Source organism: Indicator indicator, chromosome 8 (assembly GCF_027791375.1).
Source record: "Indicator indicator isolate 239-I01 chromosome 8, UM_Iind_1.1, whole genome shotgun sequence".
In the NCBI taxonomy this organism is placed as follows: domain Eukaryota; kingdom Metazoa; phylum Chordata; class Aves; order Piciformes; family Indicatoridae; genus Indicator; species Indicator indicator.
Window position 1 is genome coordinate 15,940,085 of NC_072017.1, and position 72,089 is coordinate 16,012,173.

Consider the following 72,089-nt stretch of genomic DNA (forward strand, 5'->3'; position numbering starts at 1 on the left):
GTATTGCAGCTGATGGTTCACATATGTGATTTGGATTTATTTAACATCCACAAGATAAAAATTCTTGTGCATTCCTAAAATTATTTTAATGAGATTATTGTATACCATTAAATAGCAATTGATATTAAATATTTGCAACATTGCTTGATATCTGTTGTTAAGTTCATGCCACCACCGTTGGTGGCTTTCTAATCTTCTGTAATCTTTTATGTAACTGACCCTGAGAATTCATTTCTCTTCTTGAAAAATTAATCAGAAAAATGTCTGTAATATTGAAAGCCAAAGAAAAAGAGGTAATACACTACAGAAATTTTTCCTGGATATGTATATATATCATGTTAAATCATGGATTTTTTTACTGCTAAGAAGTATGCATGTAGAAATTCAATTTTATATTTAAATTATGAGATTGTGGAGGAAGGAACAATATATTTTGTGCCTTTTACATTTCAGGGCATGATTTTGGCATTCAGTAAAGAAATAAATGTACATATTATATTGGCAAATATTATTGCAGTCCATCTATCATATTTGGGTACATGTGCTACAAATAGTTATTCACTGTGCTAGGTATTATAATATTTTTTCAGCATTTGGATACCAGTTATAAGACCTGGAAAATGAAATTCCTATGAAAAGTTCATTCAGCACAGAAATCTATTTCTGGTCCCACAATATAAGTTCTAGCTTGTCTGAGTGTAAGGTTATGTTGAAAGAGACTGTGCTATCCATCAAAAGACTCAACGTATAATATTTGTTTCATCAACATGAGAAAGAAATTCTTTGCTTTAAGGATGGTGGGGCCCTGGAATGTGCTGATTGTGAAGGCTGTGGAGTATCCTTCTCTGGTGAGGTTCCAGGTCCTCCCAGATGTGTTCCTGGGCAGCCTGTTGGATGGTCTCTAAAGGTCACTTCCCTGCTGGGATTCTGTATTTCTGCAACATTTTCCTCCCATGTTCTTTATGATTTGAGGGCTGGTTAGACCAGATGACCTCTGGAGGTCCCCTCCAATGAGTGTATTCTATGATTCTGTGATTATCTGCCAGTTAAAATAGATAGACTGATGTTGTTCAAGGAAGCATCTATAATATCTGTATCTTATGATGTCAATATATTATTAGTAGCTCTACAGTTTAATACAAACAAAACTCACTGAAAATATTAAAACAACTCACACACACACACATATATGTATGTGTGCATATATTAAAAAAAAAATGTGAGAGTGTGTATGCTTGTACATATCTATGCATTTTACCTCTCCTTCCATAAAGGTTTTAGGCAAGGTAAAGACTCAGTATTCCTATGTATTTAGGTTAAATGATACATATGGTCTACATCTTATTCCCTTGTATTTGAATGAAGTGAACTAAAACATAATTACTTTATGAAAACTATTTAAATCTTTCACAGCACTATTTCATTAAAGGAAATACTTTTTCCTAATATTTGTTTCTTTTGCCGTAACTTTTTTCCTATCGTTTTTCCTATAATTTTTTCCTATCATTTCTTCTTCAGGATCCAGTCACAAAAACTTACTGTCTGAGACCTCCCAAGGTTACAAAAGATTGAAATTGAGATATTTGTGCTCAAAACTGAAGTTTCACTCACAGTCACAAGTTCTTACAGGTGGTTTCTTTCTGGAGGCTTTAAAATTGTATACATCAAACCAGTTCATTTGGTTTGGCTTTTAATCTTTAACTTAGACTTTGAGAGCTCTTCTCATCTGCTCACACTGAAATTTTTAAGAGTTAACCCAACTCATGTACCAACATCGTTAAGATTCAGAAACTAGACTTTTTTTTTCCCCCCAACCCTTTCCATCAGGAACTCCACTTGGAATAAGAATGTTCTTCATTAAGTTCTTTCTTCTTATCCACCCTGCAAGAACTATACATATGCTTTTAGACAAAAAAGTCATTAGAAAATGTACATACACTATGACTGGAGAGAGAGCAGAACTGTTTCTGGGTAAGGAAAACAAAGGTGGGTTTGAGTGTATGTTTTAATTGGTTTCTCAGGCTTGTCATTCAAAATGTCTCTCATTTGAGTCATAAAAACTGAATATATTTTGAATGCACACTGTAGGTTTCTGGATCCTAGCTGTGTTAGGCACTGGTTTTTCAGGCCTCATGGGGCTTGATTTCTTTCTCATGTCTACTTCAACATGTTTGTAAATCACAAGCAAAGCCAAATTCACTAGCCAGATGAAAATATATAAGAATAAACCAGACAAACTAAATAGAAATGAAGTTTCCACATCCCTTCTAAAAATGAACCATGTGAAATTAGTTAGTTTCTGCCACAAAATTCATGACAGGGAGTAGTTTCCCATCATATTCTAAAATGATGGGCAACAGGTCTGGTATGTTACTGTATGAAAGGAGGAGTGAGTTTCACAACCCCACAGAAAATGTTAAACTGACAAGTTCAAATGGTCAAAATATTTTTGATGGCATGTAGTCTGTCAAAATACAGTTTTTCTCAGTGAAGACACTCTACAGTGATTTATTGATTTTTATGAAGATTTCTGTAACGAGATTTTTGACATTTTGCCAAATAGCTTCTGACCAGAAGGACTGACTCGAATCTGATTCTCAAACTCATAAATGTTGTGTTTGCATTCCAAAATAAAATTAATTGCCTTGAACACTGTTAAACATAAAAGCTCTAGCAGTGTTACGCTACGAAGAGCCTCATGCACACAGAAGCCATATGACTCGAGGATTAGGGGTCAGGACCAATGCCACAAACTTCAATCAATGCTCAGTAAAGAGACTTGGAGTATCCAGCTATTTTCTGTGTTTTAAAAAAGATATTCCACTTGATAAATTGGACACCTTTGTTCTTCACTACATTCAAAGACAACTCTGTGTTGCATATACTTCTTGTATCTTCCTCTTTCTGTATTTCCTATTACCTTTCTTCTTTCCTCTTGAAATTATCAATCAAAGTGACAACTCAAGTTCTCCACTAATTCTGGCTCTGCTTCTTTCCCCTTTCATTTTTTTTTTTTACAGCTGTTCTCATTTATCTTTTCTCCTTAATGGTACTCCCAACTTTTTTTATCTTGTGGCAATCTTCAAATTTCCACTTTACTAGCCTCCAAATAGTATCTAAAAAGGGTCATGTGGATGGAATCATGAATTATATGCAGATTGTGAGTGAAGGAATTATTGGTGCTAGTAGCTGTAGAATTTATGAGCCCCCCTTTGTTGAAGGATAAATTAATTCTTTCTCCAACGCTGTATTCTTCAAAAAGTAAAGATTCTGATTGCTGCACAGAAAATAATCAAGAAAAATCTTCAAATAATTTAAAGAATTCTAAGGTACAGACTTGGCAGTTTATACTGTTATTTTCACTTATTTCTTAAAATATTTGGCCAAGTCAGAGATGGTAGAATACAGCTGGAGGAAAGATTAGTCTTGTATGTAGGTACATGTGCTGGAAATAGTCATCAGTAGTACTATGAAATCTTCTGTATTGTTGTGGCTAGAAAAGGATTAAATTGTCTTTAGAAGACGAGTAGAATAATATTTTCTTTTCAGTGAAAATTATGATATTATTGAGCTTATATAGTTAACACATGATACCAGTTAATAAGAAAGCACATTCAGTGCTTCTTCATTGATAAAATTCAGAGGTATACGCTGATTTTCCTCCCAGCATGTTAGATGAGCTTCAAGCAGTAGTGATAGCTGAAGAAAGAAAGGCAAGTGGGTTTACTTTGAAAAAACCAACAGCCACCACCCAACTGTTTTAAGTAACTGCTAACAAGTGATTGGATAATTACAATCATACATATCATTACATAATTATGATATGGATGATCAAAAAAATTTAGAGGATCTGAAACAATACCTAAATTCTCATGATGCTACGACTCCAAGGATGACTCAGAGGTCAAAAACATAGAATATTTTGCATAAATTCTGAGCTTATATGTTCTGCAGCATGTGAACAAGTCCCAGGATACTGGAGAAATCATAATACTAAATGTGATTCCTGTGGGAGATTTATATTTTTTGACACCCAAGTTTACCAATATGATTTTTTTATTTACATATTAAAAGAAAAAGGTTCTTAAATAATCATATGTGAAAACAGTCTTTCTACATTTCCTGAATATGCAAATGCTTAGAAACAGGCCCATTGACAGAATATTCATCATAAAGTCCAATTTCATTCATACACTCGGGATGTGGCATTTCAGTTAAGCAGATGGTGTTTAGTAAATGCTATCAGATGTAAGTGTAATCAGATATGCAAAGTACATACACTAGCACATACACTACCAGGCTTCAGAAACAGTAATAGACAAACCTCTGTTAAAATCAATCTGCATGTTTTGAACACGGTCTAAGCTTGTGTCCAGTCCATGTCCAAAATAGAAAAAGTCCTTTGTAAAGTTCAAAGAATTCTGAAAAGCAATAATACACCATTGGGAAAAAAAAAAATTAAAAAGTAGTCATTTGTATTGAGAAAAAAATTAAAATCTTTGTTCAAAACATTTTGTAGAAAATTATTAATGCCTTAAGCAGATGTTAAATTAGAACAGTTCCTCAACTATAACTACAATTTAGTCACAATAAGGCTATAAAAATGCAAACAAATATTTATATTAGTTTATTCAATTGTGTTGAAATATTTATAGAAGTGTGTATTGGTACAGTTATTACTGATATGTTTATTCCTATAATTGAACTTTAAAAAAATTGCACTGCTGTAGGAGTTAGAAAAGTGATAGTTTTATTAAACACTTGCTTAATGTATTTTCTTAGAATGCCTAAAATTCATGACAGAGAAATAATGAATATATGAAATATCTTCATCCCTATGCAGATGAAAAAGTTTATGTTCATGTCCTTGACTTAACATTCACAGAAAATCAACCAACTTAAAGAGCAATATGAAAAAATATTTGTGTCAGCACTTGTAGAGTAATCATGTAGTTCAGTATAGAAGTACACAGTTTAATGAGAATGCCTTCAAAATAAATCAAAGCACTGGTGTTCTCTTTGAAAGGGTGGCTCATCACTGAAATGTTGCAAAGAGGAGAAGTAATTCCTGACAAACAACATAAAGATCTTCACAGAAGGATGAAATATGAACATAGGAAGCTTTATCTATTGTTTCTAGTTAATAATACATTTACAATTAGTGATATGTACACAGTTAATAAATTCTAGGCTGAAGCACAAGTTCAGAACCTGAAATCTGTTGACATTAAACAAAGCAGCTTTTGATTTACTACTCAGTTGAAACAGATTGTTGTAAACAATCTACAAAGTGTCCAAGGTTATTTATCTTTTTTATTTTCTTTTCTTCATTTATTTGTCATTTTGTCTTTATATTTATGAAGGAACCCAATTCTCAGTAAATACAAATGAATGGAAAACAAATATTGCAAGATTCATCTGGGAATAGTGTGTTATCTTCATCTCCCAACTTCTTTCTCAGCTTTATTTGCCTTTTGGGGGCTGCTGCTTTCTTATTTCCTTTAATACATGCATTGACTAGTGCAATTTCTCTCCCTCTCAGATGTGGCAGGAAATTTCATGTGTTTTGATAATAAGTGAGTAGACACCCAAGCTCCAATCCCCAGAAGCTTACTTCCGACATTCTTTAATATTACTATGATTTATCAAGGATTTCTACAGTTCCCTCCTGGGTCCTTTGAAAGATAATTTAAATGGTTTTACAATAAATCTGTTTAGTGGCTGTCTAATTTGACACACAATATAACATAGTCAATTGTCACACATGTTTAACACATCTCATGATAAGAAAAGAAGCATAAACTTTGCTTTGTGTGAAAAACATAGTGTTTTTCACTGCAGGACTAGTACTGCAAACAGTGATTAGATGATCAAAGAATCCAATTTACAGTTAATTATCTTTTAAGCACAACTATACTATCTTAAAAACCAATTACTTCTATTCCTGTCAGTATCTAGCTATCAGGCTAAAGGTCCTATTAATGAATGGTCTAATTTACCTAAAAGAAGTTAAAATTGTATTTACTATTGAGAATATTTAATTTGGTTCATAAATATATATTATGAAAATTAAGGGTGTATTAGACAATTAGTACATTGAAAATATCAGATGCAAACAAAGTATTTACAGAATATATCAATATGAGCAACACATCTAGCAAGGTGTTACCAACCAACTTCATGTTCCAATGATGTGAATTTTAGCTAATAATTTTTAGAGTTGGTTTAAAAATTATCATTTAATGAGACTTTAAAACTAATTTGCATAATCCTCTAAGAAAATACTGTTCAACATTCAAAAGAGCTATCAGTGTTCTTTTTCAAAGCTCCTATTAATTCCAACTCCAAAAAGGGGGATGTTTATGACACCAAGAAAATACAAACACAGTTGTTAATCACTGTGTAATTACAAAAAAAGACTTATTAAAGTCATATCAGAAATACCTCAAGTGTTTATTTCACATTCATCTACTCACTTCGATCTTTCCTATTTAACTACTGCTCAGGAAATTCATAATAGTCTTCAACAAATAAGCATCATACAACAGAATAAAACTTTGTGAAAGCTCTACCTCTTAAAAATGTTCTTAAAGGTAATAGGTATTTGTGTCTTTGCTTAGAAAGATCCCAGAGACTGAGCAGAGCCTTGAAATGCAGTTATAGTATATTCAAATGTATAATCTAAAAGTGAATCTAATAACAAACAAGACATTTGAGAGTTAAATTTTTTTTCTGTGTAAAAATGGAGTGGGAAGGGTTTTTTAACTCACATGAAAACAAAGTACTTCCATCACACACTGTTTTGCAAGGTTATGCTCCTGTCTCATGACCTGTTATAGGACACAGGGGCTTGGACCATGAAGCTGCAACTTCAGGACCTCAGTTGAGATCTGTGAAGAGACATAATGCTAATCTTTAATGTCTTTATCTTCATGAGATATCTAGGAATGCTCTTAACATTTCTGCTACAGTGCTTTGCCATTGAGTCCAGGGCTGTTCACCAGTCTTCCTGAGGAAAAAAAAAAAAATCTGCAAAGGTATGAATCTACCAGAGGATACAGATAGTGAGTTACAAATATGGCCATGAGTTAGGATGTCAGCGTGTGTAGCTGGCTAAAAGTGAATCATATTTTATATCTTCAGATTCCAGGAGATACTAATATATCTTCCTTTCTTTTTTTTTCTGCTGACACATCTGAAGGAGAACATCAAGCCAGACATATAGGTCCTGTGAGAGATTCCCAGCCCCAGGCCCCAATCAATGGATAAGCAACAACCATCACTTATCAAACTTATTCCTGTTACTGATGTCTCAGGTAGACATATGTCTTCTGAATTTCTTCCTTGCTTTTCCAGAGAAGCAACTAGAGACAAAATCAAGCCTTAAGGTAGGGTTGGAATATAGAAATGAACTTCTACTGCTGACTTACCTGAATCATTTCAGAGAGGCAGGCAAAGCCAAAAAGGCAAAGGAAAGCATCTGCTGGGGATGAGTTTGCAGACAAATGTGTAAATAGTTTGACCAATTTCATTGTTCTCCACACCAATAATTTTTAATGAATGTACTGAGCGGGGAGGAGGAAATTACTTCTTCAGTTTGTTTAGACTTGAGTCACAACACTGCATCCAGAAAGGCAAGGAGAAACTTAATTTTTTGAACAGTCTGTTTCAAATCCTTGCTTATATATTACCTGAAGTGTAATCTTATCAAAGGTTGAATGGCTCCCCTCCATTAGATAAATAGCATTGAATTGTTTGACTACAGAAGACAACATGTTGGCATAAAAGTGACTCCAGAACACTTATTTCAGGGACCCCCAAAGGACTAAAATAGCTAAAGCAGCTTTTTTGCTGCTTTTCAATTTCATTCTGGCATATAATGCGTTTGGTAGCATGTTTCCTCATTGCTTAATACCAGACATACATTCAAATGCTGATGAAAAACTAGATATGTCCCACCTTTTGAAAATCTTGTATGATTTAAACATTTCTGAGAGCCTTTATGTTTTCATTTTCCATGGCTGACAGTTTACTGTGGCTTCCTGCCAGGGGAAGTCCAGAATGGAGAAATTTTATAGATAATGCAAGGGGCATTCCAGGATGAGAAGGACATCTTCTGTGCCAAGGAGAGAGCACATGGGGAGGCTGTTTCAAGTGTGAAACATTATTTTGAGAGGCAGACAAAGAGGACTGATTAATAACCTAGATTGCAGGATTTATGACATTGCATGGCTTGCTTGATGTTTGCCTGGAAGTTGTAGTAGCTGGGTGAGACAGGTCATGGAAGGGAGTCAAAGAGACCACTTCTTGAAGGAACTGAAAAGGGGGAATAATACACCTCTCCTACAACTACAGCAGACATCATTTCTGTGTGGATCCTCAGAGGAAAACAGCTTCTCCTCACATATAGCATGCTCCACATATATCTGGTAGGCTTAATAAGTAAGGTCAAACATACATACTAGTAAGTGTGGGAGGCAAGGGATTTTTTGGCTGCTTGGTAAGTCCAAACTCTTTCCTGCTAAGTTATGGAGTCATCACATGTACATTGCAATGAAGAGCAGAACTCCTACTGACAAACTTTGGCTCAGGGAACACTAACTTGAAGTCAAGCATATTTATCAAAGTCAGCACACATGGGGATCTTTGTGTGTTTCAAGATGCAGTAATCACTTTCAAAATACATCTCAAAGGGAAATGTGGCTATGATTAAACCAAACACCTAGATTTAACTGCATTTTAATTGAAGAAGATATATCAGCTAGAAACACCTAATAGAAACAACTGAAATTTATATATTTTTATACAAATTGGGAAAGTTCTAATTTCTACCTTTATCACTACTGTGCATGTAATCATGAACAAATTATATTTCACACAAACTATGCTTTTAATTTGAAACCATCATATATTTAGTTAGTGCTGTTAAGTTCCTGAGTTTCCGTCCTTGAATGTCAAAATCTGTGGATTTTTGCTGTATGCTTTTTGCTTGACTATCTTTTCAAAACTAATCAGTTTCACTAATACATAACTAATGTACTCAGATAATTCAACTTTCAATATTTTTTTACATAAGGACCTGGATGCTATGATAATAGTCTATCAAATGAACCTAAGTTGCAAGGGTTTTTGTTGTTTTGTTAGAAAGGGTTACATACTGTTTAAAGCTCATTTCCTTTCTGTTTGAAAAGCCATAATGAGAGGTTAAGTAATACCAAAAATCTATCTTTCTTAGACTTTATTGAATGCCTATAGCTTTTATAGGGTCTAACTGAAACATTACAATCATTTTATTTTTGCCTCACAGCAGATTTTTTATACCTTTAGTATTTTTTTCTTATGATCCCCTGCATGTTCATTTTTCTGACAGGGATCAGCATTTCATTAATAACATAGAATAAAAAGAGCAGGCACACTTATAGATAAGAGATCTACATTTATCATGCCAAGAAATCAAAGTTACATGCTGAGAAGTTTGGATTTACCTGGAAGAAATCTGACTGCCCATTCTCCCTCCTGAGGTTGTGGTAATACAGCCAGCTCTTACTTAACTTTGGGGGTTTCCCCTCTACTACCCACTGCTTCCATTCCACAAGAAAGGAGAGTAGGGAGTTAACCTGTGCTTGTGCGTAGCACCACAGCCTACCCAGCTCTTTGTAGATTTTGGCAATTTGGATTCCAGATCTAAATACTTGAAGTGATTGCAGAACTGTACTTGGCCTAGGAAAAATAATGTCTATAAAAGAAATACTGATAGCAGCTGCCATACTTAAAACACTTTATAATGTCAACAAGGCCAATGTTACAGGGTATTTCTAACAGAAATGTTTACCTGTTTGACCAAAACTGATCTATCACAATTAGCATAATACAGTAGTTCAGCTGAGTCTGCCAGATTTCGTTTGGGTAGACACATTTTGTACCAGGCAAATTCATGCAGAGCAATCTCAGAGTAACTTGGCTGCATGGTTTCAGTCCCTTAAATTTATAAGCCTGTCTCCTGGGTAATGTCAGAATCCTCTGCTCCATTTCTCTGTTGATATCACTGTTCAGTGAATGCTCTTTTCCCAGGGTGTTATTTCTTTTCTCTCTGGCCCTTCTGGTTCTCTCTAGCTGTAGCTATATATAGCCTGGAAAAAATGAACCAGCAATCATTTTGGTAATTAGTAGCTCTGAATCTTCTGGATAGGATAAAAGGCTAAAAAAGATCTACCTGTCAGTGAATCACTTCAGTTTCCAGACCTTTTATTACACTGCAAAATGTTTACTGTATATGTAGAGTGTTGTATTTTTTAACTTTTTTCTGAAGTAACTACTGACTTACACAGCATTATGCTAATATTCTTCAAGGGTGTACCAGGTTTCTGTGCAGACAGCACCCACCAGGATTGTATCTGATTCTTAAAGTGATGAATTTAAGAGTAGTTCTTAGTCTCTGGGATTCAGCCAGAAACTCTTTTCTCGCTGTATCTTTTTCTAAAGTTAGGATCAGTTTTGAATCAAAAACAGATTTTTAAACTAAATTCAAAACAAAACCAAACAACAACAACAAAAAAGCCAACAAAAAACCCCAAACAACCAGAAAAAAAAAAAAAACACAAACAGAAATCCATATTGCTCATTAACAAACAAGCAAATAAAAATAATATTGAACCAATACAGACAGTTAACTTGCATTATAATCAGATCTGCATGTGAGACTTGACTTATTAGAAGGGATGCCTAAATTCCCTCTTTAATGAACGGACAAAAGTAAAATACTCCAAATAGCATTCACATCACCCTGTATGCCAGGAATAAAATGCCTCGAATAAGTACTACAAAATATGTAACAGAGAAGCATGTTTAACATCTTTTCTGTCTCCTGAACTTTTGCTGATAAGAAATATCCTGAATTATGTGTGTCTTGTCAAAGTTGCTGCTTTGCTTGTGTGCTAAAATGCTTCCTTCATAATTCTATTTGAAACAAATTTGAAAGAAAGGAAAGATTTTGTCCATTTGTGTGTATCATCCAGACTGTTAATGCATTCCAGATTTGCTTCACATGTTAAAGCTACATCACTGTTTCTTATCTGTTCTCAGTCTTAGATGGAGAAATACAAATGGGAATTTCCTAGTCCACACTTCTATCTAAGTATATATGTGTATTTAAGTATGTACAAATGTGTGTGTGTGTATGCAGACTACATTTCATGATACAGATGCTCCTCTGGGGTACACTCGCTATATAATTCCATTACTTGCTTGTTTTACAGTTTTTGTCACCAGATTCAGACAAACATTTTCCTCCTTCATTTCTTTATTAATCAAGTGTTCTATCAATCTCTTTCCATTATTTTCCTAGGATCAATATCCAAATGACAGGCCTAGCATAATCCAGGTCATCTAATTCACACTTCTTGGATACTATCACAACATCATCTTTCATTTAGTCTCTTGAGGGTTGCCCCAGTGTCCCAAGACTTCCAGAAAATCAGTGTTATGTTGCTGAATGCTCATTGACCAGATATTTTGTGACAAATTGAGCAGATCCTTAGTTAAAACATTGCCAAACTTTAGCATATGCCAAGCAACATTAATCCAGTCTTCAAGGAGAAAATAATTTCTTGTTCTTCAAATCTATTTAGATTTGTTCTTCAAATCTAAATAGACCATGCAATGTTTTCAGAAATATAGAACAAAGATATGAAAATGTTATCACTACTGGATAAAACTTTCTCTTAGACTTTCTCTTGCTCCTGATATAAACAAAACATGTTGCTTTCAAGCATAGCTTGGCTAAATTTCTCCATGTGTACTTCTGTTTTTCTGATTAGTTTTCTGAAATTCCTAATTGTAGTTCTGTATTCTTTGATTCGTAATTTACTATGATCTTAATTATTTCATTTCCTCTTTAAGTCATATTACAGCATTTTTTTAATGCAACAGAGCATTTCTTGATTAGACATTATGATTTTTTTCATGTGCCAAAATATTTTCAACAACTGCTGTATTATTGATTTGTTTCTGTAAAAAAAATCATGCCCTCTACATTCTGCTAGTTGCCTTCAGCTCTTCAAATAATTTTAAAGTACAAATATACAGGTATTGTTAGATTGAAGATTACTTCATTATTGCTTAGTAAGGAAATAATCATTTGCACAGTGACCACTAAATTTTAGATATTTTACTATTAGTACTTTGTGATCAATTTCACCACTTTGTCTTTCTTAACATGAACCAACAACATACCCTTGCAGTAAAGGACAGAACCAGGTAGTCACACCTACTATCAGGACAAGAGTCAACAGGCACAAACTGAAACATGAGAGGTTCCCTCTGGACGTCAGGAAATACTTTTTTATACTGAGTGGTTACTGAGCACTGGTACCAGGCTGTTCAGAGTATTTATGGAGTCTCTATCATTGAAGATATCAAAAAAACATCTGGATATGTACTTGAGCAATGAGTTCCAGGTGGCCCTTCCTAAGCAAGGGTGTTAGACAAGATGATCTTCAGAGGTTCCTTCAGACCTCAAACAATCTATGATTTATGACCATACAAAGATGAGATCTAATACATTTTTCCAGTATCAAATCAAACAATTTCTAAGCAAGTTATCAGTTAAAATTTTTCTAGTTTCAACTTATGATTTAGTTTGATCCCTGAGCTATGCCCAGTATTTGAAAGCTGCACTAAATGTCTCTTTCATAAGATAAGGTTTTCCCCTAAGTGTTGTAAATTAGTGGTGACAGAGTGAGTCAACTTCTTCACCAGAACAAATTGATGATCTATGTCAATTATAAGTTTGAAAATTAACTCATTAAATTAAGACTGTTATTCTGAGTTGTAATAGGATGGGTTTAAAAAATACTGTCCTTTGTGTTCTGCTAAGTTCTGCTAGCTCAAGGATTAACCTTAACCTTCATGATTGTAATTAGGGTTCTAGCTTTAATGTCAAGAAAAATATCATAGAATGATTTGGATTGGAAGGCACCTTAAAGATCATTCAAGTCAAATACCTCTGTCATGGGCAGAGACACCTTCTACCAGACCATGCTGCTCAAACTTTGTTCAACCTGACCTTGAACAGTTCCAGGGAGTGGGTGTTCACAACTACTCTGGGTTACCTCTTCCAGTGCCTCAACACTTTCCCAGTAAAGTATGTCTTCCTAATAGCTAATCTAGATCTAATCTAAACCTGCCCTATTTCACCCTTTTTATCACCCCTTGTCTTATCACTACACTCCCTGACACAGTGTCTTTTCATCTTTATGGCCCCTTTGAGTACTGGACAGCTGCCACAAGGTCTCCCCAGAGTTTTCCATTCTCCAGGCTGAACAACTCCAGTTCTTCCAGCTTGTCCTCCTAGGGAAGGTGCTCCAGCACCCTGATCATCTTAATGGCCCTCCTCTGGACCCACTCAAGTGGGCTGGGCTGCTCTTCATCCACTCATTGCCTAGCATGTATTCATGCTTGAAATTGCCTCAACTCAGGTGCAGGAACTTGCACTCGGCTTCTGTTGAACTTCAGGAGGTTTGCACAGGCCCACATCTCAAGCCTGTCAAGGTCCCTCTGGATGGCATCCCTTCCCTCCAGTGTGTCAACTGCATCACACAACTTGGTGTTATTGGCAAACTTGTTGAGGGTGCTCTTGATCCCGCTGTCCTGTCACTAATCCCACTGTCCTGTCACCAATCCCACTGTCCTGTCACCAATCCCAATACTGGCCCCCGAGAAGCACCATTTGTCACTGGTCTCCTTATTTATGTTTATGGTTTCCTTTTTATATCTATATAAGTAGTCTATATATTTATCTCTAGATTCTATACATATTATATTAAGACAGTATATTTAGGTTCATACAAGGAGATTTCTACATCAGTACTAAATATATAGTTATATACTGCCCAAAATGGCCCCACAGCCTGATATCAGTGCTCTCTAAGACACATTAGAGAATCCAAGACATCCACACAGGTCTGGCATGGTATTTACAGGAGATTCATGATCTCTCGACATTTCTCAAATATCATGATCCATGTGGGTGGAGGCAACTCAGTCAAGCATCTGTAAAACAGTGCAGAGAGGTTTCAGCTACCATAAACAATGGAGGCTTGTTTCAGTTGCCTGAAGACAGGTGTCCAGTGACATTTGAGAAGCTCAAAGCCATCTCTTCCTCAGAGTTTTTGGGAAGTCTATGCTCTTTACTATAAAGCAATGACAACCAGAACGACACTCTTAATCATTCAGCCAGAAGCAGGAGGGTTCCTGGTTTTTTTTTATGTTAGATTGTTTTTCCTTCATCTAAAAGCATTTCATGCACTTTTAAAACAGAAGGAACACTAGTTTTTTCTTAGTTGAAATTAGAATTGACATAAAATTGTGTATAAATATTTCTATTGTGCAATCCTAACAATTTACATGCAATTATCAGTTCCTTGAATGGATGGTTCTTAGTAACGTATATGACTGATGCTCTATCCTTTGAACTCAAAGTGTTGTCTTCCACTGTTGCTAATAGCACATTTTCTCAGTATCTGGAAAAAACCCACATCTTTAGTGGAAGAAAATTGTGTGCCTTGACTGTAGGATTTTTGCTTAAATGAGGTGTGCTATCCAAAGTTATTCATATCCTTGTATTTTCAAATAAAAGTTCATGAGTAAGGTATAAGAATATTAGAAGTAGCAGGTCAAGAGTAACTTCTAATTTCAGCTTCCTGGAGAGGTTATGTTTTTAGGTAATTAAAACTGATTTTTTTTTCTGTGTCAATAGGTTGGGGTGGATTGGTTTTGCTATTGTTGATTAGTTGGGGTTTTGTTTTTATTATAACTTTGGCATTTAAAATTCAGAATTTTCTTCATATCTCCAAGTTTGTATTTTAATTGGGTGAGACTACCTAGCAGATTAGCACAACAATGCAGACTTGTACTTCTACCCTTGTTGTTTAAAACCTCTGAGGAACCATGTGACTTCAGCATTACTGTGGTGCTCCTGTTTCTCCAAAACAGAGACAGATAGAGTGCACTTATGGCTGTTTGGAGTGTTTGACAAACACTAAAGAAAACTGCAATATAAGCAATGTATAAATACAGTCAAGCAATTTATTTCTCATTTTCTAAGAAGCAATTTGATAAGAAAATGTTTGCAGAATTAAGTGAATGGCTGCATTATAGATGTTAGTAAACAGATCAAATTATTTCCTTCATTCTCCTTGTGATAAGCAACTTTGCACTTCCCTAGGTGTGAATTTATTGGTGTATGAATAATTCAGCGTTTTGAACTAACTTATCTCAAGGAGTGTTATCTAATTTTTTTTTCTTTTTCTTTCCTGCTATGCCCTTTGTCATTTCCTCCTTATGAAGTAAATTGTTGAAATGTAGACAAAAAGGAGATAAAGATTCCTCAAGGCACAGTGAGTGAAACAAAGGAATATGCATTTTCCAGGAGTTATTCTTGATTTATTCTTGACAGGGATAATTGAACAGGTTTCTAGGGGAAATAACAAATTATGATTACAGATGACAAGCACCTTTTGACAGCTTCTGTAGCTTCAGCATACTGTATGAGTAATTCAGTTATATATGAATAGACATAATACCACCAAATTAATTAGTTAGGGTTGACGTCCATACTTGTCAGGCAGCAAAAATTCTGATTGAAGTTATAGTAATATAAGCAATGGTTACATCATCATTCATGAAAATGCAGTGATGCAGGAAGAGCTGGAATCCAGTACACTTGCCAAATATTTCGAATAGCTGTACTTACTTGCTGTGAAATGAAAATTCAGGTCAACACAGGTGTATGCAAAAGAAAAAAAAAAAAGATAGGCATAATTAATTTCTACTTCAAATATAATGCTTAGATTTTCCACATCCACAGCTGAGAAAAAACAAGAGGCTTTTTTTCAATATTTTAATAATATATGCAACAAATTAAAAAGTCAGTAAGCCTCACAGAGCTATTACACATAGTGAGGCTTTTATATCATAGTATTAATAATTTAAGTGGAAATTAGAGTTCCACTGTTCATTTGCCTCAGTTTGTGACTTTAAAAATATCTGCTTCAAAGCATCTAAAATGCATTTGGACATCTGAAGAAGTAGACTGGTTTTCAGATAGGCTTCAAATAAGAGCTGCATGAAGTAGTCTATATTTCAGTATTAGTTTAGCACTTCAATTTGCATTGGAGTCAATATGCTAGTTCAGTCACTGACCTTTTAGCTAGGTTTCAGAGGAATGTTACCTTTGCTGGTGACCATAATAAAATAGTGCCTTGCTTGTTTTTAAAGCTCATTTGAAAGATCTTTTTCTTAGTCCCACCTATTTTTTTTTCTCCCATGGCATTTTGGATACAAAAGGACTTTAATATAGATGTTCAGAATTCCTTAATTTCCAGAACTCCCAGGGCCTGTGTTATATTTAAATGATGTGAAGATGACTAACTACATACACTAGTTTGATGTATAGTATATAATATTAAAATTAAATAAAAATATTCTGCAACACAGATGCTCTAAACTCTTTGAACGTACTCACATGTACATTTTATAATTCTTTCCACATACTTCAGCTACTTAATAGCTGACCTTACAGAAAGCCTTTGGGATAAAATATGTGAATATTAATAATCCCCCAAATAGATATTTACATTATAAACTCTTAAAGCTTCAAAAATACTGTCACAGACTCCTGTCCCAAACATTTCAGTCCCATATCCATTCATCATTTGCTTTTATCATGTAAATACTCAGAAAATTCTGTGCTAAATGAGAGACACTGGCACTTGGAACAAGTGGGTTTTTTTTCTAGTGAGTAGCATCTTTTAATTTCATTCTTTGTTAAGATAATAGTAGCATTTCAATTGTAATCTTACAGAGCCAAGTTGCAATAAGCTATGAATTACACGTGAGCTGTCTAAAGTTGGTGTAACCAATGTCAAGATGACACAACCTTGCCAGTGATTCCAGTTAGGAGGGAACATCAGGAGTGTTTTGCATAGACTAGTAGACACAGTCTCTGCAATGAAAAGTTTACAGCCCAATTTAAATCATGAATCTATAATTGAGTATAACGGATTGTAGGAAAAGAGGTGCCCCAAACTACTTGCCAGAATACTTCTCATTGGGAAGTGTTTTTACAACACGCTGCTAGCGTACGTGAGATTGTCAACTGAGAAAAATTAAGCTTGCCATTAAAAGTTCAAGTATTCTGCACAGTACTTTGTTTTGGAATTTCTTTTCTATTTTAACATTCTTTATTATATTTATTTTATTGGTTTTATTTATAGTAGTATATGGCAGTTCAGTGCTACTACTAAATAACAGAATGAATAGCTTAAATTTGTTACTGGGTTTTATGTTATCTTTTACATCTTAAAGTTTTACTTAATTGAATTATTTAATTTTCTAATTGAACATATATGCTTTTCACAGAATATCAGCTCACTTAGAACACAAACAATTATTATTCTACTCTAGAAATATAAAAATAATGAGAAGCCTTACTCCAGTACCAGAAGTACAAGTTAGAGCAAAGGGAATAATACACTATCTCTAAACTTCAGAATGTGATGTTGGATCTGTAAGGTAAATCCCTTCCCAATTGCTTTGCTGCTGTGTCACCTTTTTGCTAATGATAAATCAAACAATGCTTGTCTAAGGGTGGTGGTGGCTCAAGCTGTCACATCAACCTAATTTTCTGCATAACTTTCCACATTATCATTCAAAGCATTAAATATTTTTTCTGCTAGACTTCTCAGTGTGAGGAATTGGTTCAGTCATCATATTCAGATAATGGGTTCATAAAGAAACTGAAAAATTCTAACCTCCCCAAAAATAAATTCTCTTGTATGCTTGAGCCTGGAAAATATTGACAATTCTTGCTAAAATAAGTAGCTGAGGTTGGTGAGAAAATGTCAGGATGTATCTTGAGAAAGTTAGCACACACGAGAAGTCTCTGTCTGCATATCCTGCAATTTACAAATTCTTTCCAAAGGATTTGGACTTGGACTTGAAGTAATAACTACTTCAGTTGTGTGTAGGCAAATAGACTATTAAAAAAAAAAAAAGGGAGAAAAACTGTATACAACCCTGTCAGAAGTGTGGCACAACATCAGATTTGGACTCTTTTTTAAAGACTGACTATACAGAACTGTAATTGTTAAACAGTTCCACACCGTATTGATAACTTTACCTACACCAGTTCATTGATTTTGAATCAGCGTAATTGTACAGTCACTATCACATAGTGAATTTCACTCTGGTTTTATTTCTTCTCCAAATATTTTTTTTATTTGATTGGTAATAATTAAGTTCTTATAATTAATTTATAAGGGATAAACATATTATACTGGCATTTCCAGTCTTGCAGCATCTGGAGCTCACATAATACCTGAGCATGCAAATGTGTGTAAAGGTTTTAACCATCAATTGACTTTCAGAATTCATTGGCTTGTTATTTAAGATAAAATTTTAAATAAATGTTAATTCTTCAAAGTAAAATATATCCAACATTCCATGCTCCTGTGTTCAAATACGTTATTCAAGTGTGATAGTAACTACTAGTTCCAAAAGCTCAGCAGTTCTGTTTCTTGTTTTGTCTTTTACATCTTTGCTGCTCTTAGGAAGAGAGACGTTTGAGTTCATCCTCAAGTTGTAAAAGCTGGGCAGCTTAGTTTAGCCAAACTGTCTGTAGATGCTGAGTGCAAACATGAAGTTTGCTGTGCAGACAACCGTCCGGCTCTCTCCAGCACAGAAAATGTTCTGTCTGAGAAGCCAGACTAGAAGACAATGTATGGGGTATGGGCCTCAGATCTGACCTGTCAGGAGGGTCTTAATTAATATGGCAATATAACAGAATAGTTAAATATTGGTAAGCAGGTAAGTTTCCTAGAAGTCCTATTTGTTAGCAGATATCCCCAAAATTGAAAATCACATAAAATGCAACATTTTGAGTAAAATTGTAACAAGTATTGTATATGAATAGTGGTTGATGGGTAGGAATAGCTTTTTTTTTTTTTTTTCCCAGATTTATGCATCCATCCTTTACAGTGAAGCATTGGAGATGTGTTTGGGAACTTGGCTTCCTACTGCTAAAACTGAAATAACAGACTTTTAGACAAACATTTTCAATAACTTATTCTTGTGTACTTGATGAATAAACCTGTACATTCCTTCTTTGATTCTATATTTATATGGGTTATTTCAAGGCACTAACATTATTGGCTTCAAGAGGCTTTAATAATATACCATATTCACTTTCAAAATCAAGTTATGTTCCTACCAAGCAACTTTGTTCTCCTGCAACTTTGTAAAGGACATTTACAGAATTCTGGGACAACAGCTCAAAAACACCGCAATGGGATGGCATAATAAGTAGTTAACACACCAAATTATTGGGGGGAAAAATAAGATCAGGGTATGGCTTTCTCATCATCCTATTAGAAAATAACAAACAACATTAAAAGTACAAAAATTAGTTACAGGCGTTTCAGAGATCCAATGTAAATGAAATCTCTTCCGAGAAAAGCAGTTTAGTACAACAGTATTTTGGTCTAATTTTGGCAGATGTATTCAGTGCGACTTCATCATGAAGAAAATGTGAGTTCCTGATTTTCATGAGGAAAAATATATGCATTATAGAGCTCTTTAACCTAGAAGAGAAAGGTGTCTCAAAAATCAAAGCCCAAATGCTTGGAAGTAAAGCGCAATTTATTTTATCAGTGAGGTTATTAACCTTGGTGAAAACCAACAAAGTTATAGATTCTTTGTCTTCAGTTGTCATTTAGTGAAGATTATATTTCCTGGAAGACAAGCATTAGTCAATGTTGCTTACTCAAATGTGGATTATCAAGATCAGTGAAGGTTATCTGAAATGTAATGACCTGTGGTAAACAATACAACAGACTAGATGATGTAATGATGCCTTCTGGCCTTGTGTATTTTGAATCAATAAACTTCAAACTTGGGAAAGCGTACAGATCCACAGTGATGCTAATGTCCTATGTACTATCCATCCCTCATGAGCTTCCTAGCACATGGTATAGAAAATAGCTGATCCACTCATTCCTAATAAAATATGAAAAAAAATCAGTTTTCATCTGAAATAAATTAAAAATAAGGAAAAATAAGAAAAAAATCTTCACCTATTGACATTACTGGAAATGCTGATATTATAAATTCATAATATGAGCCCAAAACTCTAGCTCCTCTAATTGAAAACAATATAAACCATAAGGTTCTAATATTAGGGAATGAATTTATCTGCCATCTAAGCTCAGATGTAAAAAAATAAACCAAATAAAAACACCCTAACCAAACCAACCAACCAAACACAGCCTCCCCCCAAAAAACATACAAACCCCAGCCAAAACAACAAAAAACCCAACCAAACAAAAGCATTAAACAGATTAAGAAAACAACAAATTACTTGATATTTTAAAAATGTAGTACTATTTAGTAAAGTTATAGAATTCAATGGGTTAATTAAAAGCCTTTGGCTGCCTGGACTTTACATACATATGTATAGTATATGTGCAGTTAGTTACAATTAGTTACAATTCAGGGAGGTAATAATTAACAAAGGAATTCAAGAAAATGTGTATTGTTCTTAGGGAAAGTGTAATGCTGAAGAATGAATGATAGCAGATTTTTTGAAGGGTCAGCTGGATGATCTTATTTCCATTAGAAATGTTGACACAGAACATAAAGGAACCTTGATAACCAAAGTTAAAAGATCTTGTTGATACATAAAAGAATGCAGAAAGGAATGGATGACATGTAGGACTTGAGAGCAAAGAACAAGGTAATTAACAATACCACAAAAAAGACAGAAAAGGCCTGAGGTTAATGGCAAGAGTAGAGGGATGAGACACTAGCACAAGAAAAAGAGATCCAATGTTATATGAATAAAAGACAGAAGTAACTCTTAACTCTGTCACAGAGAAATAAACATGAAGACGGAATGAAAGGCAAGAAGAGGAAGAGAATAAAAATACATAGAACCATAGAATGTTAGGAGTTGGAAGGGACCTCTAGAGATCATCTAGTCCAACCCCCCTGCCAAAGCAGGATCACCTAGGGCAGGCTACAAAGGAGCTCATCTGGGTGGGTTTTGAAAGTCTCCAGGGAAGGAGACTCTGCAACCTTTCTGGGTAGCCTGTTCCAATGCTCTGTCATCCTCACAGTAAAAAAGTTTCTCCTCATGTTGAGGTGGAACTTCTTGTGTTCCAACACAAAGTATAGCTATTCTCATTGTGCCATTAAAAAGTTTGAAAAATGTATGTCTTTCCTAATGAATTAAACTGGTTACATAGTGAACATAACCTAGCAGGGTATTTCTAGCATCAGAGGTAAATGTGAACCCTTCCTTACATCACCATGCCAATAATAATTCATTGGTACTGCAGAAAACCAACCCTTCCAGGTCTGTTTATGTTGTTTCATCAAGTTTCTACCCCAGCAGAAAAAAAATAATAATTTAACTCACAGTATATCAGAAGCTCTTGCCCAAGCAGTTATAGCAGAGGCACTGTTGCATAGCAGAGCCCCCCCCAGTTTTCAGACCTTGGACGCATCTAAGCACGCTCCAAGAAACAAAACTATTTAAATGAAGCACTATGGTCAGTGAATTACTATCAACAGATTCTGAATGCATTTCCTCAGTGGATAAGGACAGTTTGCTAACATCACAACAGGAGTTCTGAAGAAGCACACGAACTTGTTAAATTGTCTGAAAAACTCAGCTGATAGAACTTTCTTAGTCTGTAATGCAATTAGAAGACATAGTTACTGCAGTGACAAGGACTAAATTAATTGACCAAAATGATACCTTTCAGTTCTGTGTTCCTGTGTTATCAGTACTACACCAATGTATAAGGAAGTGTTTGCTAGGCTGGGAAAAGGTATACATATTTTAAACCGTTCATCCTCTTGGACAAGGTGCAGGGTACAGCTGTGGTCAGTAACACTGATCACAATGTGTCAGACCTTCCTGCTTTAATGAATGAACACCATTTTGCTATGTTCAGCTTGTAAACCATTTTCTAATTCTCTTTGATTTAAAAAACCTGGCAACAAAGTAAGCAATTTAAGATTTTCTAAACAAGAGTAGATGATTCTTTGGACTGTGTTCATCATGTTTAGGTTCTGAAGTATTAAAAAAAAATAAAATTGAGAAAGCCCTTTTCAATTGGCACTTAACGTCACCAAATAAAACTTACCTTCACATGACCTTGAATCAACTTACTGTCACTAATTTGCAGCCTCCTGCATTTTCCTGAGCATCTGATAAGCATGTTCTAAGGATTCTTTGTTGGATTACATTTAAATCACTATCTAAAGTAGATCTATGAACATTAAAATTTTATAGGATCATGTATTATGGAGTTGTGAAGTTTTAACAAAGCTCACTTGTCAGTGTTCTGTAGATTCAGCTTTGTTGGAAGCCTTGCTGTTTTCATATATTTTCATTTTCACCAAAGGTAATTAACCTCTCTTTGTGGCAGTAATTTTTAAAGCAATGTGAAATTATTAATGATTGTCATGATTCTGTAAGAAATGCAAAGAATAAGATTCAGTAAGATTTTCTTAAAACTTCCTCAAAACAGATATAAAAATAATTTTAGAAGAAAATCACCTAACCTTCATTAAAGTTTCACAAGAACACTGCTATGTTCCTAGGGCACACTGCAATACAGCACCTTGCAAACACTTACAATCTACTTAGGTGTATGTGGAGTATGTCTTGACTGCTGCCAGATTCATGTAGCCAAATCATTAAGAAATATTCAGCAAGAACAAAGAAAGAAAAGCTTATTTTAACACAGTTCATATGTACATGTATTTTATGAGTAGAATTTTGATAGCAGTACTGAAATCATCTGTTTGGTTTTGCTATTTTCTATACAGCAAAACTTGATGTTTCTAGTTCAAAGTTGCCTCAAAAAAAGATTTATGTATCCAAAGAAGGGATAATGTTTATTTGTCTTACTTGGTTTTGTGAATTCCATACTACTCTACATAAAGATCACATTACTCAGCTGAGTTCAAGAAACACACATGAAGGAAAGAGAGAGCAACATCAATCACAGTGGCAGCCTATAGATTGATTACAAGGGTTTAGGTTCAACATATTCATTTACCGTTTTAAATTCTGCTATGGAATAGAAGTGACTTGCTATTGGAAAATTAGGTTGACTGTATTATGGGACAATATATATAACTATGTAATAGAAATTATTTTTTAATAACTTTACTGACTCATGTATCATAGAATCATAGAATGGCTTAGGTTGGGGGGTACCTTAGAGATTATTTACTCCAAGCTCCCCACCATCAGCAGGGATGCCTGACAACTAGATTCAGCTGCTCAATGCCTCATCCAACTTGACCTTGAACACCCCCAGGGAGGAGGCATCCACAACATCCCTGGGCATCTCTTTAGAAATGCGTTCTGTGTTTCCCATTTTCCAATCTGTGGGAACTTCACCCAACTACCACGACTTCTCAAATACCATGGCTAGGCCACTAGCCACAATTGAGAAGTAGTGGCAGTCTGATATAGTTTGTAGATTTGTAGATCAAATCCTGTTGGAGTTCCTACTCATACTCCATTTGCCATACTGCTACCCTCTCAATTAATTAATTCAATAATATCAGTTAATAGTGTACTTAGAGTTTACAGGCTGCTCAATCTATATAGCCATGTCCATTTGTTTAGTATGAGTTGTAAGCTAAACAATTAAAAATAAAATAAAGAAGTATATTAAAGAATATACTCCTTAATGCCATACCCCCAAAATACAGTAATAAGTATGCTTTACATTTACAAGCAACAAAATAAAAATCAGTGGAAATATGCATCAGAATTATTTTAAACATTGCTAGTTATATTACTTCTCAGCAAAACCTTCAAGGTAATTAGGGGAAATATGGAGGAAGACAAATTGAGACTGTTTGCATTTTCTGAAAAATAGTTTTGATAAGCAAGCAGACAAACAGACAAGTATAATTCAGGAGATTAAAGAAAAAAAAAAGATTCCAAGTATCTAAAGTATCTCAGAGTAAACTTTCTTCCCTTCCTTCTTTTCTTCCTCCCTCCTTTCCTTTCATACTTCCTTCCTTTCGAATTCCTTCCTTCCAAATTCCTTCTGAATTCCATCCTTCCCTCAAAATTCTAATCACAGTTTGTATCATTAATTACCTATCAGAAAAATTTAATATGATGATCACCAGGACATGCAAAGAGGTTTTTTATGGATAGACAGAGATACAGAAAGTCAGAATATGAGACTCTGCAGAGCAGCAAACCAGACAAGTGACAGATTAAATATATAAATTAACTACTCTAAATAAAGGAGGCAATGTTGATGCAATAAAACTATCTATTCAGTATGCACTTGGATTCGATTAGAGACATCAATAAAAAGAAAATGTTGCAAAAGGCCAACAGATGCCTTGAGGCAAATAAAAACTGCAAATGTCATCTTCACAGACAAAACAACAGTTCCAATGTTATATGCTTCCTATGGACAGACACAGCTCCTTGAAGCTGTGACCAACATGCTTTCTGTAAAATCAAGGGAGTTTGAAAAGAGAGAAAGGTTGTATTAATATCTTGTAATATGGCCTTCTCATTATTCTTACAACTTCTTGCAGCCCAACAAAAGTAGTTGGTACACAGAAGGCCTTTTATACATATTTCAGACATGATGATGTAGGATATGTGAGCAAATATTGATTTAAAATTTTTAAAGTAGCAAATTCTAATAAAGTGATTTTTCCTTGTATCTTTGAAGTCAATGACTGGAAGTTTACTGGGACTGTAACAATTAGTGAAGCTCAAAAAATCATACGGGAATGTAGGACATGAATGGTAACACTTGCTGCAGAAAATCCTACTCTTTCTTCTAAAAACATGCTGTACATTCAGCCCCCCCAAAAAAAACAACTACATTATGCTGTTTGACATTGAATTCTTGGACCAGATATCTACCTACTATAATCTAATAGAATGCCAATTTATACTGAGGCAAGGCAGTTTGTTGTTTTGCTCTACAAGTCATTAGTAGAAAACATTATGTAAATGAAAAAGAATAGGAAATGGCATAAGCCACAGGCCCAAGTAAAGGCCTATGAAATGTTTAGAGTCTGTGTATAAATCTGAATTAAATAAATTAGCAAATCATGAACTAAAATTGCTCACTTGCATTTCTCGAATAACATGTTTTCCTGGAAAAATACAAATGAATGATCAATAACTGTAAAAAGGAATGCCTATCATGGCTGGTCAAAAGGCACATTGCCTGATAAGCTACAAATAGATTTTCTCTCCTGAATATTCAAGAATTTTTGTTGGTTTTCTTTGCAGAGCAAGGAAGGACTTGACCTGAATCTCCCCAATTTGCATAGAATGTTTTCTTAGATTTAGGATCTGACTTCCACAAAACAAAGATTTTTAGAATTTCCTTTTTTCCTCTTTCTATTCACTAGAGAAAGAAAGCATACATCATTAACATATTAAGACAGTAAATTCATTACAGACACATTTTCAAATATCACCAAAATAAATGCTGTAAGCAAGGGCAGAGCTCAAGTGTTGCAAAGGTATTTGCCATCCATTGAAGCAGAAATTCTGGAGTCTCTTAAACAGCCAGCTAGATGGTAGGGGGTGGAGAAGGTGGTAAAAGCCTGTCACTCATCTGCAGTGTTTGCTCTTCCAGGGTGATTTCACAAACAGCAAAGCATAGCAACTGAAGTAAAGAAGAAGAGGTGAAGTATTACAAATGTATTCACACCTTTTCAGCAGAGGTACTGAAAAGACATTGAATAAATATAACAGGTTAGAAAGACTGTGATCTGGAAATACTCAAGGATAACCACATATGCAAACTAACTAGTAAATAAAAATATCATCCCCAAACATAGGTGCTAAGGAACAAGATACAAACTTAATTACTAGGATATAATGAATGTACACATCTTTGAAATTTTTCTACTGAGATATGTCTGAGCCAGAGCCACGAAAGGGCTGATGTAGAAATAGGGCTTTTGTGAGGTAGAAGCTATCTTTTTGCCTAGTAAGATGGAGGAATAAAGTATTAATGTAATGTATTTCCTACCTGAGGAGGTTTAAGAAGCCTAGTGGAGGCTTAGCAATACCATGACATCGACTCATTATTTTCTGACTTTTAGTACGCTCTCTGATGTTCACTCACAAAATGACAGGAAATTTTGAAGAAAAATTTCACTCATTTCCATCCCTGCCTTCCCAAATATCTTCACAAAAAAAGTCTATACTGGGTGAAACTTCCCTAAAGATACATGAATGACAGATCCAGTATATTACTATATCACAATATTCTATTACATAAATTTCAATTGTATATTTAGAATTGGACCTTCTAGAAACTTCTGGGAATGTGTCTTTTGCTATGTATCTCTACATACTTTTATTTATTAGTAGTTTCAGTGCATCTGAAAAATGCTTGATTGACAGCCCCAGCAAAGAAAATTCTCCCCAAAAAAGGGAAAGTCAACAGATTTCTTTGCACTAGCTTAGCAGAGTGTTTCAGTGTTGACTTAGAAAAGGAGGTCAATCCTTTTGCCCACTTAGTTTTTAGCCTTTCTGATTAAACTGCCAAGTTTGTCAATTAGTGCCAGCTGCACTCAATATGATCTATGGTCTGCTTTCTAACAGAAACAGGACTGCTACACAGCTATGGTTCTTGCAGGCAACAAAAACAAGTACTCCATAACACTTTAAAGTAACTCCTAATGTTGGCATTATTTCCACTGACAGCCAGAAGAAAAGCTTTGAAATGTACTCATGTGCAGTATATTTTATATGTGTAACATTCCCTGAGAATGCTCTGCTGAATTCTGAATGAAGTCTGTTACATCATTCATTTAATATACACAAAACGTTTCCAGAATCTGTAATACAGTTAATCATTTGTACTAAATTATAATTAAAAGGCTTAATATTTCACACCATATACATGACATGGATGAGAGGGCACGTGGGTATGTACCATAAGACTATAAAAAATATTGGCATGAAGTGAAAAGTAAGGAACAATAAGTAGGGACATAACAGTTTGAATCATAGTTTGTCTCTTGCCATTAGACTTCCTATGTACAGCCTAATCCCATGTATCTTGCTAATATCAAAAGATACAAAATTCCATGAGAATTTGTAGCAGTAAAGCATAAATGTGACGCCTTTTTACAAAGAAGGAAGAGGTTATGTTGTGAGATTTTTTGGTAAAATTAATTCCTTGGTATAGCACCCAAAGCAAAGATAGAAGAATGATAGATTTGACTTATGACTTACGTGGATTGTACGTTAAAGAAATAAAATACAATCCACGTTTAATTAAATTCAAACTTGACTGTGGGAGTTCTGGATGGAAACAAGGTAAGACTGGCACATGTATAGAGTGGGTGTGTTTGTCAGGTGTGTTTCTTTATAGATTGTCAAGGATGTGAAATGGTCTTTATATTACGTTTGCAATCTGTCTGAGGTAACCCTAGGAAACCAGTCACGGTGCATCATTTGGCTATTGTATTCATATTATACTGCCTGTCTAAAAATGGAAGAGAAGATAAAGGTACAACGTTTTTGATGTGCACACACTGAAAGATGTTGAAGAAGAAACATTTTTTAAGCATACTGAGGTCCAGCAGTCAATTTTAATACTGCATATAAAAGCTTGTTATAATTTAAAAATAAGTTTTCAGCTAATATTTTCCATATGCTAATTTTATTCCAACCACAATGATTCTAATGCATCAAAAACAAAGCAAAATGTCAGAAGAGAAGAGTCAGATGCTTCTCGTTACTGATACCTAACTATTATAACTGTGGTAATACTGTCCATGAAGGATAGATTTTGTCACTCTTCAGTAATGTATAGTAGCTTATGGAAAATGTGAAGAATACATTTAAAACTGCAGAATTAATTCTTAGTTAAATCATCTGTCTAACTGGAATTAAGGTGGGGGGGGGGGGGGGAAACAAAAACTCTGTTGACTCTGTTGAATGCAAATGCCACAGATTGGTTAAAAAATCTTGACACTTGATTTACAGTCCTTGCTATCAAAAGAGCTCTGAAATATAAAAATATACTTCAGCTTTTCATACTCCATCCATAAGGTACATGTTGTAGGTATTGTGATGGTGTTATGATAAAGCAATGTCTGTCCTTGCACAGAGATATCTGGACCACCCATGTAAGAACTTCAGGTAGCAAAATATGTTACCAAAAGTTTTTGCATATCTTTTTAATCTCAGAAATAATTTCTTTTCTTACATGAGGTTTTTATGATTTTTTTTTTTTTTGCAAAGAGTGTCACTGATGTGCTTCAGAGTGGAAAGGAATATAAATACAACTCTGCAGACGGTGACAGCTTAATAAGAACTTCAAGAAAGGTTCAACAGTATTTATTGTGAAGCATTTTGAATGATTGGTGAAAGTTTGTGCAAAGCATAAGGATCTCATCCCAAAGTTTTTGCTACACTGATTTTCCAGGAGTGAAAAGAATATGCATAAGGAAAATACGATGAAAAGATGTTCAGTAAACAGTATTTTACTGAATTTTCACTATGGATAACTCAGATGTAATGTTGAAGTTAAAAAGGCCTGTTTGACTTGGCCTTGCATTTCAGTCCCATTTTGAGTGACTTCTTATGTGTTTGAACCAATGAATAATCCCAAACTGACTGTATATGAAACTATTACATATATTTTCTTGTATATTAAGCATCTATGTTCATACAATCTTGGTCATAAACAAGATTCACTTAGATAAAATTCTCTTTTATGTTCTGACTGTGTATTTTCTTTTAGCAGAGTAAAAACTTCAACTTATTTCAATGACTTATAAGATCCTCAAGAAAATGTGTTTAAGGGTGAACATCATGTTTTTAAGACAGTGTATGTTAGTCATGCCTTCATTCCTAAATGAGAAAAGTTTTCAAGAAGGTCATGAAATTGCTGCTTTGATGGTTACAATCACACTACCAAACCTGGCATTATGAGTATTCCATTACACAGCTGCTGTGAACAGTTGAAACCTTTATGGATATTAAGCTCTTCATACTCTGACTTGTATCCCCAGCAATTTCTTATTGACTGGGATAGTAAGAGAAATAAGTTTGTGTCATTGTGGGATATTATTATCAAGTATATTATTTTTGAAGTCAGTGTCATGACCCAATACTCCAAGCCAACCCTGGGCAGTGAAGGAGGTTGTGCTCAGATTCAGAGTAAATTAAGACAAAACAATGCCAAACGGCTTTATTAGAAACAGTGACAACTCTTAGTAACAAACTGGAGTAGAGGAAAAATGGGGGGGGTGGGGGAGTGGGAATAAAAAAGAGAGGGAAAAAAAATAGGGAGAGAGAGTTAAGAATTAAGAGAAAGAGATATCTCCACTCCTCGGATCCAGTGATGATTATCACAGGAATAGACCACATTCTTGATGGTGGGTGTACATTCTAGCAGGGTCTTCTGTGGTAGATTCAGCACATGGACCCCAAAAGTTGTGGTCATTTTATACCCTTTCGGCAAGGGGTGCAGTCTCTCCAGCTCACAGAGGTGTGCATGAGTGAGGTTTGCACAGAGGGATGCCACTGGTCTTTCAGTGGCACTGTTGCAGTGGTTTTAAAGAGAGAACTCCTGCTTCTGCAAAAACGATCTCTTTTCAATATCGTGGCATCTGTCCAGCCAGCAGCTCTCTTCCAGAGCTGTTAAGGTCACCACCCTGTCTATTCAAGACCAGGTATTGTCACAGCTTGTAATTATTTGAGATGATAGAATATTTAAGGGCCTTTCCCTGCCATATCCATTGTTCTGAGATAGCCCATAGCTAACTGGGCTATCACAGTTAGCAACACATGAATACAGGTGAAGATGATGAAAGACTTCTAAAAGAAAACGGATATATGTTATAACGTAACATGATGAAAGAAATAACATTTTCAATTATGCTAATTCTACAAAACTTGTCCATATGCATATTTTTCTACAGTTTTGTTAAGACTGCAAATGTAAGACTATATGAGAATGAGAATGATTTTTTTGGTGGTTGTTATTGTTTTATTGGAATTGCCTAAGTGTGCAATTTTGTTCATCATCTTTTGCTTAAGACATTGTTTATATTGGATAGTAAATGCCACAAATAATTCAGCTCCCGCTACCTACTTCAAATAAAGCCTTCTGCTATGTCTCCTTTTCATTTATATCACATTTCTATAGAGTAGGCTTGGTTTTTTTTCTTTCCTTAACTGCAACCCAATCATTTTTCTCTCCATGCAGGGAGCATTTTCTATCGTCCCTGGTATTTGAAGTCTTCCTTTCATCTCAGAGGTAAACCACCAACAGTTGGTAGATCTTTTAACTCAGGATTACCGTGTGTCCAAATTTGTTTGTTCTCTATCTCTGAGTGTGTGATGGAAACACTTTTGGAACCATACCATGAAGATGAATACAAGAACTGATCTTTTGGATGTATTTGATGATTAATATGGCAACCATTAGTTTGAGTATTCTAGAGCAAGCCATAATGGAAATGAGTGTATGAAATATTGACTCTAAGAAGAGTTATCATATTTCTGCCCCCCCCAGCCACACCTTTGATTTTGAGTTTTAGGATGCCTTGTCTTCATACGAAGTAAAACTCAAACAGAGAATATATTTCAAGGATCTTATTGATATTGGTATTATCATCCTCCAATTATCTTACCTAATGACACTGATAATGTCAGTTTGGGTGAAGTAATGTACAGTTGCTATCTTTGGGAAAAATATAAAGCAAAACTACTTTTACCTGATTTCCCTTTTCAGCCTTTTTTGATTAGATATCTATTTTAAAGCATAGGTGATATTTTTACAAAGTCCTTGAAACTTCTAGTTCTTTCATAAAATGGTTGACTGGGCAGTCATTAAGAGAAAGAAATGACTGATTTCACCACATCCCTAGCAGATGTGGATACCACTATGTGCAGCTTTCCCTGGCAATGTTTTGAAGAATAGCCAATTAAACAAAAGGAAACCATTTATCTGTTTGTTACTATCCTTGTCTCTATTCATTCTTCCTGTATTTGTTTTATATTTCACTGAGTTCTCAAGTCATGAGTTCTCTGAAAAAGACCAACAGTCTGTGACAAACTCAGCAATCACATATAATTCAAAAGATAAAATAGTAAAAGGGGAAATTTGATACCGTCACTTTCCTGTGCTTGAATTCTGTAGAATTTACTGGTTCAACTGTTTTCTCAGCCATGCCTCAGTCAGAAGGGTATATTACATCTACCCTTGCTTCAGCAGCTGCTCCTTAATGCGTCACTGGTGTGCCATTCATAAACAGAAAATCTCATGAACCTTATAGTGCAGGATGTGGCTGCAATTCAAAGGAAAGAAAACATGCCTTTCCTACCAACGCTAAGCATGCACAAACATTTGACTCCCTAGTACTAATGAGAAACGAGATCAAGTTCTATGTCAGCAAAAACTGGAATAAAAAGATTTAATTCTTGCAGGTTATCACAGTTACATCCATTAATTTGAAATTAGTAACTTCTCATTTTTCCTCATGTGCTCCATTGAGCATCTCATTTCGAATAGGATATGTTTTTCCTGAAATATAAATCATAGACTGTAAAGGTAGATATGGCTATTTAAATCACTTAGACTCGTTTCCTGTTAACCAAAGTAATAAAATATCACCTTATATTTTCTATATTGAACTTACAGTTCTTTCCCTTATGATGTCTTAATAGTCTATTCACCTAAACCTCACAGAAAGCAACTTGTAAAGATGCTTTTAATGTGCATATCACTAGTTCACCTATTTTTCTCACTAGTTAAGTTCTTCCTCAAAGCTTATTTATTTTATAAAGTAATTTTTATAATTACATTAAAAAAAAAAACCAAACAAACCAAATTCCATTGAATCAGTAATTATTTTTTGTTCACTCTATTTTTATGCTCAGGCAGAAAAAAAGCTTTTGTAATAAAATATATTTCTAAGTATTCGTCAGGAGTCAGTAAAGAATGGCAGAATTTTTCTGATATATTTATGTACATTGCTTCAGAGAATGTTGCACCAAGTAATGTGAAAACAGGCTTCTTTCTGACACCATCAGGACTGCCTACTTAGGAGCTGATGCAAGATGCATAGAAGACAATGCAGTTTTCTACTAGTCTCTGTGGGATCTTCCCCTTCCTGTGAAGGAAAGAAAAAAAAATGTTTGTAGCCTTCATGACAAGACAAACAAGTAGACCAAATGAGACACATTCAGCTTTAATGCCTTGAGATATTAAGTATCTCAGTTTAGGCAACTTTTTTTTCTACTTGGATTGCCAGTTGCAAATGTACATATATTTTATCACATAAATAGTCCTGATATCTCTCTATACATCCTTATTTTCACATTCCATAGACAAAAAACTCTCTTGAAGAAACAAAAAAAAACCCCAATGGTACCTGTTCCAGAAGCATGTGTATAAATAGTTTTTCAAAGAGAAATTACCAAATGAAGCTCACCGAAACAGTCAACGTTGTCCACTCAGCCAGCCTGTGTCAAATATAAAGACAAAAATCTAGACAAGCAGTGAGCCGATGCAGCTTCATTAAAGGGTTTGTGTGTATGTGGAGTTATCTGTGAGGTACAGACTATGATTATGATTTAATTTAAGTGTAGCACTTGAGTCCCTGTATTTTGGCTGAGGATTTCTTGCCAGTAATGTGAGAAATGAAAATTTTTATATCTGACTATGTTAAGCAGGGAATACTTGCACTTCATTAGGGTCCCATATGATTTAAGTATCCTTACTGGAATTTGAGCAGAAGGAGTTTAGTCCTGAGAAACCGTTGCATAGGGCTTTCAAAATATGTTTCTATGTTATAAAAAAGACTAACTGGACAAAGGAAATATACTTATTGAATCGTTATTCTAGGCTGACTTTAAAGAAAATTTAAAGAGTTTGTGGAAGTAATGTTTAGATTTAGCTAAGTCCTTTTCATGATACTGTTTATTGATCATTCACTTGGTTTCCATTTTTTCCATTCTCTTTGTAAACCCAGGTACTATTTATGAAATTATGCATCAAAATGCACTCCAGCAGGTTCAGACACAGAGTGCATTTGTTTCACATTTTGTCCCTGAGAAATTTCATGAAGATTGGTAGCTATTACTATCTGGTGATTGGAAAATTAACAATTCTTATGTTATATATTATCTGTGAGATATTAAGACAGTACAGTTTACAAAATGCTTCTCACACAAACAACTGTAATGTTATCTGCTTTACTGGTATGTGTAGATTGCTTCCCATTATTGCAAATGTATATTATACCTCAACCTACAACTGATTACTTTTTTGCAAAAGAGTATGCAATCTTACAATTATAGGATTATCATTGTTGTTTTATATGTGCAGAACTGCATTAATCAATTGAATTTTGACTACATACATCAGCTGTGCAATTCATTGAAGTACAATAGGGAGAGGTTAAGAGGTTATTTAGGTTCAAGTCCCCTCCCTCCCCTCTCTCCCTTCTCCCCTTCCCTCCCAAAAAAAAAAAAAAATAATGTAGGCATCAAGAAATCTGGACAAAAAGAATAATATTGCCTCAGTGTCTTCAGAACATATTTTGAGTGACACAGAGGAAACCAGCAATGTGGCCAGAAAATTCTTTTTCCAGCACATGAGCTGAGAGCCTACTGCATAACATACTAATCTCACTCTCCAAGGCAGGATCGATGTTGCTGTGAATTATATTTCTGAAACTACGAACCCCAGCCACTGTTTCCTAATATTCAGCTAGGTAGTTGCTCAGGTCAGATGAGGCACACAACAAAAAGAAACATATCGTAGTTCGTCTCCATTTCTGTAAATGCATGCAAGACATACATAACCTGAGTGTTGGCAGGAGGGTATGAAATATATCCAAAACTTAAAGGTTTAAATGTGACAGTAGACCTTACTCAATGTGATTAGATATTTTGAGCACTTTCCCGATACTTTGAAATACTGCGGTTTCTGTCAGTGAAATGAAGTTAATCAGGTCTCTTTGATTGGAAATGATTGGGAATTCAAATTAAAACACTTGTTTAAAAACAATCTATTTTTTTTTCTTTTTCCCTGAAAGAGAAGTGAAATATTGACTAAAGGAAAACTCTAGATAAAGTGCTCTTGGATATAAAAAACCAGAATTATTTCCAAAATCAAAAGAAATTTTTGTTTGATTAATCTGTGGGAAGAGACAATAAAGCTGTCTATTTGAGAACTGTAGTAAGAGTTAAAACAATTAATACATTTATTAAATTTTGAAAAGCAATGCATTTATGGGGGATTTAGATGATCCTAACACTTAACAAAACATTATTACCAAAAAATGCATTAATTTTGTTATCTCTGTCATGAAGTATTCAACAAAATAATAACAACTGAGAAGCATACTTAATCCTACAGAAATAAAGATGTCATTATTTAAAGTATTTGTTTATTTCACATTTTTCCAGAAATAATGCTTTGAGACCAAGTTTGTTGTGGTAGAAATGAATGTAGATTCACACAAAACACCTGAACTGTGGCAATTTACCTCATTTGAGGTTTCACAGGTCAACAGAATAAAATCATTGTTTCCACTTTTGCTGTACCTTGACAGTCTTACAGATTCAGGTTTTGGTTCTTTATTTTTAAACTCTTCCACTCATTGTACTTGTCATTCTGTTTCTTCTAACTTCTTAATATGTGCCTTCAAGTTTGATTATTTTTCTGTAATTTTGTTCAAAATTCTTTATCTGCTTAAAATTCATTTGCAGGTGCCACTAAGAGATAATTATTCCCCAAGGGTTTTGGCTCTAATTACATGGACTCATTTATCACATACAATTACATCTATTCTAAATTGAGAATATTTTGTGTTCCTGATAGATATGTGAATAACACTGTTATATCAATTCCAAACTTAAATCTTTGGTTAAAGCTGTCATAATACAAAAGTAATTTCTACAGGGTGAAGACCTGCACTGTTTTGTTTTCAATGTTTATACTAGATGATACTTGTTCATTTCTAGGCTTTTCATTAAAAAACCTCAACCAATTAACCCACCAACCAAAAAAAACCAACAACAAAACAAACAAAAAAACCCAAACCAAACAAAAACCAACCAAAAAATCCCACCAAATGCTATTTCCCTTACTTATTACTGTGTAACAGCCAATTGACACGTTAGCATATAGGTTAGACATGGGTTTGCTTCGAACCTTCCGTGTGAGTTTCCCACCAATGGGGATGAGATTCAAAAATTTTCCTCATCAGGTTCACTTTTCCTTAGCATGGAGTTGCTATTTTATTCTGTTCTCACACTTAAGGGTTTCTTCTGCTCTATCCTGGAAACAAGGATTCAGGGCATTCTGCCTTCCCAGCTCCTCAGTGTAGTCTGTGATTAAAATGTAGCATCTCCCTTTTGCTCCCTGTCTCTACCCTTGTAAGGCAATACACAATACTTTGAGAAATCCATCCCTCTCATTTCATCCCCCTGCCTTATTCTGGTTTTGGGTTTGGCACAGAATATTGTATCTTTCCTGGGAAAATGCACCTAAGAAAGAGCAAGTCTGTATTCATCTGCAGGCAATCCTATAGCAATTTCAGTACCAGAGTCATTGTCTCATCACAAAACTCAGTGTTTTACCTAGGTATTCTAGAGTCTTTCTTTCAAAACATTTTTCACAATACTAAAGAAACAAGAATTTCTCCTGTTGTCTGAAACAATCATAAATATACATTTGTTCTGCAAAGAGAAAAAAAATAGAAATAGAGAAATCTTGAAATAAATACTAAAATGTAAAAGAAGGGAGAGGAGCTGCTTTATTACTTAGAAGTAACCACGTATTTTATCCCTTCTTTTATATTGTTTTGGAACAATTTTTGACACATCAGTTTTAAAAAAGAGGGAAGATTTAAGAACAGACCAAATATACCAAAAACTCTTAAAATACATCAAAAGAATCCCACAAGCAAGACTGTGGATCCTGTAGACCACCACGGTGCAATCAGGATCAAAAGTCTGCAGGGAAAGCAAATGATTTATTGGCATGAGTCTGTATCAGAGAGGATGATACTACCATTAGATTAGTCTTTACAGGTAATGAGAGTAAAACCACTACAGAGATAAAGGGTTCAAAAAGAGTTGATGGAACAACTTTAGAAATACAATTGAAATCAGTCAAAAGGGCCAGACTGTCTTCTTATGAGAGCTCAGGGAAAGCCAGAGTTACAGAGCAGCCATCCTAGAAATATGCACATCTTAAACACATCCTGAGAAAGAATTAAAACAAAAACTATCCTAATCCCCTGAGTTCCATCATGAAAGACTCTAAGGATGAATCCAGGAATTCCAGAAAAAAAACTCTACTTCTTTGCAGGTCTGAACACTTCCAGGTCTCTGTAATTTGTACCATTGGTTGGGAATTCCATTGCAAATTACCATATTTTATGGATCAGCAAGTAGAAATGAAAGAAAACAAACAAATAAAAACTAGCATCAAAACCATCTATCAAAGTAAATTAACTTTTCATTCTTTCCTGTCAGGTTCTTTCAGTCAGGAAAACATGAAGGAAAAGCATATAAACATAGTGCAAAAGTGTACTGCATCACATAATTATTCTGACAAGCAGTTTGATAATATAAATTCACAGGAAGACTGTATTTTATGTAAAAACAGAAACCCATCTTAATTATAGAGCTGTATCACACCTATATATTGTTATGTAAATTTAGAGTCTGTTATCAAGAAAGGGCTATACCTACAAAGCCTTGCTATTAGAGATCAGTGTGAGAAAGAATGTGGAAATTTTATTACAAGCAAGAAAAATTCTGACAGTAATAACACAAGCTTCATAGTGTACTGAGAGTACTAACCGATACCCTGTTATGTTGTCGTGCAAGCAAAACATACAGTAAGGAATTATCACAATTAGAAATGTAAGGAAGTAGATGTTCGTGGGTTTTGTTATGTTACCTTTTTTTTTTTTTAATTTTGTCCTTTAATTTGTGTATGAAACAGCTTCCAATATGTATGTATCTAGATGTTTTTGTTAGACTTGTAAAACTCTTGTTGATGGTATCACAGTATACCAAAAGTTGGAAGGGACCTCAAGAGATCGTCAGGTCCAACCCCCCTGCCACTTTGTCACATGTATATTGTAGACATTTCCTTAGGATATTATGAAAATAAAAAACAATATACTGCTATATATGCAAGTTTTTACCTTTCAAAGAAAATACTGAAATCAGCTACAGAGGAACTCAGTAGGACATCATGTGAAGTTTTGTACATGAACATACTAATTAAATGCTATTTATTCATTGAAAATTCATTCATGCATACTCCCAGCTTCAAGGTGGAATTTCCTTACTTCTGGTCAAACAGTATTATTTCAGGAATTCAAATTTCTTTTAACTATAACAGAGGCTGCCTACTGACATTTTCACTCTGGGTGATATAGTGCCTTCTGAAATCTAAATGCAACTCAGATTATTTTGAGAAGTTTGAATACCAGATACCCTGGCACCTAGCCCATGCTAAGGTCCATGCTGTGACAGCTGCTCTGCTTGCAGTACCAGCTGACTAGGGACATCCACCTGAGCTGTTGCCAAATCTTTACCTGTACTTTAAACACCCCATGATAACACCGTAGGGGGGGGGTAGGTGGGGGGTGGGGGGGGAAAGCCAAGAAGTTGAAAGCTTCCCCAGAGACTGGACTGTCACAATTGTGGAAAACAAGTAATAGAAATTCAAAGGCCATTTTTTTGCTAAAAGAAGGGTCCATAGAAAGAGAACAATTTTTGACAATGGGCAGCTCTGAACAATTTCACATTGGTTTCTCCCCCGATTTGAGTGTAGGATGCTGACAGTGTAAATGTAATACAAACAATTTAGGTGTGAAAAATAAAAAAGTCATGTCTGTATTTATAAGTCAGCAATAGATAACCTGAGTGTAAACCATTTAGTATCATTTTCAAAAAGGGCCTGACAAATACTTTGGAAACAGCAAAGTGAGAATTTTTAGCTAAAAATATATCATATAAAAATTGTGAGACTGCATTTCCAAACACTGATATCTAAAACAGAGCAAAATCGAGTCCATCTTGAAACATATCTATCGACTTTAAAAAAATACCATCACCTCTACGCTCAAACAGAGAAAAAACAAACCAAAAGAAACAAACAAACACCAAGAAACCCCTAATAAGCCTAACAATTCTGCTTGGAGTTGGAAAAAAGAAATTATCTGTATATGTCAGAACTATCGGTTAAAATGAGACACTGCAGTCGGTAATTAAGCACAGATGTCTTTGACACTATTCTCTACCTCTGCTAATGATTACATGAGGAAAATTCAGTATGAAGTCAGCTATAAAAAACCCCAGAATGATATCTCTTTATGCATTCTGTCATGATAAGCTAAGAAAAAAAAGATATCTGAAGGTCTTTTAGGGACTGTAAAAAAAGTAAGGTAAGATTCACTTACATGTTAGGTTGCCCTGAATGAACAGTGACATAGGGAAAGATTTTAGTGCTTGTCACATATTTAAAAATACAGACCACATCAAGGAAGGGCTCCTGCTGATACCACAGCAAAAAAGCACTATGTGAAAGTGTAGTTCAGTTTAGACTTTTTTTTTTCAAAGTATCATTCTATTCCAGCTCTTTTGTCTCACTTCCTGCAGGCAGTTTTTATAGGAACAGGTAAATAAAAATAGATGATGTGTATATCCTCTTTTTACTAGAAATTACAATTTAGAGAGTAATACATGACAGTAGGTCCTACTTTAGGATATGAACTTCAAGTCATTTACAGTTAAGTGTAGTTCCCATAATCTGCGTTCAACAGCTTGGAAAGAAACAATGTAAAAACAGTATTGTCCCTACAAAAAAGAGCTGGATAGAATGTGGCTGATACACCTCTATTGCTGTTAAATTCCAGAAGAGCATTAGCTGAATGTGATTTTGTATTTGCCAGCATTTTCATAAATGGAACTACAAAATCAAAATACAGAAACAAGAATTCTGGCAGTATTAGAAACTGAGGTCAGGATGTACCTTCCTAAAGTATCCTGTCATAGATAAGGTAGGCATTTTATGGGTGCTGCTACTACTATAAGACTATGACATGAGAATCATTAGATGAGAAATGATGGCCATACACGTAGTCGTCTTAAAACTTCTTATACAAATTTTTCATTCTAGATAGACTTATCAAAGACAAATGACCGAGAAGGGTGCGAAGTGAGGGATGCTGCTTCAGCTGAAAAATGTTATGCAAGAACCAAGCATTGAAACAGGAACAAACAGGACGAGTGCTTGTTTATGGTGATATTATGGTGATAGTGCCAGTGCGTCAAGAGACTTGATGAGAAATCCTTCAAGAACTAATTGACCACTATTTATAGGGTAAATTGCATGGTATATTAATTCTGCCCAAAGTTTTATATTGTGTATTGGGAGGGAAAATGTGCTGTTCAAGATTGAGTCATTGGGCTGAGCTCCTCTGACATATAACATCAGTTGTCACAGTTTCATATTTAGTCTAGCATCACGTAAGGTGCCCTGGTTTACCCAAGATCACTGTGATGGATATGACACAGGACTTATATGAGACTTGTGTCCTTCTGAAATGGCAGCTGAAGGCCAGAGGTGATGCCCTAAGGTATCACTGATGGAGTCAAACGTCTTTATGCAGGCAATCTAGCAAGGAACAGAGCCTTAAAGAGGAACTTCTTTTTCAAAGGGCACTTACTGACACCCAGAGCATTGGATATTTACTGAATGTATTCTCATGGCATTCTCAGCCACATGCAGTATGTTTCTAAGAGAAACTGGAAAGCCTCTGAGCTCATACACAGTATGGTTGCATGAGCCTAAAGAGCACTTTCACCAATGAGATGTAGCAGTTCACAGAGTGAATTATTTTTCTGTTACATACTCAAGGAAAAACAAAATTATGGTTATGAGACAACTATATGAGGAAAGTTATATGATCACACTTATTTTCTGAAAGGAAAAACATTGTCACTCCAGATTCCAGGAGAAAAAAGTATTGCTTTGTGTGGGTGTAATATAACAGCTGGCATTTTTTCCTGATATTTTTTATTAAGCTTTTGATTAAATGAAGATACAGCACTAAAACACTAGATTTAATTACTCACAGTATTTTGTCAGAGCCAGCACAGGGTTAACCATCAGTGCTGTGATATACAGCATTTCCAACACATTAAAAAGTGATGCTCTGCATGTGATGTGCTCTGAAATGAAGGGCAAATTGCCTGTAAAAAAAAAAAAAAAAAAAAACAAACACCAACAAAACCCAAAAACCAACAAAACCACAAAAACCCCCACAAGCAATAAAACACTATATTTTTTTTCAGTCTAAGAATTGCAGACAGAACAATTGCCAAAATATGGAAAGAATTTGCATAAACAAGATTTTATCCATTTCAACAGTAAGAAAGCTTGTTTCTCCTAAGCATTCTTATAGCCAACCCAAAATGGAATATTTGTTCTGTGTCTAGGTTGTACCCGGGACATGATTATTTTGGAATATTCTTTGCCATTATAGAGATGCTTATAAATACAATAATTTGTTCCCTGTACAATTCTGTTTTTTTCAGGTTTTATCTGTTAATAAAAGTCTCACAGCTCAAACATTGCCTATTATTTTGTTTTTATTTACAGTACTATTGTCATAGTTTAAACCCAGCCAGCAGTCAAACATCATGCAGTCATTAGCTTATTTTTTCCCATCCTGAAGGAACAGGGGAGCGAATTGGAGGGATAGAGGTAAGAAGACTTGTATGTTGAAATAAAAACAATTTAATAATTGAAATAAATTTAAATTAAAATAATAATTACGATACTAGCAAGAATATACAAGTGAGCAAGGTGCAATGCAATTGCTCAAAGCCCACCAACCAAGACCTAGCCCCTTCCCAGTTAATGATCCCAGAAGAGAAAAGTCTGAAACTGCAGTCCTGGGAGAGACCCCAGAAAAAGACAGACTCAGCCTCCCAGCTAACCCACATTTATATAGTGAGCATGATATTGCATGATATGAAATGTTCCATTGGGCAGTTTGGGTCCATTGCTCTGGCTATGCTCCATTCCAATTTCTTGTGCTCCTGCACACTAGCAAGATGTGGAAAGATGAAAAGTCCTTGATTCCTTAGCAACAACTAAAAACATCAGTACATTATCAGTATTCTTCTCAAGACAAATCTCATACTGAATTCAAAACAGAACGCTGTTCTATCTACTAAGAAGCAAGGTACTGAGAAGATGAAAATTAGCTATATTCCAACTGAGAGCGAGACAAGTACATTTTTTTATTTAATTTTATTTTTTTAATAACAATTTTATACCAGGTGGATTCCAACAGAGTACAAGTGACTAGCCCTATGTTTCCCTTTAGCTAGAGGATTGGATGCAATTGTTAAGAGAGCTGTCAATCTCTTTCTGCTATATTGAAGTCTTTTGGAGGAAAGCACAGGCCAAAGGGGAAAATTCAGAAAGGAATATGTCTAAAACTGGTTATAAAACAGGCTGAGTGTTAGTCAAAGGTACAATTCCAACAAAGTCTGATTAACATTTTCCTATAAAATAAGGACCAGTGAGTAAGCCATTAATTTTATGGTTATTTTTTCCCACTGCTTGGTTTTTTAAAAGTTGGACTTCCTTCCAGGCTGATTAACCACTAAACATTTTACAAGCAATCCAAGTGCGGAAGCAGTAAAAGATGAATTGCACTTATGAAGTAATTGACAAAGGGTGTATAGGTCCTTTTAAGCAATGATATTGTGCATCTTAATACAGGAAGAAAGGAACCTTTGTAGTGCAGTTTGATAGGTCATTAGTTAATTCTCAGAACTCTGCACAAGATAATAATGTCTCTAGGCTAAAATGAACCTGCCTGGATTGGGGTGGAGAACCTTACCTCAAAACATCTCCAGAGAAAATACTTAATGTTTGTGTCTTGGCATTATCAAAATACCCCCTGTGTTATCTTAGATTAATTCCCTGGCTATTTTCTTTTCTTTTGACAGCAAAGTCAGAGCTGACAAACCAAGGCAGTTCTCAAGGAAATTCAATTACTGAAATGTCTGACAGCTTGCTTTGCTGCTTCTAACTAAAGTTTTGAAAGTTACATGCTGCATGTATAATACAGTTTTCACTACAAAGGAATAGATTTGCATTTTCTAGGGGGAAAATCGTTTTAAAGCTGTAGGAGTCTAATGATAAAAGATAAAAAATGAAATGCTGAAGTTCCTTGTTTCGCAAAGAAATGAAATAAGTTGAGTGGCTGCCACATGAATCTAGGAAAACACTGTGTTTTCTTAAAAGCAGATTTTACTTGCCTTTCCATGTAAATGAGGGAATGACAGTCAATCTGAACAGCACCTGCATATTTCATTTTCTAATTAGACCATATGATGCAAGATGCAAAGCTTTATAAACTTTTTCAGTAACCACAAAAATTTTATTTGTCCTATCTTAGCATCAATAACCTGAGCTCTGAGTCCTGTGAGGTGGTATCTTTGAGTTTGTCATTTAATTATTTTAGAGACTGAAAAATTATGAAAAGTATCTTGGTTAATACACTTGCTAAAATCAAATCAGACCACATTCGGCCTCGGTTAAAATCACCATTTTCCTTTTTTCTCCCATAAGTCTGCAAACAGACAAAATGCACATCTAAAAGCAGTAAATGTTTTCTCACAGTTAGGCTGTTAGTCACCTCCAGCTATTACACAGAAGTTGTATAGACAGAAACAGAATCAGAAATAAGAGCTTGGACTGTCTTGATGTTGCCAAGTCAAAAGTTGTGATCCAACAATTTCAGGAACCACTTAAATTCACAAGGCACGTTTCAGTTATGGAAAACTTCTTAGTATTTACAAGTTCAGGTCTGAAGAAGTGCTTTGCACCAGCTCCTTGAAAATCATGATAGTGTTGCCTGCTTCCTAAGTGCTAACCTGCTGGTTAAATTATTCTCTTGGGAAACAGCAATTTTAGTCACCCCACTCTCCGAGCTCTAAGTTGAACTACTCATAAGAACAGAGGTGTGGTGGAAGGTGGAAGCATCCATTGTGTCCAAAAGAAATACGTTTTTAAAAAGGAAAGAGGGAGTTACAAGGTCTACAGCTTGCATAATGCTTATTATGTAAGTATTAACATTGGCACATAGCTTCTCTTGAGCTACAAATTACTCCTGAAAAACACATCAAGCTTGATGGGTTTGACTCTGCGAGTTTAAAAATGTAGCCTTTGCTTCACTACTGTATCACTTCTGCTTTATATCAGAGAAATTCTATTACAGAAAATGGGTTTATGTCAGCATAATATTAGAATAATGCAATGATGAATCAGCTCCAGCTTTCCACAAAAATAGGTCCATGCAAAGAAACAAGCTGTAAAACTTCCCAGCATGCAAACCCCCTCAAAAACATCCTTTCTTTAGATTACTGGATCACCAATACAGTTTAAGTGTGGATTCATGGTTACTGAAACTTAAAGCATGGTACCTCTTTCCCTAAGCCAAATTACATTAACTACTATTACAAAACTATTCTCACATCCTTTTTTGGCCAGACTTAATGTCAGAAATAAGTTTAAAAATGCATTACTCCAAGTGAACAATCATGATAGAGGTCAGGAAAAACGTTTACCGAAGGATCCCAGGAAAAAATAGACTTCCAAATACATTTCCAAAGATCACACAAACAATTCAAGAGCTTAAGCCTTTGGGATTTAGGCTCTTATGTGATGATGAGTTATCTGATAGTGAAAATGAAGAGTTCTGGAAAGTTTTATCCTAGGACAAAAGATTCCTCTCCTAGAGACACAAATTCAGAGCACAGGCACCATAACAGCAAGAATAGATTAGTTTAAGGGATTAGTTTACACCCGTAAACTCATGTGTATTATCTCACTCTACTGCAAAGTGATGAATATGACTATGAGGATTAATAGATGGATGTTTCTTCCTCAAGATTTGGACTTGGAAAATTTCATTCCATTCTATTTCACTTCTTTCATTCAAGCACTTAAACAATCAGCAGACCTTTGGGCTAGACACACAAAAGTGTATCTCTGCCTTCCTGGTATTTTAATAGATTTGGAGAGACGCAGCAAACCACTCTAGACTCTGTGCAGTGCTGGACCTGCAGCTACAATGTCACATGCAATTATGATGGTTTAGAATCAGCTTGAATATACTGTAAAAGTATAATTCACATCTACAGATACAGAGTGGTCAACAACTTGGATCAAAAAATATATATATATATTCCAGTATCACCTCTGGAAGTCTTCTAATCTCCACTTTATGATTTTGAAAAATTATTACTGGAATAACATTGTGGTATAGGACTCAGACATAAGAACCAGCAATATCATTTTGGTATTTTTAAATAATGTTTCCTTCAGAAAGCCTAGATGTGATACCTAATCTCTCAAAGGATTTGATTATTTATACAAATTCAATACACTATTTTAAGGTTTTGTGTTAATGATTTTGAAGTATTGTTCCACACGCTCAGGGTGTTTGACTATGGCAGAGATTAAATAAATTGTGTTTTAAGGATTTAAGTTTGAGAGGAAGGGATTTGGTTATGTAAATTGAGTTCTGGGAGGTCCTTGGTTCGATGTCTTTGGGGTCTTGTGTCACCTTCACTCTTTGAGAAGACTGCTATGTATATTTTCAGATACATAGGATTGCATAAAAACAAATCTTAAGAGAATTATTAAACTAGAAATGTCGTGAAATCTAATAAATATATATACATATTCTTAGTGTCTAAATTAGCAGTTTACATGAACACAAAAAGCAAATAAAGGATTTACTATGGATTGAGTTAACACAAATAGTTGAATTTTCCAAATGCAAATTTTTGTTGTGTCAATAGATGTACTTAGAGTCTCCAAAGCAAAAGTATTAAGAAATATATTAACATGTAAAAGCATATATATAAATACAAAAATATATAGGCCATATCTTAATTATAAAGTCAATTTTGGTCTTAATTCTGCTCAGCTGAAATGAATGCTAACCTGCCCTCCTGACAGCATATTCCTCAAGCCTTTTTTTCATTGCTTTAGTGAGAAGTGGGAATTGGTTTTATTTTTTGCAAGACTAAATTTCAAAGATATAAAGTACATTACATGTTTCAATTATGTTTGTCTAGAAAAAAAATATTTGTAAATTGCCTTTATTAATAATAAGAAAAAAATGTCAGTCAGAAATTAACTAATTATTTCCTCTGGGTATCAACTAATAATATTACCTCAATGACCTTGTTGCAGGGAAATCTCAGCATTTTAAAGAATTTAAACTTCATTTTGTGAAATCTGACTTAAGAAAAGCCAGACCAAAGAGGAAGGAAAAAAATATATTATCCTAAATAAACAACAATAAACATTTTCAGAAAAGTAACCAATACTTTATACAATGTCAAAACAGCAGAAAATAATTTCTATACTACTTAATTCCACATAATAGAAGCATAGAAGGGTTCAGACAGAAGATAGTGTCATGATACTTTGCAAAGCCATGGTTTATAGATAAATACTCATAAATAATCTAATTTCTGAATTTATGCTTTGATGGTTGAATTTGTTTAAATATAAATGATAAATAACTGTATCATTTTGGGCTGGATTTTCCTTCAATAATATTTCAGTAAAATCCATATATGCAATACATAAAAGCTAATTATATCTCATTTATTGTCTTTATCAGCATTTGAAGATTTTTCTTGTATGAATACACTAGCATGATACTTAACTGAAAGAATCAAGAGACGAGTCAAACTATGCAGTGAGTCAAAGAAAGAGTAAGATAAAAGGTGTAATTGCTAACACAAATAAAGTAGCTGAAGTAATATAATACCACAGTCTGATTCAAAAGAGCTGTCCTTATTTCAGCCTGCAGGGTTTTGCATTTTGCTTCCTATTTCTCGTTCCAATTGTACTGGGGGGAGGAGGTGGAGAAGGCAATTATGTGATCAGCCAAACCACAACAGGAGCTAAATAAGGCCTGTTTGCTTGTTCCTCAGTCCTATTCATAAATATAAACCCATCTATCTGAGAGCTACGGGGAGCATTACACCTCAATTAACTCACCACAGTATTGGGTAAAGTCCAGGCTGGTCGCAGATGATTTTTGTGGGACGCTGTCGTAACTACTGGACTGCATACAGTCTACCAGTGCCTTGTCAACGTTCATGCACCACACAATGCCTATATCCTCCCTATATCCTCTATGGAAAAATCATGGAAAGGAAAGATATTGTGACAGGCTGAAAACCAGAGAATTTATTTTCACAAATCCACAGAAACAGCAGAGAAATTATTTTAAAATTATTTAAGAAGTAAGCAAACCCAAAACCTCCTCAAGGTCTAAAAGTGCTTGAAACCATCAGTCTGAACATACGAGTGTAGCTTTGCAGAGCAAACCACTGAATGACAAGCCTGAAAATATGGGATACATCTTGTGTAAATACATATCCTGAAGAATATCATCTCCTCCTGATCTGTGGTGCTGCAATGCAAAACACATTTGTCTTCTCAATGTCTAATCTCCAGCAAAGGGAGATCTGACACGTGAGGTACAGGGATTCCAACACACACAAGTCCACAAAAAAAGTCACCTCTCACATACTTGATGAGTGTGAAAGTGGGGTACAGTTTTTAGATAATAAGTATAGAACGTCCTATAATAAATCGTTAACATCCTACTCCTCTATCAAAAAGCCTCTGCTGGGATGCATATATCAAAACAGGAAGACAAAAGGTTGTAGAGGCTCTGGATTGCACACTGCTTTCACAGGCAACTGAGTGCACAAAGATTATCCTTGATATGTGTATTTGCAAGTATTAAAAACTCTTGGCAACGTTCAGGCTTAATGACGTTGACAAGATATGTCTGGTGGGGTTTTTTAATTATTATTATCAAAAATTTAAACCTTTCATTTCTTTTGATGTTAAACACAGAAACTTTTAAAATTCCTTCTCTCCATTTTTCTCTTTTTGCTATTTTATATACATTCTTCTTCATGTCTTACTGTGTTTAACATTCCTTCAAACATTGTCTTTTGTCCTTAGAATCATTTGAGTCCCAAAAGGACTTTTGCTAGGTCATCTACCCATTTAATCTCTCCTGTGTCATGTTACTTCTTTTAATTTGTTTGGTCCAAGACTCTCTCAAATAGATAAGTAGCTTTTTTACATTGAATATCTCTGGAGACAGTGGCTCCCTACCATCCTTTGGTATTCAGTTTCATTGTCTATCTGTTTTTAGTTTCAAAGTTTTTCATAATATTTAACCTACATTTTCCTTGCAACAGCTCAAGCATATTACTCTGTCTTGGGCGACTAAAGAGAATAATTTCCCTTGTCCCTTTACATATCTGCAGAGAGCTATCATGTTTTTCCTAAATCTTCTTTTCTTTAGATTGAACATCCCACTTATCTTATTAACCTTTTTCTCCCCTCACAGATCTTACTTTCCAAACCTTCTATCATTTTCTTGATCTTTCTTTTCTTCATTTCATGTGCAATTGCTGAAATGATAAAAGAAGAAGACAAAAGCCAAGGAAAACTGTAGGCAAGCTTTTGAAAACAAAGCACAAAATAAGAATTTGTTTTAATTCAGACTCAAAATACAAGAACAAAGAATAAAAAATCCAACTGAAAATCACCACTGGGGGGCTGATGTGTGCACACATGCAGGCTGTGTGCGTAATTGTATGACTGTTCAAATCCTTTGGAAAATATCGTGGCTGCATGTCAAGATCAAAAGCAAAAGGACTGAGATTTCAAAACAGAAATACAGGCTCAAACAATCCCTTGCCTATTGAAATAATTTGTCCTTGCCTCAGCTGTAGGTCTCGTTTGATTTTTTTTTTAAGCAATAGTTTTGATGCTTTTGCTTCACTGCACTACAAAACAAAGTAAAGAGAACTTTCTAAAAGTAGAGAAGAACTAATTTAGTCATGTCTGACTTAGGATATTAGGACAATAGAGCTCTGATTGTGGTCAATCTTTAAGAACACAAAAACTACTATATGGGGTTGGAACAAAAATCCACAGCAGTGTCCCTGTCACTGGCCAGCAGCAGGTGTCTGTAGGAAGCAGAATATGTTACACTGGCAGGGTCTGGATGCCAGATGTTTTAACTCAGAAGAATTTAGTTTAAATTTGGTTTATTGTTCAGTTTGACCTCTGTAATTGGTTTGTTCCCTTTTTCATTGAACTCGTCCTTCTTGCTTGCTTTTGCAAAACTGACTTCCACAGGAACTCTGCTGGCACCACATGAATCAGTTTCAATTAAAAACATTACCACTGATGATGTTTAACTTGCCAAGGATGATAAGTACCAATTTGAATTGGCATGTTTCACTCTCAAAACAAAAAAAAAGATGAGTTTTCTGTGGCACAAACTGGGAGAGAAAGCAGACACACTGCATTTCTTTACTCTGTTTAGGATTATTTGGCAGGATTAATTTTCCTCTTTTCCCATTCCTCCAGCCTCCTTCAGTCCCCAGATGAGTCTTGTGTCAAAGACAGAAGAAACTGGAGTGCTATCACTACAGAGGACTCATCTAAAATGTAATTAAGCTGCTCAACCAGAACTCTTATTATCATCTCCTTTTACAGCTTTATCCAGAAAACACAGAGTGAACTGAAAGATAAGACATCAGAAATATCTCACAATGCTGTTACATTCTTTTGCTAGATATTTTTCCACTTATATCTAAGGCATGTCTGAGGAAATGCCACCTTTCAAGGATCACTACTCTTTACTATGGGGAGTTGTAAAAACCCTATGGATCATTACGACAATATGGCAGTTTTCTCAAGCTCACCATGATGGTGTCACATTTCTATGGTGGATTGTTCAAGACCAGAGACTTTTACTTCTGCTCTGGTGGTTTAGGGATAGGCTGAACTCTATATCCAGCAAGTTATGGCTTGCTAGGGGCTTATTATCTGCCCAGAACTCCTAATGACAGGTGTGTTACAAATGGTATTCCAAATAATACCCATTTTCCCTTTTTGGAAAAGAAAAAATTAGTCACACAGGTAAAAGAAATAATTTAATAGAATCCATTGATTTAGCTGTAGGAGAAAATCCTGATCTGAGTTATTAATGGATAGATTCCACTTTCAAAGTGTAATTCAACCTTTACAGTTGTAACTTCTTAATGCAGTAATATATCTCTCTTCTTACCAGCTATGAGCTAACTTCTAACATGGTCACTGGGATGGAATATGACTGATGAGATGAGGTGGTTTGATTGTTTATATTTCAAAATGTAAACAAAATCATACTTGTTACTCAGGGTTAGGGAATATTAGAGCTGTGTTTTCTGCTAAACTAAACCTAGAATAAAAGGGCAGCTCTTGTTTTCTGTTTCCAACTCTAGCTCCCAAGAAACGTCTTTCTCAGGCAATTTTACATGTGTCACTTGGATGGCCAAACAGTTGTGCTGACTAGGTGAGAGGACAGCAGAGATGATTTACTCCCTCTTATGCTCAGTTCACAGCCTAACACCATACTCAGGTGGATTCCTGGACCCACCTCCTCTCTTCCTTACTTCTTCTCTGCTGTTGAGTGGAGCTGCAAGATGTGCAGTTAGACTCTCATAGAACAAAGATAGGGATCACACTGCTGTACCATTCATTTTATTATTTCCTAATGGGAATGTATTAAACTTGCTACGTTATAGCACTTCACTACTACTGACTTATGCACAAAGTAGATGAATGAAGAAAATGCTCATGCGTGTTTTAAACAAGTTGGTGCAGACTCAGGTGGTACTTTACTCAGGATACATTCTTTATTACACGTTTTCTGGCTTTTTCATAAAACAATTTGGAATAGCAAAGCAATTGGGAAGAATGTTGGAGGGCTTTAAAGAGGATTGTAGGGTGGTTGATTCCAAGCACATAAAGCTAAGCTGTCAAATGAGTTCTCTAAGTTTTATAAGGAAAAAAATCATTATATATTTCTAGGGAGTGACAGTGACTTGATATTGAGGATGGGGAATGGGTCTTGGTTTACCACAACTTTGGATGGAGGACAGCTGACTACAACTTCTTTCTTATCAAGTACATGAAAACAAAGCTTGCTATACTGTGGAATTCTTCAGATGAGAGGTAATTCTTAAGGTTCATTTTCATTAATCCCAAATTAAGAAAGCATCCAACTCAGTTACTAACGCCTAGACCTATAATAAATCTCCAGCAATTCCCTTCGACCTGCACCATCACTGTCTCTGAATAAACAGAAATAGCATATCACAGTCTCTGACTCCTGAGTGAGTACAAAGGGCATAACTGATTGTCTCTATTTCTATGTATACAGTTCCCATCAAAGCACTTCTCAAACAAGTGTCTGTAGCACTTACTGAAGTGGTGTCTCCAAATAATGCCCAGCTTCATTCATTCCACAAGAAGCCTGGTCTTTTTAGCCTTCCAACTTTGGTTTAAATTCAATCATTTTGTAAGTGTGGGACAAATTACTAGTGATAAGTGTGGCATATAACATAATTGTTTAATCTTTTTCCCAAAATCAAGCTCAAGATGCTCAGATACTATTCACACATACTTGTAAATTGTTTGAATTGTTTTTATTTGGACGTTATTTGTTTGTTTGTTATTGCTTGCATTTATTTATAAGAAGTTTCCTTCTACCTACATCCATCTGTCAGCTGAAAGGGCCTCAAAACAGGTACTTTTGTTGACTTTGAGATGCTTTTGTTGACTTTGAGATGCTTTTGTAATGCCAGAGTGGTGAAAAGAGGTCTTAAGGTAAATGACAGTAAAGTCCTACCTCTATTTACCATTCACCATTCACTATTTCTTATTTGTATTATGTGACTTGTCAAATGCATTGTTTCTTCTCAATGAATGAAGAATTAGAAGGTTTGAAGCAGGAAAAAAAAAACCAAAGGTGTTGAGTAAATAAAGGACTTCTCTTTTGTCATTCATTGGCATGTTCAAAGCAAGTGCTAAACCAGAAAGGAGCAGCAAGGTAGCTCATAAAGCAAGGCTGAGACTGAGACATACTTTATATCAATTCCTGAAAGACAAGTGATAAGCAAAACTGTGCCCACCATTTGGGATAAATGAGAGACAGAACTGAAGCAAGAAGGAATGAATGAGTCCCATAATCACCATGATTAACAATCCATTCTATACTCTGACTCCTTTGGTGATACATTTTAAGTGAAAAGCTGGAAAACTGGAACTAGAGGAGAGAGAAAAAGGGCTTTACCCTGTAAAACTGAAGCAGTGGGAAGAAAAAAGATCCATTTTCATTCCTTGCCCCTTTTGGAATGAAAATGGACTTGTATTACTGCATTAATGACAAGCATACAGCCCACCTATATCATACCATATGCAAGCTTTTTTTTTTTTCTTCTTCTGTTGTAAAATAATCATTAAGTAGAGTTCAATACTCAAGACACTAGACTAAAAGCTTAAACCTCATGTTGTCTCTTTCTGCTAACACATCTTACAACTTATAGTCCATTAATAAAGCAAAAAGGCATCAAAAAGATTTCCCACAAAAATAGATGAGCAATGACTCCAAACATTATTTTTTTTCCTTTTTTTTTTCTTTTCTAAGAAAGCCATTTCAGGATCAAATTGTACCCAAACGGCTTGCAATTTTATCAATAGCAGAGGAAGCTATACTGAAGAGATCCAATTTTCAGCCGTTCTGTACTTGTATGTAATAGCTGTATTTATAGAACCTTAATGGCATAATGATACAGTCTAATTCACAACAGTTGTCATTTCATGCTAAACACCAATAGAAGGCCTTAAAAATTATATTATTACAGAGTACTTGGAAGGTACCAATGACTACCTGTACTCTTCACTTTAGAGGACTCATTAGTATTAACTCCTTGTCTTATTCTTTTTTTTCCTGTTCTCTCTTGAAAATGGTCAAAATAATTCTGAAACCCATGATGCATAGCAGTATTTCTGATAAGCACTGTTTCCTAAAGAACCCCCATACAAAGGGTTCAAGTAATAAACAAGAAACTGCTGGTCTCAGCAAAATGTGGTTTTGATTCAGTGGCTTTGAATAGGAAGCAGTGGAACTATCCAGGCTGTTTAAACTAGAACATAATCTCCACAATCATACAATGATAGGTTTTGCTGGAAGCAATGTAAGTTCAACACGCTGCTAGAGCAAATATGTACTGATAGCTATTTTCAAAATATCTAAGAGGGTGACTTTAACTTTTTGATCACACATTTTTAGTATGTTTTCCACTTAAATAACGCTACAGTGTCATCACTGCACTCTACACTCCACCCCGGGGGCGGGGGGTGGGAAGTAAAATTGAGTTTTCTTTTTTGTTACAAAATGACGTTTCCAATTTATTTTATAATGCAATCTTCCCTTCATTTCACCTCATGACCTCATGACTCAGTTCTAGTTAGGAGTTTCACCACTGCAGCTGAGATTGGGTCCATCTCACCTTCTCATGAGTGTTAGCTGAGGTATCAACCCTCTAATTTGGAGCCATTGTCTTAGAAGTAAGAGTATTCTGAGGCTGATTTCAAACATAGTTCTGAGCCTCTCCCTCATAAATGATAATTATGCAGAAATTAATCCAAGCAGTGCTTTTTACTAATCTTAAAACATGAATGCTCAGCTACTTTAACATTTGTTACTCAAACTAGGCAGCTCCCCATTCACACACTTCAAAAGAATGGGTGGAAACCTCTCTGGGAACCCATACGTCTGCTCTTCAACACTCCCACTGCAATGAGACAGAGCCTTAGAGCCTATGTTTCTCACCAAATTTTTGGATGAACCTATAATAGCTGTTCACTTTAGTTGCAGTATGCATTATGAAAATACCCAATAAATTTGGGTCTCCAAGCACCAGTAAAAGTATGATAAGGTTACTAATCTGTTTGGATATTCATGATTTGATTTTGAGCAAGACTTTAAATACCAAAGTAGAGTTTGGAATCTGACTTGACAAAACATTTAGCAGAAATTTTAGTAAGTACTTCTTATACAGTTCATTAGAATAAAGTCAACTGGATGCCTGCAGAGGTGCATCAAAGTTAAAGGCATGGAGTTTTCAGCTTAGAGATTGGAGTCACCAACCCTGGATGTATTTAAAGGTCGTTTAGATGTAGTTCTAGGGGATATGGTTTAGGGGTGAACTGTGTAGAGTAGGATTATTGGTTGGACTTAGTGATCCCGAGGGACTTTTCCAACCTGAATCTTTCTGTGATTCTGTGCAGGCAATATGTTTAAATTTTGAAGAAGAAATAGAGGAAAATGGTATAATACCCTGGACATCAACCAGCAAGAGTGGGTTGTATCAGGATATCATTTTGGTCCTGAGAACAAGGATGTGTTTCTGAACCTACCAACTGAACAGAAAACAAACAAACCCCAACACAAATAAACAAACAAAAAAATCGAACCCTTACTGAAAACAGGCCAGTTGATTGTATTTGGTTTGTGTGGTGAGGTTTTGGTAGCATCAGGGCTTCTGTGAGAAGTTACTAAAAGCTTCCCTTATGTCAAATAGAGCCAATGCTAGCTAGCTTCATGAAGAACCTTCTTCTGGCCAAGACCAAGCCTATTGGTGACAAATGTAGTGCCTCTGTAATAACAAGAAGGGCAAAAATTTGCTACACAAAACCAAATGCAGCTGGAGAGAGGAGTGAGAATGTGTGGGAGAAACAATGCTGCAGACATCAAGGTCACTAAAGAAGGAGTGGGAGGAGATACTCCAGGCACCAGAGCAGACTCCCCTGCAGCCCATGGTGATGCATGGTGGGGCTGTGGTGGGTTAACCTTGGCTGAAAGCAAGATGCCTACCAAACTGCTCTGTCAGTCCCCTCCTCAACAGGGTTGCAGTGGAGGCAGGGAGAAAATAAGATGGAAAAAAAAAATCATTGGTCAAGATAAAGTCAGTTTAATAAAGCAAAAGCAAAGCCTGTGCATGGACAAAAAGGAAAAGAAAAGATTTACACTCCTAATTCCCATCAGTAGGCAACGACCAGCCACTTCTGGGAAGAAGGGCTTCAGTACATGAAGCCTAGCATTGCAATAGGGAGTCACCCCTGTCCTCCTCTTTTCTCTTAACTTTTATCTCTGAGCAGACATTATATGGCATGGAACATCTCACAGAAGATAAGTTTGGATCAGCTGTCCTAGCTATGTTCCCTTTCAAGATCTTGCCCAGTCCCAACGTACTGGTGAGGCAGAAATGCTGAAAAGACAGCCTTGATGCTGTGTGAGCACTGCTTAGCAGCAACCAAAATGCTGATGTGTTATCAGCACCCTTTTAGCTACCAATAGGAAGCATAGCAACAGGAGGGCTGCTATGGGGAAGATTAACTCCATCTCATCCAGACTCAGTGCACTGACTCAAGAAGGATCATTTAGTGTCAAACAATTTTAATATTGAAAATTAAAAAAACAACCAAACAAACAAACCAAAAAAAAAACCCATAGTCAGGAAAATGATAAACAACAAAACAAAGAAAAGCTCCAAATAAACTGCTTTTGTGACAGAGCTACTGTAAAATAACACTTGAGACTTTTTCTCTCTTTTTTCCTTAAAAAAAATGGATCACAAGAATGAGGCGTTAAAATCATTCCTTATGTAAACAGTTTGTTTGTTCCTCTATTGTTTATACAGAATGTCCTAAGCGAGCTTGTAAAAAGAGTAAATCTCATTTCAGAACCGAATGCTAACTGACATGTAGACCTTTGGCACAAGGTCAAGAGAAAAATTGTTTGTTGTCTTTAGACTAGAGGAAATCCTTGCTTGCCACTGAATAACAGGTCAAACTCCTCAGTGTCCCTGTGTTGAGATGAACTAATCATGTATGTGTAGGTGAAGAAAGGGCAATAGAATAATAAAGAACATATACCCATCAAGTGAAACAGAAGTCCTGTTTGTGACAAGGTAATTGTGCTTGGAACTGAAATACAACTTCCAAAGAATTAAGACTTCATCTTCTCAGAGTTTGAAAGGTAGTAGAATCAATGCCCACATAGGCTCAGGTTTTCTGAAAAACATTTTTTAGCTTTTTTTTTTTCTTATAAGGGCCTAATAAAGGCCTTTTTTTGACATAATGCTGATAATACTGAACACAAGATATAGCAGTGGATTCACATATACACATGCATGTGTATAAAAAAACCCTCGTTTCAGTTACATCCACAGCTCAAATGGGGAAGAAACTTGATGCTTCTTGTTAAAACAATTAATCAGAATTGATGTTCATTAAAAGTCTTGACCTGACTTTGTTGGAAAAGATGTAACCAAAGGCAGGAGCCCTGCAAGCTTCCCACATTTACTCAAATGTGCCTCTGAGCTGAAAGTATTTTTGTCTCCTTCCTTGGCCTGTTGTCTGTGACTGTCAGTTGTGACACCAGTTAATGCCTGTTTGGAAGTGGTTTCATGAGACTTGCACACCTTTGGGCAGGCTGGGAGCTGAGGTGGAAGGAATGTGTTTACTAAGGATAGAGGCATAAAATGAGTGTCCTTTTAAATATGAGCAGCTCAGTTCATGTTAGCCCATACTGACATCGACAATAATCACCTGTCATGGATATGACTGCCCTCCAGTGTAATTACCAATGCTTAGACTTCTATTTTCTTCACATTGTAGATTACAAATGCTAACCCTCAAGTACCCATAAATAGTCCACTTCCAGCACTTCTTTCTTTGACAAACATTGAAAAATGTAGTTGAAAAATGGTGTGAGGAACACCCTTCTTTTTTATCTCACTCTCTTTACTTCTCACCTCTAAACATCATCTTTTCCCTGAAAGAGGACAGGAAGATGATTTTTACTGAAATTGAATTCAGTGGCTCCTTCATCGCACAATTTAATTGCTATTCACATGATTTAATAGAGACAGGACTCATAAAACTGATTTATTATATTATTATTCTGTTGTGATTATGGAAGGTTTGGGTGTATTCCTGAAGTCTGAAAATTTAAGATAAGTTTGGATATCAGCTTCTTTACTGAGAGTGACAAATGCAGAGAGCTTTTGTTTCAGCAGCAAAATGCTGTTTCACTATAATATTTCCCAGCTTAGTGTTTTACCCAGCCTATAATCTTTTGCCATAATAATTTTATTACCAGCCTTATATTTACTGCACAGTAGTCATGGAGTTAAAGCCATTAAATGACTACACTTTTCACTTACCTCTTGAGGAAAACACAATGCACACTAATTAATAAAAATATAAGGGTACTGTGTCAACAAGTTGGTGGTCTCAGTCAAGTTGCTGATGCACAAGTTTCTACATCAAATGACATCACCAGTAACAACAAACCCTGTTGCAAACCCTAGTTGAGATGCCAAAGATTTAATCAGTGTGGGGGAAGTTACCCTGAGACTAGGATAAGACACAATCTTCCAGGAATTTTAGGCAGGAATTTTCCATTACTGTTATCCTGCAAATAGAGCGAGAGTTGGAGTCTAAAGGGCTGTCCTCTTGGCTCTTTTCATACACTTCCCCTGAGTTCTGAATTGCTCTTATTTATTTTTAAATCACACATTGCTAAGATTTGCTAGCAGAATATTTTACCCAAAGTATTTCATAAACATGAGAGAAAAAAGAGAAGCCAAACTGCCTTGTCCTGCTATAAACCAAGTGTAGTAGTGAACAAAATGTGAAATTAAAAGTCATAAATAAGAAGGGGGCAAGAGTTTTCAAGAAACAAAAATATCAACAAATTAGTGATTTCCAAAATAATTATTGTTAGAAAACTAAAAAGGAGAGTAGGAGATATTAAAAGGTATAAATGTTAGGTGTAATTGTTATCAGGTAAAAAAAAAAGAAAAGAAAGAAAAAAATAGCAGAAGATTTAGAATAGTATATGCAGTTTAATCCAGTAGAATGTTTAAGAGCAATCTGGTTTCCCAGACAAACAATCTTACAATTATTAGAATTATTTATCTAGCTAGGAAGGCATGCAAGCATTAATTGTCTGCAGACAATTTCACCTGAAGTAGTAACTGACATGCCAAAAAAAGGTTTGGAAAAGGCAGACAAACATTCCAGAACTTTCCATTGTATTTCATAGGTATTGTCCTATTTTTATTAGAAATGGAGTGATGTTTAAAGTCTTTCTTGGAACTGCACAGCATGAAAGATTCAATGTATCTTAAGACTGTGAAACTATAAAACTTCCAAGTCAATTTTACCACTGAGATACAAGTTGTGTTCACAACTAATCACTTATGATTAAGCAAGCACAAAAAAGCCCCACCAAGGTCAGATGTAGATCTACCAGTCCTTGCTTATACTTATGTCTGGGCTACTCAGTCAGGCCAGATTAGCCTGACTTGTCTGAAGCCATTTCAGTTCAAAGCTGTGATGGGTGGGGACACATCATGCATAAGTTTATGGTCCATCTGTGCCTATTAATGATGAAGATATAGTAAGTATATTACTCATGATGTGAAAATTATATTGGAAATGGTAATTGCCCCAAATTAAATAGAATAACTACAATTATAATTCCAAGAATAGTTAATTTTCAGTTTCCTGGTCATATGTGCACACTATTTTGGTAAAGCAAAAATGAAAATTGTTCAGAAAAATTAAAATAATTTTGTTTTCCTGATTAAAAAAAAAAATGAATGTAGAACAAAATCATTTTGTGTAATCCCAAATATTTCACCTTTCTTTTTTTTTAATATTATGTAGAATTGCCTTCAGAACATTTTATTTCTGAAAAGCTAAACTTCAAGTACTCTTAATTATTCTTTTTTAAATGTTAACGTTATTACCTAACTCACAACAAACTTTTTTTTTAGGAAGAGAAGGACCTTAAATCTTGAAGGATAAACAATCCATGCTAATAATTCCTTTAGTTGCATCCCTCCTTTAGTTGCACCCAGGTTGAATTTAGAGGGTCTTTCTGAAGTGTTTCATTAAGTGTGATCATACAGCAAGTGCCTGTAACTATCAGAGAACGTTCTGCAATGCCTGGGCTTTTGAATGCTCCTCTGTGTACTTAGAGAGAGTTGCAGCTTGCAATTTAAATGTATCCTCTAAACCTGTTCTTTCACCTGCATAGTCTCATCAAGAGCTCATTGCATCTATGCACCACACACAAAAGGATGAAATAAACCTTACAAAGAGTGACACAAAAAAATCTAAAGTTCAAATACAGCTGCTCTCTGAGCTATTAAAAAGATAACTTAGAGTGGAATAAGAGAATACAGAGAGATCTACTGCACGACAGGCAATGCTTCTGTTTTCAGGTGTTCCTTTCCCTAATAACAACAAGCTTGTTTAGTAGAAGATAAGTGAGTGATAAGATGCATGACTGATATTTCTTTTAGGGTTTCAGAAACCTTCATTATGATCAAGATAGTTATGTTAGGCACGGATAAAAATACATGGAGAGATATGGAGGATATTCACAGTGTTTAACTTCAGCCTAATGACCTTAATTATATGGGTAAATTAGGAATCACAGCCTAGCAAAGCTATGCTCAGTCTCTCAGGGGATGACAGAGCACTCAGCAGACTCTACTTATATAGTCAATGGGTTTTGCATGCCAGTTCTCTAAATGAAGAGCTTGACAATGAAGTTAGTGAGTCTGCAGAAGCACGTATGTGTTGGTCAGCATCCAAGACAAAGGTCAGGCTTAGAGGAAAATGGCAGCTTTCAGTAGTACACTTAATTTCTGTTTACAACTGGCAATACCTGATGAAAATGGTCTTTGTTCAGAAAATCAGTGTATCTTTGCCTGGCAATAGTATTTTTGAGGAAGGAAGCTGTATCTTTACTGGAATCATTTATTGGAAAATATTGTTCTATTTTATAAGCAAATGGGGCAATAACTGAATGTAATTAATAGTATAGGGGAAGGAGAAGCGTAAAGTGCTATATGAAACCACGCTGGCTAGTTGCATGCACAATTTGACTGTACCAAGATACAAATAAATATAGAGTGACACTTTTGATAAGGTTAGGACTTTCAAAGATTCCCTAAGGCAGATGATTTTCAATAAGCCTGAAACAGTTCAACATCCTCAAACACCTTTGAAAATTCCAGAATAAACAAACAGTAATTTGAAGGAGAAATTCTGATACTGTTATTTATTTTTTTTTAATATTACACTCTCTGCATCTCATTTTTAAAGAAATTGCTTTTGGATTGTGCAGAAGGAAACCACCATGGCTAAGAAGTGGTTCTCAGAGGAACATGTAATGTAGCTGTGAAGAGTCAGGATATGTAGGGAAAAAAGTAGTCTACAACAGAGATACCAGGGGTCCTGATTGTAAATCAAGGAAAGCCACCTTTGTGGCATTCCTAAGTTAACATATAAGGGCTATTGATTCATGTTGACTTTAGCACACATTTTAGCCCTGGCTTGTGACCAAAAGGAATTCTGTTTCAAAGACAACTCAGTCCTGTTTTCCTTTGTCTGCAAGCGTGAAATATCACATGCAAATACGATGATAAATTCAGTTTTATCATCTGGGTGGGCTTTAGCACACATATATATTTTATCACTAGTGCAATCAGGTAACAATGCTCAAGACTTACACAGATCAGTGGTCTGGAGCTCCGAGTTTTTATCTTTCTCTCCAACAGGTGACTCACAAAAAATACTTTTTAGCATGCTATGAGTTTTGTTTAAGAGCAAGTATTTTGCAGTAACATGCAAGCTTACTCTTTTTATATATATTATTATTATTTATTATTTTTATTATTATTACTATTACGAGTAAATACAAGCCCACTTTGCAACAGTATAATCTGTTCAGATGACATGCAGACAGTTAGCTGAGCCTTAGCCTGAAACAAATAACTAGCTTCCTAACAGGACCTGATGGTTCATGACCAACACCAGACCAGCAGGAGCTGCACAGTTGCAAGATTACAGCTGGATCCCATCTGACGCACACAGAGCTCACACAGACAAAGCCTGTATCCACCTACTGAACATGATGTTGGCAAGGCCTGAGAGACTCAGGCTGTGACTGAGTGATGTAGCCAACTCATCTTTAAGCTAGCTGGTACTAGATCAAAAATGCTGCAGCCACACGACAGAAAAAGCTTCTTCCTCACTCTGTCCCCTATGTGAGTATAAACTCACTTTGTCATCTCATATTTGTTTAAAACATTTGGGTACGTACTGGCAGGCTTTTTGCTAGATCATAAGACTTCTGCTTTCCCATAGCAAGCATAAATCTGATATAAAAGCTTGAAACTGGCATACGCTGTGTTTCACATCTTTTGACTAATCTGACAAAACAATTGTGAGCTCATTCCTGTGCTGATTCAAATTTCTAATGCTGGATGATCCAGCAGTGCATCATTCAGTATTAAAGACTGAAAAGCCTTCTGTTACTCTGAGGGTGACATTTTCAAAGGGGCTCAGTGCTCTCCTAATTCTGTAAAAGGCAAAGTCAGTAGAAATTTTACTACTAAAATCACAGCAGATAACTTTTGTGAATTCTGATCTTCTGCCTCTTAATATACTGGATTCAAAACCCACTGCTAACTCTAGTGGAGTTCATTACATGCAAAATTAAGTACTCTATAAAAGGCTATATTTTCAACAGTGGGAATCAAATATGAATATAGCCAAAACCTGAACTGACAGAAAATGCATTTCACTTTTCCAAATAACCCTTACTTAGTTTCTATGTTTAACGTAATTAAGCAAGCCAACACAGCATGTAAGATGGTTGACACTGGTGATAGAACTCACTACACTGGTTTAGAGAGCCAGGTTCCCCACATGTTGCATGAAAGGTGTCAGTTCCCTCAAAATTACATCCACAATAACCATCATAAGCGTGTGGAGAGTTCTAAGTTGAAAAGGAAACTGAGATGAAAGGTTATGTCTTAAACTCAGCCCATCTCTGGAGTTTGATTACTTTACTACAAGCACTTGCTTTACAGCCTTGCATCTTCTCCTGAAGGTTACTACCAAAGCCTAGAACAAGTGATCCTTTCTTCTAACAAGGTGATGACAATGGAGCTTTCACCATCTTTCCCTTTTACACTTAGTGGCTAACGAATGAAGTCAGGGATCACTACATTGAGGCTTTTCCTCTGCCTGAGAATACTCAGGCCTGAAAGAAAGACCGGTACTCAGGCTATCCTGATGTGAAGGAGATGCTTTCAAATAATTTTGGTTCTGTTTGGAAGAGTACACAAATATTCCATAGTAGGGTGGGGTAGGCTGGGAGTGTATGAGCACAGGGCTAGCACCCCTCTCTGCTTAAAGGCCTCCCTGAGAAGGCAAGTCCCAAGTTATACTTCCTGATGCATTTACATTTTCTGGTTTTGTATATTGTCTACTCTGCAATAAACAGCCTCTGAAAAGAATCACTGATCACCCAGATGTTTTAAAACGGACTCTGACTCATTCTTCTTTCTCTGGTCTCAGTTTAATAAATCTGTCACCACAGTTTGTAAGTGCTCATTCTATTTCTGTAGTTTCATTTTCTTTATTCATATTTTTCACACATATAGAGTAATCTCTTGACACACACACATTGGCAGTTAATCTATAAATATTTGCTCTGCATAAAAATGATAAAGAATTTCTGTTTCCTTCAGAAGCTGAGGTTGGTTTGCTCATGTTTATGTTTTCTTTAAGTATAGGAATACCCTTTCACAGATTTTCAAAATCCTATTTGCTTTTCAGTGTAATGTCATGGGTTTGACTCTATCTGGCAACATCAAAGCCCACAAAGCAGAGTACAGGGGAAAAGGATTTGCTTTCTTGGAGCGCTTCCCAGAAGACAAAATTCTCATCTCCAGTTTCTGCTCTTCAGAATCTTTTACCTGTCATTGTTAAATAAGTCAGTGGCAGGAAGTAAATGAGATCCTAGCTCATTTATCTGTTGATCTAACTACTGAATTTGAAGGAGGGGTTGGGGAGACGCATGCAAGATATATTCTATCTTTCAAACTTTATTCTAAATATATATAGCAGTATTTGTCTTTGATAAATTAAAAGGCATGTACATCAGCTACACTAACTGGACAATCTCTTCAGAGTTTTGCAGTGCCCTTTACAGTGGTTCATATTATCATGTTAGTTCCATTTAGGAGCACATCATAAAGTGTGCAGACTGGAAAATCTTCATTTTCTGTGCTTTGATTTGTACCATGGAGCTGACTCAGAGCACACTAATTCAATTCCTGTTAGAGGAAGTCAAGCTATAGCATGCACCTTAGAATACATACCTTATGTGCTCCTGCTGCTAGTGGACTAAATAGTCAGTGGCACCCAAAACTAGAGCAGGTGTGAAGCAAAACCACAGTAATACAAAACCCAGTCTGAAAAATATAGTGTGGAAGCCAGGACAAGACCACTAACTATTAACACCCTTACTGAGCTGCAGTAATAGAGCAACACAACTTAACAAACCTCAGAATCTCCTCTGAGAGAGCCCTTCTTTTGTTACCAAGAAGACTTGGGGACATAAGTGAATCTCCCAATATTTGTAGATCCACTCTACCTACATCAGGTTTTACAGCACTAGTTGGAAAGTCATATATAGATAAAAGACCTGACAAATGAAAGTCCTCTCAAAATAGGTGACTCTACACTATTTTACTCATGAACAAACAATTCAATTATTCATGTCAAGATAGATGGAGGTTTCACTTCTCATCAGACTGCATGTAGTTATCTGGCAGAATGCATTGCAAAAGAGAGCACCTGCTAGAAGGAGTCCTGGAGTCCTCTCTTTTCTTTTTTTTTTTTTTTTTTTTAAAGCAAGCTGATTTTATAATCAGTATTAGGACTTTAGTTTGTTAGTTAACTGATATTAATATTGTCAAATCATATGCTTTAAGGAGTAATTATCTCCACAGAGGCCAGTTATCTTCGCAGAGGCCAGAACACCTCAAAGTGGACTGAAACATATCTCATGGGCTTGGTGCAACCTGGTGTTATATTCAAGCAGAGGTTTCAGTAAACAGGAAACATTCTGTTTCCTAGACCATTATCTCCTAGCTTCTGAGTTGCTTATATGAATTACTTTCAGTTTGTATGATTTTACATCATTTTTTTCAGTTGCAAAAGGGCAGCTAAGTCCTATTTTAGCTGGAGAGGACCCTTTTTTAAAGATTCAGTTGGCGTCATAGCTACCTAAAATCAGTGAATAGAGCTCATTGTGATGTTTCATTCTATCTGTAAACAAATCTTTAAAAGCCCTATATTATCCATTAAGAAAAAAAAAAGGGCCTTGACATCAGGCTGTAAGTATTAAGTTGAAATGTTAGAGGAAAAAAAAATAATTGATACATTGATTTCTCAAGGGGATGGGTGCTGTTTAAAGAAGCAAAAAATCTTCCACCATGAAGAAAAAACCTGTAAGCCATTTAAATCCAGACAGAATGCAACAGTACCAGAAGATTGAAAAAGCTTCTTTTCAGTTTCATTTCTACAATAGACAAGTGCAGTTCTCATTTCTCTCCTCCTAATATACTCACTAGTAAAGGACAGAAAAAATTGATTTATCTTTATCATGAATTTTCCAGTTGTAAGAAGAAACAACTCTTGTTGGGGAATATAAATGCTTTATATTTGGTGTTGCTTATGTTCCACTACTCTTCTTGTTGTAGCAGGAAGGTATTCTCTTCTAGGCAGCTACCCTCTCCTATGGACTAGCATCAGGAGTTTCACCTTTCATACAGCAGGAACATGCTGGAAAATTATTTAGTTCTCATCAATCAGCTAAGGTAATTTAGAATGCCTGAAAAGGGGAGGAATTTCCACAGTCCTTTCAGAAATATCCTGGAGTTGTTGAAACAGATAAATAAGAACTACCAAATTTCTTGCCATCTTGCAGAGACTGTAAAAAGAACACAGACCAGTATTAAAGAAGGATGTATTCCACATAGGAAGGCTTGATGTGAAACTTTCAAAGGAGTCCTAAGTAGCCATCATCTCACATTCAAATAGTACTTTGAAGTATCTTAGCCATTCAACTCATTCACTGCCATGCTCTTCATCATATATCTATTTCTTTTGAGAGTTTCTTATTTATGAGAATTTGAGAGTTTTATTTAAGATTATTTCTTTCTTTTATGTTGTTGAAGATGCCGATGGTAGACAATTCAAATACCCAAGGTCCTGGGAGTGCTCTTCTACGCATTACAAGAAAATGCGCAAAGGGTTAAGTTGACTTTATGTGGATCATTAATGACATCTAGTGGCTGTTTAAGGGAATTACAGGTGTGCTATGCCAAACCAGACTCTCAATGCAGTGGAGTGGTACGAACTGAAGAGAATGTTACCTAGCTTGTCCAAGTTGATCACTTACTCTGTGAAAGATTGCAGTTACTCTGAGGTTGTAATATTTTTCAATATTATTACATTTAATTGCACGTTTATCTTCTCTGGTGCCCAGTTCTTCTGACTGTACTTTGTCTACAACTGCAAGTAGAAAACTGAAAACCCCAGGAGACATCTCTTATGTTAAGAGCAACCATGACTGTGTTGTCCTTGATAACTTCTCAAGCTCTTCTAAAACTCTAAAATGTTCTTATAACTACTCATATTAGCTCATTCTCTCCACCTGTACTTCATGAGCCACATGAATAAAATGTAGATCCTTGATTCTCCTCTTGGCCTGTGCACAGAGATTAGTAAATCTGTTTCAGGCTTCAGCTAAGGAAGCCCTGTAGCCTCTCCAGCACCAAGCAAATCAGAAAAACTGTCTCACCTAATTTCTGAATTAAACCCATATTTCATTACCTTCTCAATCATTCAACATAAAAATTAGGAAACAAAAATCAACTCACGTCTTGGTACATAAATAATTCACTAACCAATTGTCTAAATAATCATCAGTAACATTTATATAAATCAGTCCAATACTCAGTAGTGTAAATAATGCAGAAACTTGGGTTATGACATACAAAATGCTCTTCAAACCACACAAATATGTCAACCTCATCCACGTTTAGTTACCAAAGGCCATATACCTCAAAACATAAGCACTTTATCCAATCAGGATCTCTTTTAATAAAGGTAAAATATCAAGTGTTGTTTTAATATCTGGCCAAGAGCCACGAATTATAAATTGTTATATCATTTTAATGCATAACCATTTGTTTATTCAAACTATAACATCATTAAGAAACAGATTTCTAATACAGCCATGAAATAATTTGCTTTCTTTCCACATATAAAATACCCCAAAGACTGGTCCTTACCAGTCATCCCTGGAGGTTTTTAAGACCAGGCTGGATGTGGCTCTGAGCAACCTGATCCATGGCAGGGGGGGGTGGAACTAGATGATCTTTGAGGTCCCTTCCAACCCTGACAGCTCTGTGATTCTTGATATAAATAATTTTTTTCAAAGGCCCTCACTGTTCCAATGAAAAAATAATATACAGAGATAGACTGAACATTAGCTGTTTGCAGTTGTGACTAGAGAATTGTGTGCTGCTTTGCTTTAATAACACAGGGCTGGCTGCAAAGCTGTAAACAATGGGTAGATTAATTTTACATTGACCAACCCTCAAGCATGTGATTTGTTAACTGCTATTGGCCAAAAGAGAAAGACATCTGATCTTTCTCTTAGGTTGAGAAAGGTTCTCCTCCCCCTCCACTCTGCCCTAGTGAGGCTGCAACTGGAATATTGTGTCTGGTCCTAGGCCCCTCAGTTCAAGAACCTCAGGAAACTACTTGAGAGGGTCCAGTGCAGAGCCTCAACAATTATTAAGGGAGTGGAACATCTTCCTTATGAGGAGAGCCTGAGGGAGCTGGGGCTCTTCAGCTTGGACAGGAGGAGCCTGAGGGGTGACCTCATTCATGTTGATAAAGATGTGCAGGGTGAGCACCAAGAGGATGGAGCCAGGCTCTGCTGGGTGATGCTCAATGACAGCAAGGGACAATGGTGGAAGATCCATGGAAACATAAGGAAAATTCTTCTCACTGTGAGGGTGACAACGCTGTCACAGGTTGCCCAGGGTGGTTCTGGAGTCTCCCTCTCTGGAGATATGCAAAACCCACCTGTGTTCCTGTGTGATCCGCTCTAGTTCTGAATGAAAAATCATAGGTCTTTGAGGCTGTTACATAAAACAAACCATGCGTTAGGGAAGCAGTTGCAAAGGGAGGGAACACACCGTAGGAAAACGTGCCAGACTTGCTCAGCAATGTGCTTCCCGTGAACAACTTGCATTGGAGTTGACAGAGAAGCATACATTAATCTGTAAAATCCTCTCACCATGATGTCTGAAACAGAAAACTTGTTCTGCCTCAAAATAACATTATACAAAGTCTAAAATAAATACATTTGGTAGCTTAGCAACCACAAATGTTTATGTCTGTCAAATATTTAGGTCTGTCAAAACATCATGGAAATTGTATACCATAAAAAAAATTATATGGACAGACAAAATTAGTTTTGTTGCACAGGGTTGCCATAATTATCCTTCATGGCACAGGGGAAGGATTCTTTAGGTAACTGGCAGTGAGCACCAAGTGCCTGATAGTTTGAAGCCAAATACAAGTTGTGAAAAGAGGAGATGTGCCACAAATGGCACTGCCCAGGCCAGTAACATTTACTAAAAGTTCACTACAGGAAGTCCTGCATCATCTTTGCATAGAGGCAAAGCAAACCATGAACTGCAGATGTGCATTATGAAAGATTTCTGGAAAAAAAAAAGATATTTTAAAATCCTCTTTTTGACCACCACCTCCCCTTTCCCACCATACCTGCCCCTTTTCCACCCCACCCACCCCATTTACCTTCAAATCCCAGAGCACCTGGGCTCTGTTGGAGTCTCCTCCCACCCCAGGTGTGGCCACTTTGCCCTCCCCTTTTTAATCCACCCCAGGAAAGGCAGTAGCTCCAAGCTGAGCCCATCTGGGCTGAGGATCCTCCTCTCATCACTGGTGAGTCCTCATGGTGTAAACCATGTGACTGGGGGGGGACAAAGGCCAGGGGGCCTGGTGGCCCCCCGGTCAGGTAGGGCTAGGGTTGATTGCTACTCTAATATCATTTACAGGTGATGGCTGGGCTTCCTTATTGGGGCTGAGCTCTGAGGGATCTTGCTGGGTTGAGGGTCTTGGCTCTGGGATGGCTGCAAAAATGGTGTAGAGGGAGCAGGAGCTGTTTGGGCAGGGTGGAAGATGGCGGTGTGGAAGCCAGAGCTGCCTTGGGATGATGTAGAATGGGGGGGGGGAGGCAGGGGGGTTGAAGTGGATGATGTTTAGAGGTCGCTTCCAACTCTGGTGATTCTATGGTTTTGTGATCTAGTTCCAACCCCCTTGCCATGGCCAGGGACACTTTCCAATAGACCAAGTCAGTGTCTCTAAGGGCAAAGAGAAATCAAAACATAATATGGTAGCTATGATGACCTGATGGATTTGGGGTTTGAAGCTACCTTATTTTGAAAATAAGGTCATCATAAGAAAGGAAGCGATTACATGAAATTCAAGAGGGAGTAAAAATTACTGGCATAAGAACCATTTAAAATCCCACTGACTTTGTGGAAAGGGTTTGGCTATTTCAATACTACTGCTCAGCAAAAATCCTTGTCTGAAGTGTAGGTAGTGGAAACTCTGAAGTAAATTCATAGCTCAAAGACCACTTGTCTTAAAAATATATTAAGTTATGTTGTTCTGGAAAGTAAATTCTATAATCCATGGCCAATTTTGCAGCCTGACTCAAATTTTGTTTCAGAGAAAAAGTAGGAAGGATACTCTAGGAGAGTTGGGCTGGATGATCTTCAGAGGTCCTTTCCAACCCCTGCCACTCCGTGATTCTGTAGCAGGCATTTTTTTTAATAGCTTTGCTTCCAAACATGCTGAAATATATAGCAACAAATATTCTTGTGTCTACTGATGTAATTTAATGTTAATTTAAAGGTGATTATTTCAGCAACTAACCTCAAAATTTTCTGACTCTTATATTTAAGCAGATTTCCTTTACAAGCCTTCCTAGTACCTCAAAAATTAAGTTTGGCTTCTGAGCTAGACAAATGGCAACTGCCTAAGTAAATGAACAACTTGTTGGAGTTCTTCTGTGCCTTTGTAAGAAATAAAGGCAAATATGTAAAAAAAGACGATTACTTAATTTACTTCATTTTTAGCAACACTTCTCAGTGAGGTCAAAATGAAACATGCTTTGTGAGATAATAAGAAATCTTTTATCACTCCAAATTTGTTTCAAGCTTCTCTGCAGCTGAGAGGTTGTACATATGTGGCAGGGTTGGGGGTTGTATTCTAGCATTGCTTTAAAGTGACAGCTGAGGTTTCCAGTCACAAGTCTCCTTGTAGAGCTCAAGCTTCTCTCTTATTTCAAACATTTATCCATGCTTCCTGCACAGCTTGGACACTGATAATTTGGGATAGAATAGTTTGAGTTATGGATATGAACTACAGCACAGGAAGCTCCATCTCAACATAAGGAGGAATTTCTTTACTGTAAGGATCATGGAGCACTGGAACAGGCTGCCCAGAGAGGTCTCCTTCTTTGAAGACTTTCAAGACTCCTCTGGATGCATTCCTGTATTTGATTCTGCAGTTCTGCTCTGGCAGGGGGGTGGACTTGATCTCCAGAGGTCTCTTCCAAACCCTAATATCCTCTGATCTAATGGAAAACCTGTTCTGACATGATAGAAGAGCTGCAATAGGTACCTGGAGTGAGAATCAAGTAGTCATGAACTTTACTATTTCTGGGAGATGGTGGTTGGCCAAGATTTACAAGGAGAGCCTGAGGGAGCTGGGGCTCTTTAGCTTGGAGAGGAGGAGACTAAGGGGTGACCTCATTCATGTTTATAAATATGTAAAGGGCGAGTACCAAGAGGTTGGTGCCAGGCTCTGCTGGGTGATACCCAATGACAGCACAAGGGGCAATGGTGGAAGCTGAGGCATAAGAAGTTCCATGAAAACATGAGAAAAAAAATTTTCACTGAGGGTGACAGAACACTGGCACAGGTTGCCCAGGGGGGTTGTTGAGTTTATATCTCTGCAGATATTCAAAACCCACCTGGATGTGTTCCTGTGTGACCTGCCCTAGGTGATCCTGCTCTGGCAGGGGGGGTGGACTGGATGAGCTTTCGATGTCCCTTCCAGCCCCTAGCATTCTGTGATTAAAAAACCTGTCTCCTGTTTCACTTGTTGAGGCTCTACCCCTGTAAGAAGCAACTCTTAAAAGCATTAAGCTGAGGAGAAAACTTTAATTTGTTAGTGTATTGCACTTGCACAGCTGTCAATGAGTACCAAAGACATAAACATTGAAGAGCCAGCCCAGATACTATCCATCAAAGAAGATGATCCAATATATGTATCTCCATCACTCTTCATGTCTCCTCCTTTTCTCAGTGGCTCACAAGACAGTAATGTGTTCAGATCAAATATTCTCTATAAATTGGGAGAGCATTTAGCTGATTTATGATGCTTTTAGCTATTACATACTTACCTTCTCTTACACATAAATATGTTCTTTAACACTGGGGAAAAAAAGCTAGAAGGTGGACAAGCAGAGAGATACAGGTTGTGGAAGAGAAAGAAACATAGAGATGGCATTGTTTATGGTTTTTCAAGGCTTGGAATTAAGTAGCAGTTGATGTTTATGTGTATTAAGAAAATTAAAATAATGGAGAACTTAAAGTGGATTTTGATGAAAATGTGTCTTGCTGGCAAAACAGACTGACTGGTTTATATCAGAATTATTAACTGGAGATTAATTGAGCATCAGAATACAACCAGGCATAGCTAATTTATTACAATTGTTGTTTCTGGCTAACATGGTCTATTAGGTGGAGATTTTATTGCATGAGAGGAAGATGTGCTAATTAGGCTACTATTTTAGAACCCAAGTCTTAGTGTCATTGTAAGTTTCTGGAATAAAGAGAAAATAGAGGGGAAGTCCCAAAGAAGGATGTAAATAAGACTATTTAGCATGGAAGCTTAGGTCAGAGAAAGATTGTAAATCTCAACCAACTTTTGGAAACATTTTGAACCTAAACAGGGAATTTGGTACCACTCTTGAAAATGTCCTACCTACTTCAATTTCACTTGCAATAACACTATTTGAATGAGCTGTCATCCAGGTGGTTGATTTACCAAGCCTGGATGTGTTTAAAGGTGGTGGGGATATGGTTTAGGGGTGAACCTTGTAGAGCAAGGATAATGGTTGGACTTGGTGATCCCAAGGGTCTTTTCTAACCTGAATGTTTCTGTGATTCTATGATTACAACTTTACTCAAAACACAGCAGGCACATGCAGAGATATGTAATGAGTTTTCCTGTGACATGAATACCAATGTCTATTAATTTTCTGGTACTGTCTGAATGTACCAAAAAAGATTTTGTTTCCTTGTTACCACAATTTATCTTCTTACTTCACACATACATATAATAATTTCTATAGACTGAATAATGCTGATATCCGATATGTTCTTCATCATCGTTTGCTCAAAAATTACTCTAAACACCATCACTAGTATTGAACGAGACAAACCTCAATATTTTCTTGTAAAATGGATGGCATAACTTAAAACCACAATTGGAGACACTCTCAAAGGCTTCTGAGGGATGAAACAGCATCAGATGAGGGAACCTTGACAAAGATGTCTGTTCTTCAATCACTCCTTACCTTGAGGAAAGTAAAATTTTGTGACTTTAGCCAAATGTAAATTACCTCTCATTCTATCAAAAGCAAGGTGAAATTCCTTCTTGTATCCTCTTTTTCTTTTTTCCTTTTTAATTTTTTTTCCCAAACATTTGTCATGGTAGGGCCATGACATGGCCCAGTACAAATCCAGACAGGCCTTAAGATGACCTTAAGACAAGGTCCCTTTCTCTCCCCTTCTTCCCGCAGAAAAACAGGGTAATGCAGGAAAAAGAGCGAAGGGAACAGGACTCCTGCCTGTCTGGTAAACAAGTTGTTTATCTGGGTGAGAGCACATAAGCTGATCACTGCTCTCCCAGAGACAAGGTCCTTGTTTCTGCCTTTTGTGGCTGTAGCCTGGCAGAACGCCCTTCCATTGGGCAGCTACACGTTAGCTTCAGTGCCCCATTGGACCAACCAATCTGTGGTGATTTGTATATATCCAAGTGATTTGGTAGTTGCCTTGCCTTGCTCACATCTTGCTTCAAACATTGATTAAGCCTTGCCTTGTTTTCAAGCCTGCTTGGACCTGTCTCGTAGGAGCTGTCTCGACTTGCCCTGCCCTGCTTCGAGTGCCTGGTCCAGAGCCTGGGATAAAGCCACAAGGCATACACATGCAAGCTGGAGAAGCCCCAAGCTTAGAAGCTGGATCCCCCTAGCCTGCTTCCCCTTGCCACTACAGTCTTGCTGTGCCTCAGTTTACCCAGACACCAAGCAAGCACCTGTCACAAAGAGCATCGTTAACTGTCTGCTGAAGCCAGATCAGCCTGGGACCACGCAGTAAACACTCCTTGCCAGCAATCTGCTGTGCTGTATGAGAGCACCCCAAAGCTAACACACCAGCAGCAGCATCCCCCATGTGGGTAAAACCAGCTGTAACTAATTCATTGCCCTTTGGGTTTAAAGGTTCTTATCAAGCCTCCCCCCGCTGTAATGAAAATGATTTTCTTTGTCTCTGTGCGGCTTGTAAAGCAACTTTTTTCAAGATGCTTAGAGATGGCTGTAACTGGTGACAGGAAAAAGCTAGCCCAGAATTTCAAGCTCCATTTAGACTCTCTCCTCAAAAGAGACCAAATGGAAAAAGAAATTTGGTGCTAGCTGATTCCCTTCATGTGCTAGCCCCCAATGTTTTGCTTTGTCTCTCTGTGGCATAGAAAGCTCTTGGGGACCTTCTCTTTCCAAGTTATTGCCTCCTAGTTTGCATTGAATTGTTTGTATTTTGCCCTAAGACTGTATATTTCTATTGTAAATAAATATTCTAACTGTACAACAATCCTATTTAATGAGTTTTGGCAATTTTAATTAATAAAGAGTTGCTAATATTTTTATTAATACCTGTTTGCCATATCATTTATTACTGTTGTGAGGGTTCTTAATAATTCCCCCTCAAC